This window comes from Lissotriton vulgaris, chromosome 2_1, assembly GCF_964263255.1.
Source record: "Lissotriton vulgaris chromosome 2_1, aLisVul1.2, whole genome shotgun sequence".
Taxonomy (NCBI): domain Eukaryota; kingdom Metazoa; phylum Chordata; class Amphibia; order Caudata; family Salamandridae; genus Lissotriton; species Lissotriton vulgaris.
Window position 1 is genome coordinate 380,882,106 of NC_141687.1, and position 72,089 is coordinate 380,954,194.

A 72,089-nucleotide genomic window follows, 5' to 3' on the forward strand; every position below is an offset into this window, starting at 1 on the left:
TGTGTAGTCCAGTTAAGTTTTAATGGAAGCACGGAGGACATCAGGTCCCCGGTTGAAGGGAACTCTGGGAAACGTAGGCACGAGTGGAAATAAGTTGGGCCACTGTAAAGGCGGGAAAGGTTAAAATTTAGAGGCGGGGCAGTCCCGCAGGTGCTTTATCAGCAGCCTTTTTGTGGCGTATTGTAAGAAGGACTCGCAAGTGAAGGCAACGACGAGAGTAATACCAGACCAGGTATGAGAGGGATTGGATACAATTTGGCTTGAAAGACACCGTACAGGTCGATAAAAGTTTAGATAGGTTTGATAACGGGGGCATCCAGTTCTATGTTTAGAGGGAAAGCGCTGTTGACATGTTTTTACTAAAACGAAGTATGTTTAGTGGAAATGTAATTGTAATGGGCAAAACGTTAGAGATTTTTGAATTAGATGGTGACAGCAATGTCTTTTATTTTGTAGTGAACCCCTGACGAAGGATTTTGGACAATCCGAAATGCATTGGGTATATTTAATCTCACAACCAAGGATGTTTATTGTTGATATAACGTGCACGGAAAAAGGCTTGGAGCATATCCGTGTTTTGAAAAGTTATTAACACATGCGCCTGTTACGTGTGAAACGAATTTGATTAATAAACAGAACGAAGAGCAATTTGAGAGTATGCGTTGAAATTACTGAATTTAATGAAGAGTTACTATACACGTCTGACGCTGTGCGCTGGGATTGGAGTGGAACTCGACTCCATCACTCAACTGTTGTTAACGTTTACGTGAATGAGGGGCGGATCACGTATCCCATGGCGCACGCACGAAGCACAAAAATCAAGTTACAAATGAATACCTGGATTCTAAATGAGGTGTGCACGACTAACTTCTCCTTTGACATTTGATACTACACTGTCCCACCAGTACGTTGCACCCAATGAAAAGACTAAATGGATCATTCAGTATGAAAGACACTAAAGCACACGTGACAAGCAAATCCAAGGATCAAAAAATTAAAGGAACTTTGTTAGTGGACATCTGGTTCCAAATATCTCACGAACGTTTTTGAACTGATGGGAACATTTTCACTTTTGATATGTTTTTTTGAATGTCATACATGATATCTAACAGTTAACTGAAAACCTGACATGGTGAATTGTGTCAACATTGTATAAGCGCAATTGGTAACCATACTAGGGAGGGCGGGGCATAGAAATGCAGGATCAAAGGAACGTTACAAACGTATGTGTAGTCCAGTTAAGTTTTAATGGAAGCACGGAGGACATCAGGTCCCCGGTTGAAGGGAACTCTGGGAAACGTAGGCACGAGTGGAAATAAGTTGGGCCACTGTAAAGGCGGGAAAGGTTAAAATTTAGAGGCGGGGCAGTCCCGCAGGTGCTTTATCAGCAGCCTTTTTGTGGCGTATTGTAAGAAGGACCCGCAAGTGAAGGCAACGACGAGAGTAATACCAGACCAGGTATGAGAGGGATTGGATACAATTTGGCTTGAAAGACACCGTACAGGTCGATAAAAGTTTAGATAGGTTTGATAACGGGGGCATCCAGTTCTATGTTTAGAGGGAAAGCGCTGTTGACATGTTTTTACTAAAACGAAGTATGTTTAGTGGAAATGTAATTGTAATGGGCAAAACGTTAGAGATTTTTGAATTAGATGGTGACAGCAATGTCTTTTATTTTGTAGTGAACCCCTGACGAAGGATTTTGGACAATCCGAAATGCATTGGGTATATTTAATCTCACAACCAAGGATGTTTATTGTTGATATAACGTGCACGGAAAAAGGCTTGGAGCATATCCGTGTTTTGAAAAGTTATTAACACATGCGCCTGTTACGTGTGAAACGAATTTGATTAATAAACAGAACGAAGAGCAATTTGAGAGTATGCGTTGAAATTACTGAATTTAATGAAGAGTTACTATACACGTCTGACGCTGTGCGCTGGGATTGGAGTGGAACTCGACTCCATCACTCAACTGTTGAATTCCTTTCCCTGCCTTTTCATCTTTCATGTGCACATTCCACCATTTGCTATTGAAGGAGTTGACAGACAGAGGTCCTCTGATTATTTGTTTCTGTTTTTTCTCTTTGATGTCGTCCTGTATGAGATTCCCAAGAGGCTGCTCGGCAAGGGACGCCTCTGGGGGTTTAGTGTGGCATTTATGAAGGGCTTGGTTGTGACGCAAGCTCCACTCATGGTGCGATGAAGAAGTGCTCGCGTCACATGCGCGTGGAGAGTGAGTTGCAGTACGGTGTGAGGATAGACGTGCTCGCGCATGTCAGAGGGGCTGAGGGCGAAACAGTTTGTGTGTGACAGAGAGAGACAGAGGGAGTGTGTGTGAAAGAGAAAACGAGAATAGCGTGTGTGTGAAAGCAAGAGAGACGGTGATCGCGCGAGAGTGAAGGAGAAAGAGAACGTGTGTGTGTGAAAGAGGGACAGAAGGGGGAGAGAGAGAGGGAAAAGCAGGGATGTGGAGAGGGAGCAAGAGAGTTAGAGAAAGTGAGTTGGTTGTACTGGTGGTCTGAAACGTGCGTTGTTTCTGTCTGTGGAAAGTCAGGCACGTGTCTACTTGACGCCAGATTAGCACTACAGATTTCCCATAATTCACCAATCACTTCTGCCTCTCTTTATTAGCGAAGGTTACGTTGTTGACCCAGATTTTGCTTGTTTTTTTTGTTTGTTTTTCTATTACTGAATTTTCCGGGGCGGGACCTCCAGTTCCTGCCTGTTGCTGGTTTCTGGGGGCGACAGTTGCTGCAAAACCAGCCTCAAAGAGGAGATAACTAAGTCAAGGCGCTCTGTCTTTTCAATTAAGATTTTTGTATCTTTCTCCCAAAAGTGCGTGTGGTCGTGTTTAATCTTTGTGGGGTTGTCTCGGGGTAGTTCCAGTGCTTAAAATGGGAAAATAGAAGTGCAGGTACTCTGTACTAGAGTACCTGCTTGTTCAGAGAAGTGCCGGTACTCTCCAATTAAAAGTATAGCATTTCTTTCGAGAAGTGCCGGTACTCTTCCCCTCAAAATAAAAAAGTGCTGGTACTCTGTACCGGACAGGACCGGCCCATTTAAGGCACTGGGTAGTTCTTTTCATCTCTCCCTCACACTGCCACCGACCCTGTCACCTTTCCCTCACACTCCCGCTGCTACATCTAATCTCTCCCTACATTTGATCCTGTCATCTCTTCCTTGCACTCCCACCGACCCTGCCATCTCTCCCTCACACTCCCAGTGCCCCCCTCTCTTGCAGTTTCACAGCTGCCACTCTCCCCTCTACCTGGCACACACACTGCCCCCTCTCACACTCCCTGCCTCCTCTCTGCGCTGCCTGCTCACACGTGCTGCCTTCCTGCAGCTCCTCACGCTGTGCATTCATCCACCTCTGGCCCCCTCCCCTCTCTCTCTCTCTCTCTGAGTGCCCCTCCCACTCGTCTGGATGCTGCTCTCACATACTCTGAAACTGGAAGATGTGCACAGCCCGTCTCTTTCTTTGCTTTCCCTGCCAGCTGGAGGGTGGTCATTACCTCTCTGAACACCTGCCTGTCTTGAGGTCAATAAGGTTTCTTTCGGAAGAGCAGCCAGCCCCCCCCCCTCCCCCCCCCTTTCTCGTACTCTCCCCCCACTCTCCCTCCCACCTGTAGCTCTCTCACACACTCTTCCCACCTCTCTAATCTCCTTCACTTCAAGTCTCTAGGGTTTTTGTCCCTCAGTCCCGCGCTCTCCTCTTCTTGGGGCGTCTTCTTCGCACACAGACGCACTCCTTCCTGCGTCTGTCGCCTGCTCTCTCTCTCTAGCTCGCGGACTCTTTCTTCTTCTCTGCCTGGAGTTTATTCAGGGCTTCGCGCACAAACCACCTTTTCCTCTCTGTCTTCCTGTCTCTGCCTTCTGTGCAACTCTCACCCCTTCCACCTGTGCCCTCTCCTCACAGAGTACGCAGCGCGCCCTGACGCGCCCTCCTCCCTCTGGCTCCAAGCGCTATGTCCGGGACCCCAGTTCCACAGCCCAGGTGCGTGGCCGCTGTCCTCGCCATCGCTGCGCTCCTCGTCATCACCCGCCTGCTCTGGTCCTGGACTGTGGTGATTGCCCTGCTGCTCCTGTGTGCCAGCCTCTTCCTGCTGCTCCGGGCGGGTGTCCTGCCTCCCGCGGGCCTCCTCCAGACCGGGGTCGGCGCGCCTGGCCAGGGCCCCACCGCAGAGCCAGTGCTCAGGTGCACGCCGTCCGCCCTGGCCAGCTACCTGCTCGTGCACTGCCCCAGCTTCCGGGGCCCCAGCTGGAGCGGCTGGCCCTGGTGGGCCCTGCCGTCCCTGCAGACCGCGGTGTGCCTCTTGGCCCCCCCAAGCAGCAGAGTTCACTTCGTGCGGGAGCACCTGCAGCTCAGAGACGAGGGGCTGGTGGCCCTGGACTGGGCGGTGGGCCTGGGGGCGCGGAGGCGACGGTCATCCTCGAACTCCAGCGCCCCAGTCCTGCTTTGCATCCCAAACTCCTTCGGGAAGGTGACCCGCAACTTCACAGAGGTGAGTTTGTTGTCAGTGGGGCTTGGGTGATGCTGGTGAGTTTATCACTTGTTGTGGGTTCCCGTGCGTCACTGCTTCCTTTGGTATAAAGAAGACAGGCTCGCGCACCCGAGAGCCGCCAGCACTGCGCCGCAGATGAGCCTGTCATCAGAGGAGGGCTGGGGGATGCTGGTCAGGATGCCACCATGGCCATACCGGGTCAGGCCTGTGCTGGGTGATGTCATCAGGGGTCAGTGGGTCACGCAAGTGAGTTATCAGAAGAGCGACATAGACTTTTCCATCCGATCCCATGGGTTGCTGGGAGCAGCCAGGGACGGCAGCAGCGATGATTTGCCCTAAGAAGGGACACCGGATACTGTGTCTGGCTATGTTTAGGCAAGCCTGCCTAAGCTTCCTGGACTCTCCACTGGTAGCTGTGGCCTGCCTAAGCTTCCTGAACCTCCACTGGTAGCTGTGGCCAGTCTAAGCTTCATGAACCTCCACTGGTACCTGTGGCCAGTCTACACTTTCTTGACCCTCCACTGGTAGCTGTTGCCATCCTAAACTTCCTTGACCCTCCACTGGTAGCTGTGGCCGGTCTAAGCTTCATGAGCCTCCACTGGTAGCTGTGGCCGGTCTAAGCTTCATGAGCCTCCACTGGTAGCTGTGAGTGACCTAAGCTTCCTTGACCCTCCACTGGTAGCTGTGGCCGGTCCAAGCTTCCTTGACCCTCCACTGGTAGCTGTGGCCGGTCTAAGCTTCATGAGCCTCCACTGGTAGCTGTGAGTGACCTAAGCTTCCTTGACCCTCCACTGGTAGCTGTGGCCTGCCTAAGCTTCCTTGACCCTCCACTGGTAGCTGTGGCCGGTCCAAGCTTCCTTGACCCTCCACTGGTAGGTGTGGCCGGTCCAAGCTTCCTTGACCCTCCACTGGTAGGTGTGGCCGGTCCAAGCTTCCTTGACTCTCCACTGGTAGCTGTGGCCAGTCCAAGCTTCCTTGACCCTCCACTGGTAGCTGTGGCCAGTCCAAGCTTCCTTGACCCTCCAATGGTAGGTGTGGCCGGTCCAAGCTTCCTTGACTCTCCACTGGTAGCAGTGGCTGAGCAGTCAAGTCTTACTACTAAAAGTAATGTGAACGTTTATCATGGACCCAATGTATCTCACAAGTAACCAAAGTTCATGAATTTCAATGTGCAGTCAAAGGTATTTAATTAAAGAATACACTTATGACATAAATAACAGTGAAAACAGTATACCTGGCAAAGGTGTTTGCATAGAACGGGGGTGTTCACCTCACTGAAGGCATTGGGGGTTTTCGACAGCACTACTTTGAAATATCACCAAATGCTGTCACGAGAAAAATATTTGAATATCCCTTTAATGTGCATTGTTCATCTAAACCCCTCTGTACGGCGCATCCCGCACCCCTAGTTCCAGCGCCTAGGCCTTTTATTTATTTTTGAAGTTTTTTATAACATGTCGTATGTCGTTGCCCAGGACGGAAACACTTTACATCTAGTAAGACAAAAACGGAGAATCCTTTCACACCAACATTCACGCGGGTCATCAGATGCACAGAGTAGAATTCTGCGCAGTGCCGATGAATGCACACAGTGACCTCACCCAGCCTAGCTAGAAGGCAACAGTACAGTGGTAACGGAGGAGATTTTCATCACACGCCTTCTGTAATATTACTTTACAACAGCAGTAACTCCAAGAACATGTTAACAAACCTAAGTTCTTACTAGGCGTCTGACAAGCGAGGGTACCCCCACCAAAAGTCCTGCGCTCTGGGGGATCAGTCATGTTTATTCTGGCAGAGTTTATGAAGGTGGAAACCTTTGACCCAGGGCTCAGCTCACATCAGGCCATCATTCTAAGGGGCCTATTTGCGGGGAACATCCTTCACAACGGAACTATTACAACGCGGTACCGTTACCACGCAGGTTTTACAACGAAAGGAGGGCGCTATAGGATAGGGAATAGTTTAATTTACTATCCAAAACCTTCCCTACTATCCACGGGGACTGGAGTTGGAATAGTCAATTAAACTAGTCACTATCCAGCACCCCCCAACGCAATTCGTTGTAACGACTTGCGTTGTAAAACCTGCGTGGTAACGGTACGCGTGGTAATACCACGTGTTGTACCGTCATACATCCCCTATTTACAAGCCCTATCGCCACAGGAAGATCACTTTTAAAGACGTTCCTGTGGCGTTTTATATTTACAAGGCAGTTTTAAACCCCTTAACGTGCCTTGTAAATAAGGCACTAGCGTGATAGGTTGAGCAAAGGGTGTTATGGTGGGCATTTCATCTCAACACTCATTGACACTGCCCCCTATTTACAAGGGTGGTGTAAATAGAAGGCAGCGTCAAAATTAAGATAAAAAAACCTGGTCTTAACATAGCGAACAGAGGAGAAATGCTTCATTTCTCCTTGTTTTTGCTGTTTCTATTTGTGCTGCGTTGTGAAGTAATTGGTGCCAGTGCCCAAAGTGCTGCTCTGAAGCCTGAAGTCAGCACTAATAAATGTCAGTGTGCTGAATACCATGACCACCTCATGTTTCTCTAATCCAAAGAGACACTTCCTGCCCCTTAATCTCTCATTTGCAGGTTGCAGGTCAGTGCTTAATTTGTAAAAATATAATGTCAGATAAGGAAAGATAGGTGTCAGCCCCCCAAAACGAGTGCCAACGGCACCTGCAGAAATCACAGGCTCAAATTAAGCACTGGCACTATGGAGGACGTGCCACTGTCCCTTTTTAGGTTTCGCCTAGCGGAAGCTGCGCTCTGCGCAGCTTTTCCGCGCAGGCGAAATCCTGTTGAGAACCGTAGGGTGCTTTGGTTCGGCCCTCGTCCTTGATTGGCTGGCTCCGTAAACGGAGCCTTGCCATTGGACGAGGGGCCTGTCCGTCAATGCCGGACCAGACACGGGGGCGTTCCCGACATTCTTTGGCTTTTGCCGACGTCACGGGACGCCGGGAACGCCCCCGTGTCTGGTCCGGCATTGCCGGCACCTCCCTTGGAAGTGACTCGCTTTCACTTCGCTCGCAGCGGCTCTTCGAGACTTCAGGAAAAGAAAGTTGGGCAGAGCTGCAAGCTGGTCCGGCTGCTTCCGAAGGCAGGACCATGGGGTAAGCTCACGCGCTTGGCGTGCCTCTTTCAGCCCTGCTGTTCCACATGGGCCCGTCTCTAATAGAGCATCGTGTCTCAAGTAGGCAAAGGCTTGCATTATACGTTCTTTGTCAGACCTAAGAACATTCGTAACCTAAGACCACTCGCTCTTGTTCCCTAGTTGTGAGGTACTTGGTGCAGCCGCGCGCGCCCCCGCCCCCTCCCGCCGTCCGTTCCTCTAGTGTCCTTTCCCGCCCCCCTCCCGCCCCCTCCCGCCGTCCGTTCCTCTCCCGCCTGTCACGTGGATAACTAGTTGTGAGGTACTTGGTGCAGCCGCGCGCGCCCTTTACTGCCCCTGAAAATCTGGCATCTTTATACAGAGAACTGCTGTGTTGCACGAGACGCAAGTGGATGGGTTTAAGCTACGGCAACAAATGACTGTCGGACCAAAGCCAAAACTGAACCCGCCTGCAGGATCCATCCGGTGATTGGTGGAGGTGTTTACGCACGCCTATTCTGCCGCCTTCTTTCCCCTGAAGCATGGATGCCTCCTGCACGCTGCACGGAACATGGCTTGCTGTTTACACCCAGCTCCGCCCCCTTCGGAGGCCAGCCCCTTGCTGTGTCCTGGTCCCGCTGTTGAATGAGCTGTGTCCGAGGTAGTTGAACAGCATTGGAAGGAGTGGAGCGGCGGTGGGTGCGAGAACCGCGGTGCGGGGTGAGTACCGCTGCTGCGGGTGGCGTCCCTCCAGTGGCGTCTGGTGTGCGGCTGCTGCTGAGAGTGCAGTGAAGGGCCTTTCATTGGAAGGAGTGGAGTGGCGGTGGGTGCGAGAACCGCGGTGCGGGGTGAGTACCGCTGCTGCGGGTGGCGTCCCTCCAGTGGCGTCTGGTGTGCGGCTGCTGCTGAGAGTGCAGTGAAGGGCCTTTCATTGGAAGGAGTGGAGTGGCGGTGGGTGCGAGAACCGCGGTGCGGGGTGAGTACCGCTGCTGCGGGTGGCGTCCCTCCAGTGGCGTCTGGTGTGCGGCTGCTGCTGAGAGTGCAGTGAAGGGCCTTGTAGCAGCCTCGTGTTGTTGGTGTCACCGTCCCCATGCGCAGTGAAGGGCCTTGTAGCAGCCTCGTGTTGTTGGTGTCACCGTCCCTATGCGCAGTGAAGGGCCTTGTAGCAGCCTCGTGTTGTTGGTGTCACCGTCCCTATGCGCAGTGAAGGGCATTGTAGGTGCCTCGTGGTGTTGGTGTCACTGTCCCTGTGTGCAGTGAAGGGCAATGTAGGAGCCTCGTGGTGTTGGTGTCACTGTCCCTGTGTGCAGTGAAGGGCAATGTAGGAGCCTCGTGGTGTTGGTGTCACACTCTCTGTCTGCAGTCACAGACTGATACGCCCCCCTGCCACGGCGTCATCACTGCACTCTGGAAGTGCCGCAGTTGTGGCCTCTGCTTAGGTTAGTGCATTGTAGCAGAAGCCGCAGAGCAGGAACAATGCCAGGCCCCTTAAATGACCACCTCACTGAGGTACCCTGTTATTGAAAGACATGCGTCGCTGTATTATTAATCACTGGTTCCTATGATGCATTTGTCCAGAAGCCCTACGTCAAGTCACCGTGACTCAGAGGCCCATATATTATTTATGTGATGGTGGGCCCATGTTTTATGATCCAGGCATTCAACCGGCAACTTCTGCCCCCACACACTCACACTCACACTGTAACATAACCTCCCGTGCATTCACCCTGCACCGTATGCTCCAGCACACTGACCCTCCTTGTCTGCTCCCACACACCCACTCTGCACCGTCTACTCATACGTACTCAGCCTGCAGTGTATGCTCTCCTGCAATTAATGTGCACCATATGCTTTCACACACTCACTCTGCACCATCTGCTCCTGTGCACTGACCTGGCACTGTCTGTTCTTGTGCACTCACCCTGCACTATATGCGCCCACTCATCCTGCAGTCTATGCTCCCCTGCCAACAATGTGCACCATTCGTTTTCATGCACTCACTTTGCACCATCTGCTCCTGCGCACTCACCCTGCCTCGTTTGCTCCTGGCACTCACCCTTCATCGTCCGATCCCATGCACTCACCCTGCATAGTCTGCTCCTGACACTCACCCTTCATCGTCTAATCCCACCCACTCATCCTGCATAGTCTGCTCCTGACACTCACTTTTCATTGTCTGATCCCACCCACTCACCCGGCATAGTCGGCTCCTGACACTCACCCTTCATCGTCTAATCCCACCCACTCATCCTGCATAGTCTGCTCCTGACACTCACTTTTCGTTGTCGAATCCCACCCACTCACCCTGCATAGTCTGCTCCTGACACTCACCCTTCATCGTCTAATCCCACCCACTCACCCTGCATAGTCTGCTCCTGACACTCACTTTTCATTGTCTGATCCCACCCACTCACCCTGCATAGTCTGCTCCTGACACTTCACTTTTCATTGTCTGATCCCACCCACTCCCCCTGCATAGTCTGATCCTGACACTCACTCTTCATTGTTGGATCCCACTCACTCGTTCTGAATTGTCTGCTCCCATGCACTCATCCTGAATTGTCTCTTCCCATGCACTCATCCTGAATTGTCTGCTCCCATGCACTCATCCTGAATCGTCTGCTTCTGACACTCACTCTGAAACATCTGCTTCTGACAGTCATCCTGCATCATCGTCTCCCGCCCATGCACTCACCTCACAACATCTGCTTTTGACAGGGATACTGCATCATCTGCTCCCGTGCACTCACCCCACAACATCTGCTTCTGACAATCATCCTGCTTCATCTGCTCCCGTGCACTCACCCCACAACATCTGCTTCTGACAGTCATCCTGCATCATCTGCTCCCGTGCACTCACGCCACAACATCTGCTTCTGACAGTCACCCTGCACCCTCTGCTGCCGCACACTAACCCTGCACCCTCTGCTGCCGCACACTCAGCCTGCATCCTCTGCTCCAATGCTCTCACCCTGCACTGAATGGGAACCTGCACTAACCCTAAGTGGCGGCTGACACAAGTAAAGAGTGGCGGAGGAGGTGCGGGGGAGTGTACAGCGGGTGGAGTGCACAGCAGGGGTTTTCATAAAAAAAGACTTACCTGGTTTGTGGATCACTCGCTGCATCTAATTAGCTTGTAGAGGTCTCACTGCCGTCCCGCCCCCTTGCTGTCCTTACTGGGTCTTCATGACCCTCATTTGCCTCCCCCCCCCCCCCTTTTTCCCCACTGATCTTTGTTTCAAATATCTGTTATGGCTCTTAACACTGAACGAGTGTCGCTCCGAGACTGGGATTACGTAGGGACCTTTAGAGGCTCTAAACACGTAAGATTTTGGTGCCCCATATATTTCTAATTCCAAAAATAATCAATAACTTGTAAACTAACATTTTATTATTTCACAATGAAATAAAACTTCGAGTAAGATGGATAAAGTTTGTTTTTGTATACTTCCACTTTATAGGTTCAGCTGCACCATTTGCAAGTTTGCATTATATGGTTCATGGTAAATCCGGCAATTGAAAATGTCTGTGGTGTCCCTTTTCCCTTGATGCCCTAAGCACATGCTTATTTTGCTTAATCCAGCCCTGCGCACACGCATTCAGAATATTTTAGAAGAGAATGGTGCATGTGTACCTGTCCTGAGCATATTGAGCTGTGCTGATCCAAAATACAGTGATATTATGGGTATTGCTACTTCTAAATCCATGGAAACCCCAAGAATCAACACAAACAGTAGGCAAGTCTCCCTGTCCTAGCAGCAGGGCTTTCAGGATGCTGACATGGAGTATCGTCTAAGTGAGAATTTGTGTCAGAACTCAAGTATTCATTTGTTTATCCACCTATACAGTACTCTGAGACTTGAGCACATTCCAGATATGTCTGTAATCTACTTGTCAGTCATTCCTTAACTGTACATATTCTGTGAGCGCTGAAAGTTTGTTTTTGTTTTTGTTTACGCTTCTGGATATGTTCAGTAGGGAATGAAATATTGGACTTGCGTCCTTTTATGAGTAAAGAAAGCTTGCTTTCCTGCTGACATGCCTGTTCTGTGAGGAAGTAAAGCTTGCTTTGCTGCTGCCCGAATTTGACCTGTTCTGTAATTGCAAAAGGCTGTACTCTTTCTGTCCAAGGTGTACCTGCTCTATACTGGAATGTTCCCACTGTTGCTGCCCCAATTTATGAAAAAGCAAATTATGTTGTGAGTGCACTTGCGTAAAATGATCAGTCAGAAACTTTCTTTTGTAGAACCGGAGGCAAAACGTAGCAGCGGTTCTCTGACCCAAAAACCTTGGGTTCACTCCTGGCTTCCCAGCTTTTCCAAACGGTGTCACTGTGAGCAATTAGTTTTCTTCACGGTTTCTCCTTTATCATTGTCCTCCCATTTGAGAGCACCATGAAATAATACCGGTTAAGGTGTGTGTGTTGCTCTGGGTGTGTGTGTGGCTCTGGGTGTGTGTGTGTGGTAGTAATTGCTGTCTGCTGAGCTCATCCGTAGGGTACAATAGGTCTCACATTTGCGAGAGATTAACCTAATGGCAATGTAAATGACAATGCCATTTATTTATCTGTTTTCAAAACCAAAACATAAATACAAAAGTTGTCATTTACAATGCCAATAGCTCTAACTTTTCCAAAGGCGAAACCATTGCATTGTAAATGCTTGTTCCTGTTTTGGACCGCTAGGAGGAGCCTGCAAGTCCCAAACAGGAAAGCAAACAAGCATTTGTAATGCAATAGGTCTCACATTTGTCAGAGTTAGAGTTTTTGGCACTGTTGTTTTTTATCTTTGTGTTTTGGTTTGGTGTATAGTGAATGTATGAGCAGAGACACAGCTTCAGACTGCTTACAGGACATAGAATGAGGAATTCCCATTAGGACCAGAAAAGCAGCTGTAGCACTGTCTAGAGGAGTTAGAATGAGGAATTATCAATGAGACCAAAGGAGCAGCTAGCAGCACTGTGTAGCGGACTTAGAATGAGGAATTACCAACTGGACCAGAGGAGCAGCTACCAGCACTGTCTAGAGGACTTAGAATGAGGAATTACTGACAGAACCAAACATGCAGCTGCAGTACTGCATAGAGGACCTAGAATGAGGAAATGCCTATGAAACAGAGAAGCAGCTAGCAGCACTGTCTAGAGGACTTAGAATGGGGAATTACCGACGGGAACAGAGACACAGATGGAGCACTGCCTAGAGGTCTTAAAATATGTGAATTTCTGACAGGACCAGAGTAGCCGCTAGCAGCACTGTCTGGAAGACTTAGAAGGAGAAATTACAGACAGGACTGGAGCAGTAGCTAGCAGCACTGTCTGGAATTACCGACAGGACCAGAGTAGCAGCGAGCAGCACGGTGTAGAGGAGATAAAATGAGGAATTACCATTGGGACCAGAGAAGCAGCTAGCAACACTGCCTAGAGAACTTAGAATGAGAAATTACAGACCAGATCAGAGAAGCAGCTAGCAGCACTTCTTAGAGGACTTAGAATGAGGAACTAACCACTGGGAACAGAAACACAACTGCAGCCCTGACTAGAGGACTTAGAATGAGGGATTACCAACAGGACCAGAACAGCAGCTGGAAGCACTGTATAGCAGACTTAGACTGAGGAATTACCAACTGGACCAGAGAGACAGCTATCAGCACTGCCTAGAGAACGAAGAATGGGGAATTACCACTGTGAACAGGGTTGCAGCTGCAGTAATGCCTAGAGCACTTTTCATGGAGGAATTACGGACAGGACCAAAGAAGCAGCTGCAGCACTGTGTAGAGGACTTAGAATGAGGCATTGGCAATGGGACTAGAGAAGCAGCTAGCAGCACTGCCTAGACGACTAAGAATGAGGAATTATCACTGTGACCAGAGAAGCAGCTGCAGCACTGCGTAGAGGACTAAAAATGAGGAATTACTAATGGGAACAGAGACACAGCTACAGAACTGCCTAGAGGACTGTGAATGAGGAACTACCACTGGGATCAGGGAAGCAACTGCAGCACTGTCTAGAAAACTTAGAATGAGGAATTACAACTTGGATCAGAGAAGCAGCTGCAGCACTGTTTAGAAGACTTAGAATAAGGAATTACCACTGGGACCAGAGAAGCATCTGCAGCAGTTTCTAGAGGATTTAGAATGAGGAAATACCGATGAGACAAGAGAAGCAGCTAGCAGCACTGCCTAGAGTACTTAGAGTGAGAAATTACCAGTGAGAGGAGAGTAACAGCTGTTAAAACTGTCTCGAAGACTTAGAAAGAGGAATTACAGATGGGACCAGATTAGCAGCTAGCAGCACTGTCTAGAAGACTTAGAATGAGGAATTACTAAAAGGACCAGAGTAGCAGCTAGCAGCACTGTCTAAATGGCTTAGAATGAGGAATTACTAAAAGGACCAAAGTAGCAGCTAACAGTACTGTCTAGGGGACGTAGAATGGGAAATTACCACTGGGACCAGAGGCACAGCTGCCTCACTGCCTAGAGGACATGGGATAAAGAATTACCAAATGGGACCAGAGTAGCAGCTAATAGTACTGTCTAGAGGACGTAGAATGAGAAATTACCCCTGGGACCAAAGACGCAGCTGCCTCACTGCCTAGAGGACTTAGAATGAGGAATTACCAAATGAGACCAGAGTAGCAGCTAGCAGTACTGTCTAGAAGATGTACAACGAGGATTTACCAGTGGAAATAGAAGCAGCTGCAACCCTGCCTAGAGGACTGAGAATGAGGAATTACCACTGGGACCAGAAAAGCAACTGCAACAATGTCTAGAGCACTATGAATGAGGATATTACCACTGGGACCGGAAACACAGCTGCAGTATTGCCTAGAGGACTTAGAATAAAGAATTACTGATGGGACCATAGTAGTAGCTAGCAGTTCTGCCTAGAGGACTTAGAATGAGGAATTACCAACAGGACCTGAGAAGCAGCTAGCAGCACTGGCTAGAGGACCAAAATGAGGAATTACCACGACCAGGGAAGCAGCTGCAGCAATGTCTAGAGCACAGCTTTCTAAACTTTTCATGTTGGTGACACACCCTTCTGTGAAAAAAAATTCAGGGACACGGTAACGCGATGAAGCGCAGCGAGCGAGCCCGAACCACCTATGGTGGGTTCGGGCCGCACACCCCACACACACCACCCCACAGACACACCACCGCACACATACACACCCCACACACACACTCCACACACACAACCCCACACACACACCCCACACCCCCACCCCCACACACACCCCCACACACACACCCCACACACACACACACACACCCCACACACACAACCCCACACACACACACCCCACACACACACACACCCCACACACACACCCCCCACACACACACCCACACACACACCCCACAAACACCCCCCCCACACACACACCCCAAACACACACACACCCCCCACACACACACACCTCACCCCCCTCCCACAAACAGACACTTGAAGAGCACTGTTAAAGGGTACTAGTGAGGGAATCAGTGGCGGAGATGGCCTTTCCCTCCACCTGTCTCCCTCCGACTCTCTCCCTCCCTCTCTCTGTGTTTCACTCCTTCTCTGTTTCACTCCTTCTCTGTCTCACTCCTTCTCTGTCTCACTCCCTCTCTGTCTTCCTGCCTCTGTCTTCCTCCCTCTGTCTCACTCCCTCTCCATCCGACTCTCTCCCTCCCTCTCTCTGTGTCTCAATCCCTCTCTGTTTCACTCCTTCTCTGTCTCACTCCTTCTCTGTCTCACTCCTTCTCTGTCTCACTCCCTCTCTGTCTTCCTCCCTCTGTCTTCCTCCCTTTGTCTTCCTCTCTCTGTCTCACTCCCTCTCCCTCATTTTTAGTATCCTTGCAAAAGGGGTCAAAACAATAGTGCACAGGTGCCGATTCCCACTGAAAACCAATATTACAATATTTATTTATTTATTTATTTTTAAAACCTTTATTGTACCTTCACTTAATTACACAGCCATTCGCCTACAACCCAGAGGGCCGGCCGCTAATAAATGAGCATTGGAAATCATGCATAAAGTAAGTCCATACTGTGATCTTGCTGTGAAAGGCAAAAGGTGCATCATATGGCTAAGTGAAAGGTATACAATCAATATTATGTCGCAAGTCAGTTAAGGTTTTGGTTTTTCGTTTTTTGTGAAAATAACAAAAATAACAATGAGGAAATCACAGTCCGGTCATCTAAAAGTAGTAATGCTATATAGCTGTATTAAAAATCCACCTGATAGTATGTGTTGCTAATTGTTGTCATGGATTCAAACCAGGTGGTGAGAAGAAATTCCCATACAGCCACATGTAACTGAGCAGCAGTCCCTATCCTCCCTCAACCCCTCAACCCATCTCCCCCTCATCATCCGACTCCAGCTGGTCGTCCTCTGGCAGAGGATCACAAAGTTCACCACAATACACATTCCATGGGGACCATATCTTATTCCATTTTCCGGGGCACGCACGGCTTAAGTACACCGCCCTCTCAGTCACCATTATCTTGTCCATATTCATGCACCACTGTGACTTCGTCAGCAGTTCTGCCGCCCCCCAACGCTGAGCATTATCTCTCTTGGCCACCATCATGCCTAACGTTACCTAAAGTTGGCCACATCTGGACAGGTCAGTCGGTCCCCACACATTTAAGAGACATCGCCTCGGCTCGGGAAGGAGCGAGTTCCCTAGGGTCTGTGACACAGTGCGTAGTATTTGTCTCCAGTAGTTTTGTATGCGTGGGCAGTCCCAGATTGTATGGAAGAAGGACCCCTCATCCCCACAGCCACGGAGACAGTAGGGATGTTGTATTCTGTGGATGCGATGTAAGAGTGTTCTTGTGTAATATACTCTGTGTAGGACCTTTAGCTGTACAAGTCTCAGCCTGGCTGAGATGCCTACCTCTTTTGGGGACGCCAGTGCCTCATTCCACTCGTGTTCATGCAGGGCGTCTACCTCCCTTTCCCATCTATCTTTCAGGGGGGCCAGTGGGTCACGCAGGTTATTTAGGAGTTTGCGGTAAGTCAGGGAAGTCGCTCGTTCAATCATGAAGTCAGTTAGAAGACGATCCTCCAACGGGGAGGATTCTGGCAGAACCGACCCGGAGGGGATGGCTGTAAGCAAAGCATGGCGTATCTGGACGTAGCGGTATGATTCGTGTGGCCCCAGTTCATACAATTCCCTGAGGCGATTGAATGAAATGACCTCACCCCGTTCCCACATGTCGCCCACTGTGGATATCCCAATGGTGTCCCAGTGAGAGAAGCCCCTACTGTATCTCAGGTTTCCCAAGGCACGGGTGTCCCAGAGTGGGGTAAGTTTGGTAATTTTCCCCTTCCAGCCCAGCGCAGCTAGCGCCACATGCCACAGCGATACAGTAAGTTTAGTAGGCCCCGTTAATGTACGTACTTTGCGTTGGTCGTAGAGTGTGGCTAGCATGTTGTTGGTGCCCAGTTGTGCCCTATCAGTTTGGAAAGCTGGGTCAGTCTGTGAGGCATGTATCCACTGGTTAATGGACTTAAGGTGTGCCGCCCAGTAATACAGGTGAAGATTCGGCAACGCAATCCCGCCATCATACCAACCCCTGTGCAGTTTGGCTTGCGCTATACGCGTCGGGCGATTGCTCCGCAGCAGACCAGAAACTACTGCTGCCACCTTTTTAAAGTACCCCGGCGCCACCGGAAAAGGCGTGTTTTCCATTACGTACAAAAAGCGGGGTAACAACATCATTTTATACAATGCTGCTTTTCCCAGCATTGTCAATGGCAACCCCGCCCAGAACTTGACGTCTTGCTTGAGCCGTTCCAGTGGTGGCGTCAGATTTAGTTGTACAAATTCCAATGGATCCCGTGTGACATGGATTCCCAAATACTTGAAGGAGGAGCCTGCTAGTCTCAGGGGGCAATCAGGGCCGAGCATCGGGACCTGGCCTTTCAGAACATATAGCTCTGATTTGTTCCAGTTAATCGTGTAACCTGAAATTTGACCATGATCATCACACATTTTCAAGAGCACCGGTACACCATGCTCGGGGTCTGTTAAATACACCAGCATGTCGTCCGCGTAAAGGGACAGCCGGTCCTCCCAACCCTCCTTCCATTGTATCCCCTTAAGTAAGGGCTTTGTCTTATTAAATTAGCTACAGGCTCCAGGGAGAGCGCGAATAGCAGAGGTGAAAGGGGGCAGCCCTGTCGGGTGCCTCTCCCCAGCGGAAATGTTCGAGAAATGTGTCCATTTGCTACTACTTGTGCCAGCGTTCAACTGCGAGCAGCTTGAGGAACCGACGCCTCGGGGTACTTCTCCCTCACCGCGGACCAGTTATTCGGTTGGCCGCTTTCATAGACCCAGCACTAATTTCAAGACGCTGCAGAACGCCGATCCAGCCGCTAAGGCTTCCTCAAGCATACCAGCTTACAGTTTCATCCTCAGAAACGGACCTTGCGCAATATCCTTATAGTCACCAACAGACTACGTAAAATAAGGTCATAGGACCAGATGTCCCAGACTGATCATATTCAAGACCAGCTCTTGCGGTTTCATCTCACACAACCCTAAAGATCGGGCTGCATCAATCTCAGCACCAATACAGAATCGGTTGACCGACACCTCGTAGAAGCGTGTTATTTTAGATTGGGCTCCATCGATCCCAGCGCCAACACAGAATCCATTACAACCCTTGGAACGTTTTACCTCTTAAGAATTACCTGGCGGACCCATTAAATTATCTCACCTGAAGACCAGTCCACGCCCAGCCACCACCTGGGTGTGTTATATAACTGTGTTCAGGCAAAATTATTTCACTTGTCCTGATGATGATCCCATGATACCCGAGCTGGGGATCGAAACGTCGACCTTAGAGTAGTTCATACATGTACTTCCTTGATACTATTGGTTGTATGAATGACTCCAGGATACACTGCTAAATGTATAACTTATACCAGTGACCTGCAAGCTCACACTGTTTGCCTGATAAATTTTCTTCACTTACCTCTACTCTCTCACCTCTCTCTTCCTTGCATGGCACAGGACTGTGCCCCATTGTAACCCGTAATTCTCGGGTTATTTGGTGTATTCTTGAGATTATAAATTTATTGAACCAATAAATATTCTTTGGCCGGCTGGTCAAGGAACCTTGAACTATATAGAGTCCCATTGTGATCTATATATATCTAAATGGTTTTCCCTATTTTCGTATGCTCAGGACCACTTGTTGTTTTGTTGAATCGGGTTCGTATACAGCAGTCTGATCCAAGATATGAATTTCGAGCCGAAGCCCATACAGGTCAAATCTTCGAAGAGGTAGCTCCATTCCACTAAGTCAAATGCAATTTTCGCATCTAGGGCCATTATGACAGCGTGATCGTGGATCAGGTCCGCTCTCGCCAGTACCCCATGAACTCGGCGAAGGTTTAGTGCCAGGTTCCTATGGGGCATAAATCCGGATTGATCCGGATGGATAAGATCAGGCAGATGTGCCATCAGCAGGTTAGCTAGGAGCTTGGCCAATATTTTACCTTCTGCGTTTAGCAGGGAGATAGGGCGATATGAGGAGCAATCCTCATGTGGCTTCCCGGGTTTGAGTATCACTACTATGGTAGCCGTTCTCTGATCGAGTGGAAGCTCACCCCTCTCTCGGCATTCCTCGGACGGGTTGAGTGGGTATGGGCTGAGCTCTTTGGATTGGGACTGATACCATTCCACTGGAATGCCGTTCGGTCCAAGAGCTTTGCCAGGTTTGAGCGCTCGTATGGCCAGCTGTATTTCATCGCTGGTTATGGCCACATCCAGGTCGGCTATTGCCTCCGGTTGTAACACTGGGATTTCCATTTTACTCAGCGCTTCCCGTGCCATGTCAGTGGTCACCACCCGTTCTGGGGTATACACCTTCTCAAAATGTGTTGCCAACGCTTCCACTATCCGTTCAGGGTTTGTCTGAGTAGCGCCGTTGCTATCCCTCACTTGTTGGATCCCTCTAGAGCTACCCCCCCCTCTTGTCGAGCCAGGCCAACATCTTTCCCGCCTTATCTCCAACCTCGTATATCCGATTCTGTGTGTCGGTGATGTGCCCCTTCACCATATGGCGAAGATGTTCCGTGTACAGTCGCTGGTGAAGTGCAAGGGTATGTGCCGTGTCTACTGTAGGGTTAGCCTCATGCAGAGTTGTTAAGTCGCGTAGTGTCGACTCAAGTTTAGACTGTTCAGCCGTCTGTTCCTTTTTATGGGCCGCAATGGAGCTTATTGCTTGCCCCCTTAGCACTGCCTTGTAGGCTTCCCATAGCACCCCGGAAGAGGCCACGGTAGCCATGTTTTCCTCGAAATATTGTGTTGTAGTCTTCTTGAGGGTTTTCCTGATTTTTGGGATTTTGAGGTAAGACGCTTGAATGGGATATATACGGTTACGGGACTTTTTCTGGGTGGAAACTGTTAGGGTGATTGGAGAGTGGTCTGAAATGCCTCTAGGGTGTATGTCTGCGGTATCTACGTGTTGTAACCCTTCACCCAAAGCCAGGAAGTAATCTATTCGGGAAAGACTGTTATGGACTGTGGAGTGAAATGTGTACTGCTTGTCTTGGGGGTGGATGTGACGCCAGATATCTATCAGCCCCATTGCTGTCAGGAAACGTTGAAATCGGGAGGGCCCCCCGGGTGAAACTGTCGCAGGGAATCAATCAAGCTGTGTATCTACTACAGCATTAAAATCCCCTCCCAAAATTACGTCGCCTTCGGGGAGAGACAATAAAAAGTCACTAAGAGCCGGAAGCATAATCGAGTGAAGGGATGGCGGAATGTATACTGATACCACAGTCAGGGGGCGACCCTCCCATTGCCCCTGCAAGGCTGCGAAGCAACCCTGGCCATCAGTTTTCGTGCTCAGTGGGATGAATTGTGAGGATTTCTTGATCAAAATGCCAGTTCCCCGGGAGCCCGATGTGAATTCTGAGTGTGCCACCATCCTATATCCCCTCCTATCTAAGGCCCTAGTGCCCCCCGTCAAGTGTGTCTCCTATAACAGCGCCAATTGGGGTTTTTGCCTCTTCAACGCATATAGTGCCAGGCCACGTTTCACCTTATCCCCAAGCCCCCTTACATTCCATGAGAGTATTCTAAGGAAAGAACCATCTGACCGTGACTCAGTGCTCCCTACGTTACGTAGCTGCTCATCCACCATTTCCTATCGTGCAGACATACACAAATGAATCTAGGAGGATAAACCCGACCTGTAGGCGTATCCTATCAGCTATAACACATACACAGCTAGCACCAAATTCTGACCGACGTAGTGAATTTCCAACCAACAACCAACATCCCCCCCCACCCATTCCCTCCCTGCCTCCCTGCTTAACGGACCTTCAACTGCCCGCCTCCCCAACTGAGCAGAGCGCTTAACCCATCCCAAAAACAGAGTACTTGCACGTTGGGGGAAGAGTGTCTCCCTGAGCAGGCGGCTCCCCTGCTCCCTTCGGAGTACCCAGGCCGGCGTCCAATAACGACCTATGTGTATAGGCAGTCAATCAGGGAATCAGCGTCCAAGTTGTACACGGGCTATCCATATTATTTTGCCCCGGCAGCTTTAGACAGGTCCGGTGTCAGTGATTTGCTCGCGCCTCTTCTATCTGAAGATTGTGAGCCAGTCCGGGTGTCGTTTCGATGTCCGTGATGCATTCTGTCGGACTTGCGTTCTACTGTGCGCCAGCCTTCAAGCCAGTCTCTTGCCGCCTCGGGGGAGTCAAAAAACCATACCTTCTTATCGGCGACCACCCGTAGCCGAGCCGGAAATAACATGGAGTAGGGTAGTTCTTGCTCACGCAACGTTCTTTTTACTTCTAAGAAAGTCCTCCTACGTCGTGTTACCTCTGCCGTATAATCTGGGAAGAAGGATATTTGTGAGTTTTGAATGTGAATGGCTGGTGCCACTCTGGCCGCCTGGAGGATGGTGTCGCGATCTCTAAAGTTAAAAAGTCTCGCCAGGATTGGACGCGGTGAGGCCCCTGGTTTCGGTGTTCCTCCTGGTACTCTGTGGGCCCGTTCCACAGTGAAGAAGTTTGAAAGACCCTTAGGGGCTAGTCGGTTTTTGAGCAAGTCCTCCACGTATAAATCTATAGCTCCTGTGGTTTCAGATTCCGGGACCCCCAAAATACGAACGTTGTTTCGCCGGGAGCGTCCTTCATGACCGTCCAGCTTTTCCTTGAGCAACTTGTTATCGGCCTGCAGTTTCTCCATTTCTACCTGTAGATCCGAGACATCCTCCACCAGGGATTTAGCTACCACCTCCACTTGCTTCACCCTTTCGCTCATTTTCTGGAGGTCCGCTCGTATAAGGGTCACTTCCGTTGCGGTTGCCCCCACCGTCGCCTGTACCTGGGCCAAGGCGTTCAGCACATCCTCCAAAGTGGCCTTCTTCGCACCTTCTCCTTCCGTGCCTTTGCCCATGGATTTGCGTTGCTCCGTCTGGGAGAGTGATTGTTTCTCAAAGGCAAATTTATCAAGCTTAGCTTGGGTGGAGGTATTTTTGGACCCTTTGCCCGCCATATTCGACACTGGTACTCCCAGCCTGTGGCGGTCCCTTGTTGGAGGATTGATCGCGGCCGCCTGAGTGTCAGCGGCGCCCAGTCTACGCAGCTGTTAGGCTTTCCATAGGTCTATACTCTGTTCTCCAGCCGTGGTAGTGTATTCAGGAGCTAGTACCGAGCTTGTGGTACAGGTCGCCCGGCCCTGCAGTCGAGAAAGTTCGTGCCCACAGAGGCGGATGTGATAGAAAATGGCGGCGTCTACGCACTTGCTTTCCAGGCTTCAGTCGCCATTCGCGTCGCCGTCGTCCACAGCAAGGTCTTGTCGTTGGAGCGATATGTCGAGCCCTTATGTGATCTGTAAGGAGCTTCAGACTTTCACCGCCGTCGTGTCAGGGTCCGTACTCGCTGCGGGCACTTCCGGTTAACAGCGCCGCCAGGCCACACACAGAGGTCGCCTTTTCTACCCGTTCCTGGGGCACCGATACTCCCAAACTTTTCCTCCAATTGCCGTTCGGTCACCGGACCCGGGACACCTCGTCTGGGTTCGTTTGTTCGCGGATAGGCATGCGGATTGATGCGGAAAGCCGCCTTACTCCAGGAGCCTCTCTAGTTTGCTGCCGTCATCATCGGCTGCTAGCCACGCCCCCCCACAATATTTTTATAAGCCAAACTGAATATATATAAATATTCCTCGGCTTCTTGGAAAAAATATTGGGAATTCATAGGGAAATTAAAAATGCTAAAATGTATGGCTAGGTACGTTCTGAAAGAAATCTTCAAAGAAGGTGTGCAATTCATAAGTGACTGTGTGCATTAATCTGGGATGCTTCCCTTCCTACGAGCCAGACCATGGGTTCTATTCTTTACCTTTCAAGTTTTCCGATAGCAAGGTCACAATATTTCACCAATCTGCAGAATTGCTGTACATCTTGACCCAGCACACACAATGCAGTCGCCTCATTAATAGTGTGTATCCCCAATTTTAAGAAACAGGGCCTTAATAAACTAATTCTGAGCCCTAATAAGAGGAGACACAGAGTTTAAGAGAGAATGATTCACAAGTATAGTTACAACCGCAATAATATTTACAGTGCATTGAGCCTTGTTATTTCCAGCTCACTCATGCGTCTCCTGAGAGAAGGCGGAACCTGATTTGTATAAATGTAATTCTTTTCTCAGATTTTTCAAGTGACTCTTTGTCCATTTCCTTGAGGGAGATCTAGCTCTGATGAGTGTTCCAATCTTTGTTAAGTCTTGAATCGTTTATAATTCTGGTAAGATTCGTGATGACATTTGTAATATGCATTTTTAAATCAGTACAACGCTACTTCCCTGAGAAATTCTTGAGCAGGCCTACTACAGCTTTTTTTTCCCCAAACACTATTTCATGAAAAGTAAAATCGCCCATCCTAGTTAAATTAATAAGCCTAAATTCCAATCTTAATTGACTGACTTGAACATAGTTGGAAGCCCCAAACCATATCAGACTGCGGTGGACAAGACTGTCTCCGGATCTTTTTTTAATTTAGAGCAATATGAAAAGAAGCAATATCGAATAGATGTAAAGAATTTTGCTCTGAACAGTTCCAGGATAGAATCTACACATGGGCTATTTAATTTAAAATACATCTGGCGTAGTTAGTACTGCACGTAGTATGCCCTGTTTATCTCTGCCTTATATTGAATTGTATAAACTTGGGGATTTTTGCCTAAACCTCAGATGTTGATTGAAACAATGAATGCTGGTTGACGGATAAACAAAATTTATTAGTTTACCCCGACAATGATTTATGTCTTTTGATTTTTACTCAGTTATCAAAATAAATCAGTACTGATTTATTCTATCTCAGGTTTTGGGGTTTGATTTTGACAAGTTCCTATTCCCCAAGTTGTTTATCGATTACTGTGATTTTCTTATCATTTATGATCAAGTTGTTAATAATGTTCATGATCAATTTGTCCATGTCACAACCACGCACACATTGTTGATGTATATGTATTCACATGTTCACTATTGTGTTTTTTCACTGTACATATTCACAATCTGTATTTCAAACTGTATATGGCCATACATGAAGTTGAAGGCGATCTTTTGTTTGTGTGTAAAAAAAGAAAAAATATTCAATACAATATAGTGGCCCTGCCTACCCTCTTTCACACTGGGCCCAACCACCCCTGTTTTTTGAATTATATTGAATTGTGGCACGTTTTCCGGGGGCACACACACAGCCGCACCCAAGCAGTTCACAGATCTTTCAAAGACCATTATTCATATTATGGCCCCTGCAGCGCCACTCTGCCTTTTGCTGGAAGGCCCGCAGGGGTGATCTAAGCAGCATGCTAAAACCGGGACATTTGGATCCGCACCCGAGCACTTCAGCAGTCTTTAAAGACTTTGCATGTTAATAGGGCTTTGTTGTTGCTTTGCCCCTTCTAAGAGCCCCTGCAGCGTGACTCTGCCGATGCGACACATCTACATATGTGGCGCGACACAGGAATGTGTTGCGCCACATAGTTTGGAAAGCTGTGGTCTAGAGGACTAAGAATGAGGAATTACCACTGGGACCAGAGAATCAGTTAGCAGCACTGGCTAGAGGACTAAGAATGAGGAATTGCCACTGGGAACAGAGATGCAACAGCAGCACTGCCTAGAGGACTAAGAATTCGGAATTGCCTCTGGGAATAGAAACACAGCTGCATCACTGTCTAGATGACATAGAATGAGGAATTACCACTGGGACCAGAGAAGGATCTGCAGCACGGGCTAAAAGGACTTAGAATGAGGAATAACCACTGGGAAAGAAGACCCAGCTGCAGCACTGCCAACAGGACTAAGAATGAGGAATTACCACTGGGACCAGAGAAGCAGCAGCACCACTGTCTAGAAGCCTTAAAATGAGGAATTACCACTGGGACCAGAGAAGCATCTGCTGCACTGTCTAAGGTACTTCAGAGTGAGGAATTACCTATGAGACCAGAGAAGCAGCTAGTAGTACTGTCTAGAGGACTTAGAATGAGGAATTACCACTGGAACAGAGACACGGCTGCAGCACTGCCTAGAGGACTTAGAATGAGGATTTACCACTGAGACCATAGTAGCAGCTAGCAGCACTGTCTAGAGAATTTTGAATGAGGAATTATCAAAGGGACCAGAGTAGCAGCTAGTTGCACAGTCTAGAGGACTTAGAATGAGGAATTACTGACGGGACCAGAGAAGCACCTAGCAGCACTGCCTAGAGGAGTTACAATTACCACTGGAACCAGAGAAGCATCGGTAGCACAGTCTAGAGGACATAGAATGAGGAATTACAGATGAGACCAGAGAAGCAGCTAGCAGCACTGTGTAGCGGATTTAGAATGAGGAATTACCACTGGGACCAGAGAAGCAGCTCACCGCACTGCCTAGATGCCTTAGAATGAGAAATTACTGACAGGACCAGAGAAGCAGCTAGGAGCACTGCCCAGAGGGCTAAGAATGTGGAATAATCAACATGACCAGAGTAGCAGCAAACAGCACTGCCTAGAAGACTTAGAATGCGGAATTACACTCGGACCAGAGAACCAGCTAGCAGAACTCTCTAGAGGACTAAGAATGAGGAATTACACTGGGACCAGAGAATCAGCTAGCAGCACTACTCTCTAGATGACTTAGAATGAGGAATTACCGATGAGACCAGAGAAGTAGCTAGCAGCACTGTGTAGTGGACTTAGAATGAGGAATTGCCGATAGGACCAGAGAAGCAGCTTGCAGCACTGTATAGCGGACTTAGAACGAGGAATTACCAACAGAACCAGAGTGGTAGCTAGCAGCATTGTGTAGAGGACTTAAAATGAAGAATTACCACTGGGACCAGAGAAGCAGCTCGCAGCACTGCCTAGAGACCTTAAAATGAGAAAATACCGACAGGACGAGAGAGGCAGCTAGGAGCACTGCTTAGAGGACTTAGAATGTGGAATAATCGATATGACCAGAGTAGCAGCAAACAGCACTGCCTAGAAGACTTGGAATGCGGAATTACACTGGGACCAGAGAAGCAGCTAACAGCACTCTCTAGATGACTTAGAATGAGGAATTGCTGAAGGGACCAGAGAAGCAGCTGCTGTACTGTCTAGAAGACTTAGAATAAGGAATTACCCCTGGGAACAGAAACACAGCTGCAGCACTGCTTAGAGGACTTAGAATGAGGACTTACAGATGGTCCCAGAGTAGCAGCTAGCAATACTGCCTGGAGGACTTAGAATGACAAATTACCAATGGGGCCAGAGAAGCAGCTAGAAGCATTGTCTATATGACTTACAATGAGAAATTACTGAAGCGATATGAAGGCTCTTGTCTGAACTCAGGAAGAATTGTTCCTTTGTTAGGAAACCCCTCACTCACCACCTAGTGGTGACTTGCTTCATCATCGGGGCCCACCCAAGTGGCCTAGCGTCACTTGGGTGTGCTTCAACACCTGCAATTGCAGTGGAGCTGGTAGTGAAATGTGGGGTGCAAACAAAAAAGAATGTGAGTGTTAAAATTGTCCTGGTATTCTTTTGTATAGAGTTTTAATAAAAAAGATACTGGACAAAATTAAAAGATAAGGTTGAGATAGTAGTGGGGAAGTTACGGCCCACTTATCTCTATTTTATGTGTTGGTCGACATGTTTCTACCATAAGGGGAAAATCCCCGGTATTCCTCAGGACCAAAACAAGGAAGTGGGTGGTATGTGCCCCCTAAAAGACACACCCAGTCCTAAATCCTTGGACAGCCAGAAGAAAAATCAGCTTCTGGGACGCACACCTAAAATAGAGGGTGCTGTAAAACCTGTGGGGAAGGAAAAGAAATAAATAAAATAATTACTATCCTGTTACGTAGTGCAGTGCTAGAGTGCAGGATTCGTGCAATTATTCTGGCTTCCCACAGTGGTGTTTGACACAGTGCCTTCATCGAAGCAGAGCGTGTCTACATGTGTTGTGCAAACGTGCTCTTAGCTATGGAGATAAAATATCTATGGAATAAGGTCTGATTTTAGCCTTAGTGCGTGCTATATAGGAAAGAAACATGCTGGCATCAAAGTCAGGGGTGCACTATGTAGGAGTGCTCATATTGTGTACCGCCGTGGATTGAATAATGTGCCAGCTAGCTAATATTTAATTACTTTTGTATGACCTGATCATAGTTTGTGGTCAACAGAAAAAGACAAACTGGACTGACAAACATACACAACATAGAGTAATTCACAACTTAAGATATGGCAGACCGATGGAAACAGGGCTTACAATGCTGTAGCTCAACTCGAGCTGCATCAAGCAGGAGTGGGGCGCTATGCCGGTAACAACATAGTCTAAGGATAAAAAGATATGTTGATGGTAAGGGGGGTTCCCTGTTAGGCACTGGGCGATGGCCTCCGTTGTTGGTCCTGTTTGTAAGGAAAGAAAGAATAACTTACAGTTGTCAGGGCGGGATCAGGCGGTTCACCTACTTCCCCGTGCTCGCTGCTCGGTCGTAATGAGTCAGCGTGGGCGTGACGCCACCATCAGAGTACTGAAAGAAACTCTGGAAAAAACCACATGGGAACACAGAACACCCGTCAATTTCATCATTGACTGTGCCACCCTGGCTCTCAAAAGGAATTTCTTTGAATTTGAGGGATCCCTGTACCTCCAAATAGGGGGCACATCAATGGGCAGTGTTTTTGCTCCCAGCATAGCCGGACTCTATGTTTTTGATTTTGAAACACAACACATACTCTCGCCTAACAACCCTTATCTTGGAAACCTGGTGTTCTGGCGCCGTTACATTGACGACGTGCTGGCAATCTGGAAGGGCCCCCAGGAGATACTAACAACCTTTATCACCTGGATCAATGCACGTGACCCACATCTACACTTTACTCACAGCATAGATAAAGAAAAAATGATCTTCTTAGACATTGAAATCCAAAAAAAACAGGACACCCTGATCACTAAGACTCATTTCAAACCTACGGCCAAGAATAACCTTCTTAGGTTTGAAAGCTTCCATCCGCGGCCCCTACGGGAGAACCTCCCCTATGGCCAATACCTTAGACTACGGAGGAACTATACCAATCTCCAGGACTTCAAAGAACAAGCAGATGACCTGTCCACCAAACTGTCTCAGCGTGGATACCCCACCAAAATCACAAAAAAATGCCGACAACGGGCAAGGAACCAACCACGCCAAGCACTTCTTGAGGAAGTTGTAAAAGATACTGAGAACATACCTCTGACATGTGTCACGACCTACAATGTCATTTCCAATGAAGTGAGTAAAAGTATCAAAAAACATTGGTCAATCATCAACTCTGGATCATTCCACTGGGAAAAACCACTCTTTTCGTATAAAAAAGCGAACAGTCTAAAAAATACCTTGGTGAACACTAGACCCAAAAACAATCACAACACCAACGAACCAACACTGACTCAGATTTGGGGTTTACCACCAGTCACTGGACATTCGCGCTGTGGGGACTGCAGCGTATGCCACCTCACTGAAAATACCAAGACCATCAACTTGGAACCAGGAAAGACATGGGAGCAGAGATCCCATACTAATTGCAATAGCTCCAATGTGGTTTATCTTATCACCTGCACCTGTGGCAAACCGTACGTCGGCATGACGACGCGAAAAATCAAACAACGAATCTGTGAACACAGGAGTACAATAAGATGTAAAAAGAACGTGACAAAACTCACAGATCATTTTCTAACGGCCCACCACACTACAAACGACATGAAGTGGACGGTCATCGAACAGCTGCAAGCGGGCCCTAATATCCAGGCCCGCCTTTTTGAAAAGGAACAGAGATGGATATATAGACTTTCCACTCATATCCATGGGCTTAATGATAATATCCCATGGAACTCTGTGCTGAGATGATCCATCTTCTCTGACTGGACATAATCTCCCACAGATACGATTACACCTATGGCTGTAGGACACTTTTCCTTTTCTCTCTTAACTATCAACCAACGTTTGAAGTACCATGCAAAACCCATCCAGTTCCCCATGGCCTAAGCACCGTCTTTTCACCTCCTATGCCCTTGAGCAATAGGCCCTACAGACTGAAGACACTTCTTCAGTCCGTTTATTAGTCCCTCGTGACATCTCCGGCAAGTTTCCAAGGATAAACCTCGTCCTGTTCCCCATATTTTTCCAGTGTTTTCTATGAATGGCTCAAGTGGCATATAAACCACATACAGTCCCCCCCTGTGTGTTTTTATCACCTCGTATGCCCTTTAGTTACACTCCCTACAGACTGAAGACACTTCTTCCGTCTGTTTATCATGCGCCACTTGACATCTCCGATGAGGTCCCAAGGAGATTCCTCGTCCCGTAGACCAATAATCTCAGTAATTCCCTTTCCTTCTCTGAGATTACCCAACACTCGGCGCCGGGCGGCATACTCCGCTACTCCCGGGCCACCAGTGTTTACATTTCTTCTGCGCAGGCGCAGCGCCTTGCTGTTGCCATGCCAACCCCTTGAACACTCTCATTGCCCAACACTCGGCGCCGGGCGGCATACTCCGCTACTCCCGGGCCACCAGTGTTTACATTTCTTCTGCGCAGGCGCAGCGCCTTGCCGTTGCCATGCCAACCCCTTGAACACTCTCATTGCGGTGCCGAGCGATTCCCACGCCCACCACCAGCAGTCAGCCTCGCGCTACCACGCATGCGCGGCTTCTGCCAGTAACAATGACTACCCTTGTCCTTCCCAGGCTCCCATACTCACTCTGGCTCCACCGGAAGCGACCATACGCTTTTAAACACCACGCCCACGCTGACTCATTACGACCGAGCAGCGAGCACGGGGAAGTAGGTGAACCGCCTGATCCCGCCCTGACAACTGTAAGTTATTCTTTCTTTCCTTACAAACAGGACCAACAACGGAGGCCATCGCCCAGTGCCTAACAGGGAACCCCCCTTACCATCAACATATCTTTTTCTCCTTAGACTATGTTGTTACCGGCATAGCGCCCCACTCCTGCTTGATGCAGCTCGAGTTGAGCTACAGCATTGTAAGCCCTGTTTCCATCGGTCTGCCATATCTTAAGTTGTGAATTACTCTATGTTGTGTATGTTTGTCAGTGCAGTTTGTCTTTTTCTGTTGACCACAAACTATGATCAGGTCATACAAAAGTAATTAAATATTACCTAGCTGGCACATTATTCAATCCACGGCGGTACACAATATGAGCACTCCTACATAGTGCACCCCTGACTTTGATGCCAGCATGTTTCTTTCCTATATAGCACGCACTAAGGCTAAAATCAGACCTTATTCCATAGATATTTTATCTCCATAGCTAAGAGCACGTTTGCACAACACATGTAGACACGCTCTGCTTCGATGAAGGCACTGTGTCAAACACCACTGTGGGAAGCCAGAATAATTGCACGAATCCTGCACTCTAGCACTGCACTACGTAACAGGATAGTAATTATTTTATTTATTTCTTTTCCTTCCCCACAGGTTTTACAGCACCCTCTATTTTAGGTGTGCGTCCCAGAAGCTGATTTTTCTTCTGGCTGTCCAAGGATTTAGGACTGGGTGTGTCTTTTAGGGGGCACATACCACCCACTTCCTTGTTTTGGTCCTGAGGAATACCGGGGATTTTCCCCTTATGGTAGAAACATGTCGACCAACACATAAAATAGAGATAAGTGGGCCGTAACTTCCCCACTACTATCTCAACCTTATCTTTTAATTTTGTCCAGTATCTTTTTTATTAAAACTCTATACAAAAGAATACCAGGACAATTTTAACACTCACATTCTTTTTTGTTTGCACCCCACATTTCACTACCAGCTCCACTGCAATTGCAGGTGTTGAAGCACACCCAAGTGACGCTAGGCCACTTGGGTGGGCCCCGATGATGAAGCAAGTCACCACTAGGTGGTGAGTGAGGGGTTTCCTAACAAAGGAACAATTCTTCCTGAGTTCAGACAAGAGCTTTCATATACCCTCATCGGGTAGTACTCCTCCATTTTGTTCTTTTGATCCTTGACCAGGGAATCAGGAGTATTTCCCGTCCGACGTTCACGGACACAACTCCTTACTCTCCTACTTGTTTTCCAAGAATTACTGAAGCGACCAGGGAAGCAGCTAGCAGCACTGACTAGAGGACTAAGAATGAGGAATTACCACTGGGACCAGAGAAGTAGCTGCAGCACTATCTGGAAGACTTATAATGAGGAATTACCACTGGGACCAGAAAGCAGCTGCAACACTGTCTGGAGGACTTAGAATGAGAAATTAACACTGGGACCAGAGAAGCAGCTAGCAGTACTGACTAGAAGACTAGGAATGAGGAACTACCACTGGGAACAGAGACACAGCTGCAGCGCTGCCTAGAGGACTAACAGTTAGGAATTACCACTGGGAATAGAGACACAGCTGCAGCACTGTTTAGCCGTTTAGAATGGATGGATTACTGACAGGACCAAAGAAGCAGGTGTAGCATTGTGTAGAGGACTTTGAATGAGGAATTACTGATGAGACCAAACAGCTAGCAGCACTGTCGAGAGGACTTAAAATGAGAGATTGCCACCAGGAACAGAGACTCAGCTGCAGCACTGCCCAGAGGACATAGAATGAGGATTTACCAACGCGATCAGAGTACCAGCTAGCAGCACTTTTTAGAGGACGTAGAATGAGGAATTACTGACGGGCCGGAGAAGCAGCTAGCAGCACTGTCTGTAGGACTTCGAATGAGGAATTACTGATGGAACAAGAGAAGCAGCTAGCAGCACTGCCTAGAGGATTAAGAATGAGGTATTGCCACTGGGACCAGAGAAACAGCTGCAACACTGATTAGAAGTCTTAGAATGAGGAATTACCACTGGGACCAGAGAAGCAGCTGCAGCACTGTCTAAAGGACTAAGAATGAGGAGTTGCCCCTGGGACCAGAGAAGAATCTGCAGCACTGTCTAGAGGACTTAGAATGAGGAATTGCTGATGAGACCACAGAAGCATCTTGCAGCACTTTGTAGCGGACTTAGAATGAGGAATTGCCGACAGGACCAGAGAAGCAGCTGAAAGCACTGTCTGAGGAATTACTGACTCGACCACCAAAGATGCAGCTGCAGCACTGCCTAGAGGACTTAGAGTGAGAAATTACCTATGAGACCAGAGTAGCAGCTAGCAGTACTGCCTAGAAGACTTAAAATGAGAAATTACAGACGGTATCAGAAAATCAGCTAGCAGCACTGTTCAAAGGATTTAGAATGAGGAATTACCAACGGTACCAGAGTAGCATCTAGCAGCACTGCCTAGAGGGCATAGAATGAGGAATTACCGATGAGACCAGAGAAGCAGCTTGCAGGACTTTGTAGCGGACTTAGAATGAAGCACTGCCTAGAGGACTTAGAATGAGAAATTAACACTGGGACCAGAAAAGCAGCTAGCAGCACTGTCTGGAGGACCTAGAATGATAACTTACAGACAGGACCAAGCAGCAGCTAGAAGCACTGCCTATAGGACTAAGAATGAGGAATTGCCACTGGGACCAGAGAAGCTGCCGCTGCACTGTCTAGAAGAATGAGAATTTACCACTGAGACCAGAGAAGCAGCTGCAACAATGTCTATAGGACTAGGAATGAGGAATCACCACTGGGATAAAAGAAGCAGCTAGCAGCGCTGGCAAGAGGATCAAGAATGAGGAATTACCACTGGGAATGGAAACGCAGCTGCCATACAGCCTAAAAGACTAAGCATGAGGAATTATCACTGGGACCTGTGAAGCAGCAGCTGCACTGTCTAGAAGCCTAAGAATGAGGAATTACCATGGGGAACAGAGATGCAGCTGCTGCACTGCCTAGAGAACTAAGAATGAGGAAACACCACTGGGAAAAGAGAAACAGCTGTAGTACTGTCTAGAGGACTAAGAATGTGGAATTATCACTTGGCTCAGAGAAACAGCTAGCAGCACTGCATAGAGGACTGAGAATGATGAATTACCACTTGGAACAGCGATACAGCTGCAGCACTGCCTAGAGGACTAAGAATGAGGAATTACCACAGGGAGCAAAGAAGCAGTTTCAGCACTGCCTCGAGGACTGAGAATGAGGAAATACCACCAGGACCATAGAAGCAGCTAGCAGCCCTGGCTAGGGGACTAAGAATGATTAATTACCACTGGGAACAGAGACACAGCTGCAACACTGCCTAGAGGACTAAGAAAGGGGAATTACCACTAGGAAGAAAGACAGAGCTACCACATTTGTGACCAGATAAAGAACAAGATTTACAGCCCTGTTTACAGAAACTGAGCAACTGAGCTCCGAGCAAGTGAAACATAATTAATGCCAAAAACTAAAGATTGGGTGAAAGTAAGCTAGCACATAAAGTCACATTTCCAACATTCTAACTTTGTGACTGCTCAACTCGATCTTCAGTGACCCAGACTTTGCAGATCATAAGTGAAATCGTAGGTGCAAATGGTAGAACACATGGAGAAATAATAGGTGGGAGGGGAAAGCAGTAACACTGGTCAGCTGCTGGCGTTTGCTACATTTCCAGAACGCAAGGCAGGCAATAGGATAAAATAGTGTGCAAAGCAAACTGAAAAGCACAGAAGCAAAATGAGCCCTGAACAGGCCAGTTGCTATGGGAGGGAACAACAGGCTAAAAGGAGGGACAAATAGATACGATTTACCATTTAAAAAAAAGGAATTTAGAAAGGTACCTGGAACAGCCAATGACAATCGATGGGCCGGCTTGAAGCCCATGTGCTGAATACGTCATGCCTCTCAGAGCAGCGAAAGCTCGATGGGAGGCTGTACATATTAAATTACATCCACAGACTGGGAGATGTTTTTAGTATAACAGGTTAACTTTTTTCAAAAACAAAATCCCACTTCGAGAATTTGTTTCAGAGAAACAAAACACTTTGGTGGGCAGGTAGGCATGACACCCGCATAGCAAAGCCTCAGTGCCATCAGCGCATCTGCGGTAGCAGCCGCTCCTCTCAAGACAAAGATTTCTACCAGGCAGGCGGAGATCTCCAAGTATGGTGGCTATAGCATGTCAAGATAAAAGAGTACATGCCTCCGCTACCCTGACGGGATGGAGTAGAGTTTGCCAAGGGCTAAATTAGCCCCCTTGTTTTCTGGATAGGTATGGTTGCATGGGATATATGAACCCTAAATCAGTTTTACATAGAATAGTGTGTCCTGAACAAAATGGTGGCCACAGCCTTTAGGAAAGTAGGATCTTCTATGGTTACCCCCACTTTTTGCCTGGTGCTAAGCTGTATTTGACTAGTCTGACTGGGATCCTGCTAATCACGACCCCAGTCTATCTGCTTTCTTCCTAAATTGGTATGTTCAGTACTTAGGTACACCCCAAAGTGGATACTGGTGTATCCTTATAAGTCGCTAGTATATGGTACCCGTGTACCCACGGCATAGGTGCACCAGATGTCCCCCATGGGCTGAAGCATGCATTATCCTACCCATGGGAGACAATTCAAAATGGAACCAAAGGCCTGCCATTGCAGCCTGTTTAAGCTGGTGCTTGTACCACTTACTAAAGATAGAGGTTTCCTATATCTAGGGTCACTGCACTTAAAACCTATAAGTCACCCCTCTAGCAGGCCTTTGCAATACTGAAGGCAGGTTGCTTGGTTCTAAGTGAGAAGGTACTCCTGCATGAGCAGGACACCCCTACAGCCTATGGAGTCCATTCTCCCGGATTGTCAGTGAAGCAGCCATGTATTATATACAGGGGCACCGCGTAATTACACAATGACCACCTTGAAACTGGCTGTTACGAATCCTTTCATATTTGGTATCAAACATGCTGGAATCATACCCCCTCACCGTAAACGGTGTGGAGCTATGCTTCAAGCACTAGAAGAGGCCTCCATTATGCTCTCAGTGTTCCCGATACCTGCCTTCTTGACCCGGACAGCACAAAATGGTTGCTGCCGACCAGAGACACAATTCTGCCCTCCTGCTGCTGAGCCAAGCTCGAGCAGGGGAAGGCAGAACAATAGGTATCCTGTCACAAGGAGGTGTGACCACCTCAAAGACAGGAATTAGTGTATTGGTATAGGAGGGTGCTTTTGCGAGCGCCACTCAGTCTGCATGAGGGGCACATTTGGTGCCCCTGTGCATATTCCAGTTCAAACCAGTCCTGGGAGCCATTGGCTCCCACTCTGGCACGAAACTGGACAAAAGAAATGTGAGTAACCTCCCCCCTGTCCGAACCCTCTCCTAGGAGGGTCCCCATAATCATCCCAACCACTTCTTCTTCTACCGTCTGGGCACCCTGGACATTGTTTGTGCCCAAGTTTGTCTCCCTTTCAGTCTGCTGCATCGTCTGTGCCTGTGCACCATACAGGAACCTCCCAAGGCCTGTGGGCATCAAAGACACCTGAAGGAATCTCCCTTGGAGTGAAGGAGTCACCCCCTTGAATTTGCAAGCACCGCAACTAAGTCGACAGGTCTACTGATCCAGACCTCCTCCAGACTCCGTCAGGTTGTGCAACATAGGCTCCCGAGGCCTGCCCTGCCCTCTCACCAAGTTTGAGGCCAGTATCCCTCATGGGGCTTGCAATAACTGAACCTCTGTGCACTCTGTCAACTTGCAGTTGCAAAGGCTTGTTTGATTCCTTCCAAGAAGATCTTCAGGCTCCAAGTAGCCCCAACCTCAAGCACCTCCAGTGACTAGAATCTTCAGCCACACCACATCGTGTGCACTGTGGCCTGCATCTTTTGGTGAGCTGTTCGAGGTCCTTTTGCTAATCCAGTGACTCCGGCCTGTGAGTCCATTTGAGGGTAACTTTTGTTTCTTTTGGGATCCCCTGATTGCTTGAGGCCTTCCCTGACTCCCCTGCTTGTGGTGAGTCTCCTGGACCTTGATGGTTCCGACGTAGCTCCTTCTTCAACTCCGCATTGGTTGCATTTGCCAAGGCTCACCAGACAGTTTCAGCACAACTGTCTCTCGAAGTCTTATATACATTTTAAAGGAAGCTCAAGGAAGTTTCTGCCAATTTACTGTTTTGGGCCAAATGTCCAGTTACTACACATCCTTGGTATTTGGCACTCCAACGTTCGATGGCGCTGTCTGTGGGCTTCTGAGCAAAACTTTGGGTCCTGGACCTTATTCTTTTAAAAAATAACCACTGCCATTCAGGTTGCCTCGGTGCTACTCCAGATAATGCAGGCCTTTTTTAAAATGTTTAATTTGAGGTCTTATGAACTCAGTCATCCAGGAGAGAAGGATGATTTGTGAGATTTCATCTGACAAAATTCAATGACCTTGTTTGAGTACGAATGGGATGCAAATTCCACATCTAAGCCATGCATATTTGGGGTATAGGATATTCAAAGTGACTAAAGCGGAAGGGATCAGTCTTGCAGATCTAGCTCACATGCTTGGGATTAAATTACCCCACTCAAGCATACCTCTAATAATGATCTACGCCATTCCTTATGGCATTCTCACTAGTAAAGTTCGCACAATGGGGAAGTGCAGGGATAATGAGAGTGGGCCCTGAAGACCTCACCCACAAGAGCACAATAAAAGGCCTGTCACCTGGCTATGTAAATTGCGACTGACCAAATGATCCCACCCAGCCATGCCAGGGAGGATTGAGAAGAGGAAGCCCCCTTTTTTGAAGAGAGAAAATTGGTAGCAGTGGTATAAGGATGTTCTGCACCTCCCAAAGACAAACACAGGGTATATAAAGATAATTTGAATGCTTCGTATGCTCCACAGGCTAAACACTATGCCACTATAATAGTGTACAATATACTTGAAAAAGAAACCTTCTTCACATAACAAAATCAAATAAATATAACCGGAGCACTACAAAGTGTTTTGAAAGTCTGCTTAGGAAGCCGGTCCAATTTTATTGGTGAAAGTTTAGTGATCTAGTATTGCTTGCATTTTGTACATTGGAAGACAGCTGACATGTGTTTCGTCTTAGACAACTTTTTCGAGGCTTTAAGTTTAATTAATATATACATCAGTATATATATTTTTCCAATAAGAGAGGTGCACAAGTGCCGCCCACATGCTTTCATGCTAGAATAGTAGTATTGTGGGAGACATTACGTGATCAATCACGACCAGCAATGTACATAAACAGGACCACAACAAGAGGTGATAGACCCCAATAAGACCAAAGTGTAATGTTGTGATTGTCAAAGAGTGTGGAAACAACCACAACAATAAAGAAAAAATACCCGTAAGAATCAGATGCTAGTTATATCAGAGACCACACCTAGTGTGGAAAAAAGAGGAAACACTATAGTGTAAAAATGGTGAATTACAATCTAGAACTATAAAGTTGTAACTCAACCATAAAATTCATTAAAAAAAATGCAAGGCTCCCAGTCTGTGTCTTGTATGTGGTGTGAACCATGAAAGTTGGTAAAGTACCTGAAAATGTAAGGCTATCTAGTCAGAAGAATCTGTAAGGGGGTATTCTTCCATACAAAAAAGATGAAAATAAGCAAAAACATGTCAACAACTTTAGCTTTGTTAAGTACTCTAAGGAAATTTCCCCCATCCAGGGTGTGGATTCCACAGTCTCCTGCCGTGGACTTCCATCATAGAGGACATGCATACCTCTCAGCACCCTAAAGCCCCATGTTGTCACTGACAATAAAAAAGTAATCCTTATCCTTGAACTTTGTCTCTATCGTCCAAAATTGCAATGTACATGTGTCGTACCCACCACCAATTCTCAAGTTTGAAAGTTACAGCCATCCTGAGTTATTTTCTCTGCTTTTGCCACTTCAGACAGACAATTTTCTGTTTCCTGGCTGGGTTAAGGCAGCTCATCCCACATCTCATGCCCATGTGCAACTTTCAAACCATCACTCACTGATGTAACATGAATATTACAGTGATGTATTTTAAAGTGTACCTTGCATGGAACCATTCATCAAAATATGATGGTTTCTTCAGTCAAGACTTCCACCCGAGGTGGACATTCCTATCTTTTGACCAATGTTGTCCTGCAACAGTTAAACCTTGTTTCCGTTGAATATTACTGGGCTTTGGCGTCTGGCCGATATGACCATTCCTTTTTGTGTGAAAGAGGACATCTTTGCTGGAATGTCTTTGGGGATTACTCAATGGTTTCCCCCCTGGGGCCCACTCTACTGACCACAATGTTTAATTTTTAGAGAGGCTTATGGATTGTGTGAAGAGCAGTTTAACTGCTTCACATGGGTAAATTTACTTGGAATCAGATCATTGTAGGCTGCAAACAATTAGAATGTTCCAACTCTGGCAGCTGACTTTATAACACACTCTTTCAGCATGTTGGGATAACCCTTGGGCTGAGGAACTGTCTGGGCTAACATGCACTTAAACACAAGAGTGAATAAACGTTAATTAAGAGCTCCCGGATAAAAATATTTAATTGTGGAGTCCCCAGATAAGATTAAAACATACAATCTATAGTACAGGTAATACCAAACGTAGAGCCCCAAGAAAGGTGACCTGGATTATCCCGCCAAAATTTACCTTTTAATTTTGCCACATTCAGGGTAGTAGCTGAGCTTACTAGTGCAGAGCCCCTAGAATTATATCTCTGGTTTAGTACTGTTGTGCGATGTAGTTCTCAAGACGTGTCTAACTCCAAACGACGTGGGATGCGGTCCACCCGGGTACAAATAGGTGTCATTGATGGAGGAGTGCTGAGCCAAGGGTACTACAAGCCCCTCCACCCTGGCAGTCCATGAGGCACAGCGTTGCCAAAACAAAAATACTAAGAGTCTGATTTCAACCGTATGTATTTAATTTTGGTGCTCACACATTAGGTGTGCATCTATTCTTTATTATATTATTTCTTTAGTATAGGATTTTTTTTCTCACCCAGTGGTATGCATGGGACTGGTCCCCACATGGTCCTGAAGAAGAGGTTTAGGGGACACCGCAAAACATGTCGACCAAATACTAGGGACAGTATATACATAACAGTTACAATTCCTCCCTACTATTAACCCCTTTTTATCCTAACCAACTAGGAGCAGGAATAAATGAATCGCTCACTAGCTAGGTATTTTTAGCATCACCATTACCACGCCCCCAAACACTGACTGCACTACTCATTTTCTCACAAAAAGTGCTCCTACATAGTTCCACAAGTAGCAGCACACGCCAGACAGTAGCTGTCATGGATGGCCCCAATGATGAACTATGTCACTGCGGGGGCGAGATTGTAGATCTCTATCTTATCACTCTTGATCTAAACCCCGTTCTGGTCATCAGAACCTTTATTGCCTGTCGTTGAGGAAAGAAAGTGCATCCAATACCAGGTTAACTTTGCTAATGATGAACTCAACTCGGAAAAACCACAAACTACTTATTAAAGAGTTAAGGTTAACTGCAAATACAGGCATCTCAAAATGAGATTCAAAAGATATACGGGCACAACTACATACATGTGCTCCCGAAACGCCCTCAGGCGAGCAAAGAATACAACCAGTACCAGTTCTAAAATCAAAAGGGCTGCGAGCATAGACACGTATTGTGATCTCTCCGTCATTTACAGCAGGAATGAAAGGTTCAGGTTAGGCTGTCCCTACCCTGCTCTGGATGGTATCCCTACTTAACAGAATCCCAACCTATCAAAAGGTGTCAGTCATGAATGACTTCCTAGGAAGATCACTCACTCTTAGTCTCTTAGTGAAAACCTATGATCTCCAGTCATGACCCCTCCCTGCCTACCCATCCGCTCTCTAAAGGGTCCTCAGGCATCTGTTCTAACTCCACCCCGGGGTACTGACCCTAATACAAAATCACAATTACAGTTGGAACGCCCCTCTCGAGACGCCCCTCACGTGGTGTCTCTTCTGGCTTTTTCCATGATGCTCTTCATTTGGGCCTCGTGCGATAGAGTTGACCTTGCTTCTCAGACTCTTCTCCGGCCCGCCGATACCCCTCAAACATTCCTGAACCCTCCTCCATGTCTGTACCAACCTCTAGTACAGAACTCTATTCATCCAATATTTAATTGGACCCCCCCCCGTTCACTCGCAGACAGACATCTGCAGCTAGGATCCCAATTCCCATAAACTTCTGACAGAAGTTTGCAACATTATTTCTTGGCACAGCTTGGTTGTACCAGTACGTGCAAGTTAGAAACCTGTTGATTACTTCAGGCCTACAACCATTCTCGCGAAGGCCTACTAAAATAACATGTTAGCATCTTATTCTATGATCATATAAAACACATCTATGGAGTATAATCTAACAAATAAACGAATCATTAAAACATTAGTGCAATCCATATTGATGAAAATGAACCCCTTTCCCAAACTCTTTCAGCTCTGGCCATGAGGCCTATTCCGTTCTGTGCTCTGCAGCCTGTCATTCTTTTCCATTAGCAGCTACATAATATGGATCAGGATTAATCACGTTTAATAAGATTATACATTTTCCACACATTTCTGCATTAGTTCCACTTCTATCTAAAATCTCTAGATTAACTACACATTTCAAGGTATAGATGAATATATTCCAGCACTCATAGCATTTCTCTTTATAATTTGTGCCTACTACTTGTGATTGTGGTGCACTCATACATTTTGTTCAGTTTACGCTCTCTCATCACCTAGGGGCAAACCAAGACTCAAGAAGAGAATTTTCTCTTCTTAGATTTGGGGCGTTGTTTTGCACATTTAGCGGAAGCCCTTCCCTTTGGTTAGGTTCTCTGATCTGTCATTTACAGATTTGTTAATAACTAACTCCAAACGACCACAGCTCTTTTATAAAGAATTAGACCTTTAAGCCCTGTACTCATTCATTATTCAAGTCACGAAATTGGGTAATTTGCAATTAATTAGTATCACCAGACCCCATTTTGTGCGGTTAGTCACTATGTAATGAATAGAAGCCCTGGGGCACATGTCTTAATACCCTCCAAACCAAGGGCTTGAATGCCAAGACAGTGGATTCTGCCAGAGCTTTGGCATTTATTCTTGATTAAAAAAACTCAGCCTCGATTCACATGTCCTACATTTAGCCCAAATCTGTATTTTGCCAACTAAAGCATCGCAGGCAATGTAAGCTTTCATCAGCAAAGACCACATTGAAACAGGAACCCATTCCCTTTTTTCACTTATAGACTATGGAAATGGCCTTCTAATCAACCTCTCCAAATACCTAACAGCATCATAAAAAGAGTGCTACGCGTGCCTGTCCTCCTAACAAGCACAAATTCAACCATTTTATCCATCTATTCCGCTCACCTAATTGGTTACCTTGGGAAGCAAGATGCCCCTTTAAGACAGCATGCCTGACACACAGCGTCATCCATTTTAACTCACCCACACACCTAGCCTAAAAAAGTAGGACCTCAGGCCGTACACTGAATCTAAGAAGCAAAGGAAACCTCAGGCAATCAGTACCCAGGTACAGGGGGCAAAACAAACACACAGCAACACAGTAATGCCCCTAAAATGTTGGAATTATTATTATTATTATTATATCTGATTTTGTAAAGCGCACAGCTACCCGTGGGTTTCCCGGCGCTGGGAGAACAGAAGTAGTAGAAGGCAAACGGAATTGTAGAGAACAGATTATAGGGAGAACAGCCAGGTTTTCACTCCTTTGCGGAACTTGAAATAACATGTTTCAGACCGCAAAGGAATGGGGAGCGAGTTCCAAAGCATGGGTGCTAGGTAAGAAAAAGAGCGCCCTCCAACTCTAGCACGCTTGAAACGGGGGACAGAGAATCTGCAGTGGGTGGACGATCTAAGGGTGCGCGAGGGACAATATTGTTGAACTAAAGTGGATAGATAGTGAGGGGATTTTCCAGCTTTGATACGGTGCATAAAGCAAAGAGCTTTGAATTTGGACCTGGATTCTATGCGCAGCCAATGCAGGCTACGCAGGGTCGAAGAAGCAGAGGAAGTTCTCGGCAAATTACAGAGAAGACGGGCAGCCATGTTCTGAACCACTTGGAGCTTCCGGGTGACCTCTTTGCAGGCACCCAGAAGAAGTACATTACCGTAGTCCAGGCGAGATGTCACTAAGGCCTGGACCACTGACTTCTGGGTGTCTGGGGGAAGCATCCATGTGATTTTCCTCAACCACCTGATGATGGTGGTACAGGTGGCTGAGACTTTGACCACATGATGCTTCATAGATAGCTGATTATCAAAGAGGACCCCGAGATTGCGTGCTGTAGTAACTGGGGTCGGCAATGGGCCCATTTGCTGAGGCCAATGTTGGGGGCCCCAGAGAGCAGAGTCCGGCCCAAACAGAAGAAGCTCTGTTTTATCGCCATTTAGCTTTAGTTTGTTCGTCAGCATCCAATTGGCGATGTCAGTGAGTCCAGAACGAAGAGAAGAGGAGGGGGAGTGCTTATTAGAAGAAAGGGAGAAAATAATTTGAGTATCATCAGCATAAGAAAAAATAGAAAGTCCAGCCTGTTCCGCAAGAAAAGCAAGAGGTCTAACATAAAGGTTGAAAAATAACGGACTAAGAATAGAACCTTGGGGAACCCCATATGGAGAATTGTGAACAGTGGACACAGAAGAGGGGGAGAAAACCTGAAAAGTACGATTGGAAAGAAAATTAGAAATCCAGGCAAGGGCGGAGCCGCAGATACCAACAGACTTTAAGGCAGAGAGAAGGATGTTGTGGGAGACGGTGTCAAAAGCGGCACTCAAATCCAGAAGGATGAGTGCCACTGTCTCCCCTCTATCTACCTGGCGCCTGACTGTCTCCGAGACTCCCAAAAGGGTGGACTCCGTAGAGAAGCCCGCCCGAAAACCTGACTGGGAAGGGTGGAGAACGTTCGCCGATTCAATATGGCTGGTGAGGTGACGGTTAACATGCTTCTCCAACACCTTCGAGAGGCCGGGAAGCAGAGAAATGGGCCTAAAGTTGGCAGGATTGCAAACATCCGCATTGGCTTTCTTTAGAAGTGGAACCACCATCGCATGTTTCCAGATGTTAGGAACAATTGCCTCCCTGAGAGAGGCATTCAAGAGAACTAGAATACAGTCCAAAGGGGCGGTGGCTAAAGTACAGAGAATCTGGGGGGGCATGGGATCCAATGGAGAGCCAGATTTGATCTCTGCCAGCAGTTTCTGGAAAACTGGCATAGAGATACATTCCCACTTGTCTAATATAGGAAAAGAGGAACGTTCAGGGTCGTCCTGTGTAGATGGATGGTCATATTGCCGAATAGATGACTTGGGTGAAGCAGATGGTGAAGCTATGAAACCCGCATAGATGCAGTCAATTTTCGCAGTAAAGAAGTCTGCCAAGGAATTACATTGATTGCTATCCAGACAAGGAGCTTTGGGGGCACATGACATACCGGACAGTTCCTGAACTGCCTTGAAGAGGGCTTTAGGTCGGTTCTGAGCTTTCAATATTGTGTTGTTAACATGATTGGCCCTGGCAGTATTACATAAGATGTGATATTTATGTAATGCTAGTTTATAGTTTTCTTTGTCTGCCGAAAAATAGTTGGATCTCCAAATACGCTCCAGTCTTTTGCAGCGGGATTTTTCCATTTTAAGTTCTTCATTAAACCAAGGGGCAGGTTGGTGCAGGAACTTTTGCTTGCAATTACGCTTCGGAAGGCAAGAATCAATTGCAGAGGTAATTTCCACACAAATGAGGCTGACACCATCTTTGTCCCTTTTTAAGCGCTTACTAGACAGGACCAGCTCCTAACCAAACACCTTATTATGAAAACCTCTTAGGGCCCGATGTAGGTAGGGCTTTACCGATCGGTATCGGCCGAAAATACCGATTTTTGGCCCTTACCGATCGGTAAACAGCCATCGAGATGTAGGGAACCAAAAACAGAACGAATCGGATAGAAAACCGATTTGGAATGTGTACCGAATGTGAAAGAATCCGATACGTACATACCGAAAATCGGATATGTAACGAATCGGAAAAACACCGATTCGGTTACAAAGACCGAATCGGTCCATGTACCGAATCGTTAGTGACACCGAATCGGAAAATCACCGATTCGGTCCCACTACCGATTCGTTACTGACACCGAATCGGAAAATCACCGAATCGGTCCTACTACCGATTCGTTAGTGACACCGAATCGGAAAATCACCGAATCGGTCCTACTACCGATTCGTTAGTGACACCGATTCGGAAAATCACCGATTCGGTCCATGTACCGAATCGGAAAAAATACCGATTCGGACATGATCCGAATCGGAAAACATGCCGATTCGTATGAATCTCCGATCGGGAAATTCCCCGATTCCGACAGTTGGGGAGATGTAGGGAGGCACAGAAACACCGAAATCGGCTCAAAATCGGTAGAATTCACTCGGTATTTACCATGGATTGCAATCAGGTGGTAACCAACTCCAACCCATATAAACAGTCCCAAAATGCATTGCAACTTGCAGGATGGCAGCTTTCTATGTCATTGCGAGGCGGCTACGGCTACAGCAGGAAGGACAGAGGGAATGGCTAAGAAATGAACAGGTCTACAGACAGAGGATAACCCTGTTCATGCTCACTGAGGCTGAGATCCTACAGAGATACAGGCTGGACTCTGACACCATACTTGAGCTCATCAGGGACCTTAAGCCATACTTGGACCACCACACCCCAAGGGCACACGCCATCCCTGCGCACGTCCAGGTGCTATGCAGCCTACACCTGGTAGCGTCTGGCAGCTATCAAAGTGGAGTAGCAGCAGCAGGAGGGGTGAGCCAGAGCAGCCTGTCAAGGTTCTTCCACATATTCCTTGACGCCATGATAGACAGGATGGACCAATACATCTCATTCCCTGCAACCCACGCAGAACTGCTACAAACCAAAGCGGACTTCTACCAGATGGCACACTTTCCCCAAGTCATCGGTTGCATAGATGGCACGCATATTCCGATTTGCCCACCAGCGGACACCGAATACATATACCGCAATCGGAAATCGACACACACCATCAACGTGCAGGTGATCTGCAATGCCAAGTGCACCATCACAGACCTGGTAGCAAAATTTCCAGGGAGTACCCATGACTCCTATATATTCCAACAGAGCGGCATATATGCACGGCTGATGGCTGGCGATTTTGGAGAAGGATACCTCCTAGGTGAGCCACATCATCAGACCCCCATAACACATAGTAGGTAGGTGTAATACATGTATGCATGTGTCTAATGTGACCCCTTTCTCTTCCAGGCGACAGTGCATATGCCCTCCGCTCATTCATACTCACCCCCTACCTCAACCCCTCCACACCCAGCCAAAGGAGGTATAACCGGGCCCACATACGCACCAGGAATGTTGTTGAACGGACCTTTGGCATCTGGAAAAGTAGATTCAGATGCCTGCACAAGAGTGGAGGTGCAAGGCAGTATACCCCCATCACCTGCTGCAAGATCATAGCTGTATGTGCAATGTTACACAACCTTGCGGTCAAGAAGGGCACTGAGGTGGAGTTGTCTGACTACGAGGACTATGACGACGACGAAGCTGTGCCACTGACACAGCCAGCTGGGGTGTGTACGCCATGTGATGGCAGATACAGACGTGAGGAGATCACTGAGAACTATTTCTGACTGAGTACAGATGCAAAGACAGCTAAATGTTGCTTGGAAAATAAAATTTTTAATAGTGATGCACCACAGTTACATCACTGAAGTGCATCAAAAAATGGAGTCTGTCAAAACAAATAAAGTCCAGGGTTCTGGTTTGATCATCCCCCCTTGCCAGCCTATTTTTTGGCCCGCTTTCCAGACCCACTGGGGTGTCCCTCGGCCCCCTCCGAATGGCCTGCAGCATCAGCGGATCGCCTGGTGCTCCTCCTTGGCTCTGATGCAGCGCTGGCCGGGCTGCTGCGGCTGCTGCTGTCTCCAGCATCACCCAGGTCCAGGGCAGGATTGGAGGCGGCGTTTGATATTAACATGGCCTCCATGGCCGTGGTGATCCTGGCCATCCCCCTGGTCAGCTCAGCCGTATGCTGACTCAGCACCGACTCCTGATTTGAGCTTCGATGGCACAGCTGTGCGGTCGCCGCTGCAAGGCGGGCCATGGCCCGGTTGAGCACCCGGGCATCCCTCCTGCGCGCAACCTCATGCTCCTCCTGCCTGGCAGAGGAGTGGGTGATGGCAGTGGTCAGCCTGCCCAACCCTGCTGCCACTTCCTTGTTGCTGTCCACAACAGCCTGGAACCCCTTCACCAACTCCCCCATCTGCAGGTTGTGCTGCAGGAGCTGGCGTTGGCAGGCCATGGTGGATCTGGCCTGTTGGCGCTGGATTTTGACCATCTGGCCCTCCAGGCCCAGGAACACACTGCCCTCCCGTGCTGGTGCAGCAGTGGTGGTGGTGGTGGTGGTGGCACGGCGTCTGGCACTGCTGCCTCCGGCCTGCTGAGTGGGCTGGGGTGCCACTGGTGGTGGTGTGGTGCTGGCCGGTCCCGGAGCCCCTGCTCCCAGGACAGGTAAGACGGGTGGCAAGGCCACGGTTGTGGCAGGAGCTGTTGTCGGCGGAATGGTCTGCCTTGTTGGGGAGTTGTATGGTGAAAATTGCAAGGGGGGTGAGCTGGGCAGTACTGGGGAGTGCACTGCCTGGAAATCAATCACCAGGACTCCCTCCATTCCAAGCCCTGGGGTGTCTCCTTCCTCATCCTCATCCTCCTCCTCCTGGCCAGGCTGGCTGGTGCTCGGCCCTGCCACTGCAGTATGTGATGTCGAAGCTCCCTCTGCTGCCACAGTGGTGCCGCCTGATGGTGCCCCTAGGTACAAAGAAGCATTTGTAAACTGAGTGCCGATGTATTACAGTCAGTACAATTATGGCATTCCACATGTCCTTGCATCTCCTTACACCGTGTCACACTGTTTCCTGTCTTGTGATTCTGCACTGACATATTTGGCTAACTTCTGCTGACTACATGTACCATGATGCTTGTCTCTTGTATGTTGGTGACAGTACAGTGCTGGTGTTTGCCTATGCATTGTGTCTAATGGGGAGGTGTCTGGTAGGGTGTGTCATGATGCGCATGCTTCTTACCTGTAGCTGTGGCCATCGCAGTGCTGTCCAGGGTCCCGATCCCTACGATGCTCTCCCTCTCGATGGTGCTGGAGACAATTTCCTCCAGCTCGGTGAGGGGTGGCGCCGGGTTCTTGCCTCCTCCGGTGTGTCCAGCCTGCCTTTGGAGGTCGGCCAGCTTCCTCTTCGTGAGGCTGCGGAGGTCATAAAACCTTTTCTTAAGTTCCTCAATGGACCTGGGGGTGACTCCAGCAGCATTGACCTTCTGGGCGATGTCTGCCCACAATCTCCTCTTGGTGCTGTCTGGCACGTTGAGGGACAGCTTGCCAAAGAGCTGGCGGTGCACCCTCACCACCTCCTCAACCAGCACCTGTAGTTCTGTGGTGGTGAATTTGGGCTTCCTCTTTTGGGAGGACTTCTGGCTTCCTGCCTGATCTGCCATATTCTCCTGCTCCTGCTCAGTCTGCAACCTCCTTCTCCCACTGCTGCTAACTGTGTGTTGGGCTCAGGCAGGCTTTCCAGAAACTTCTAGAAACTTCTTAATTGGCTGCACCTGCCAGGGTTGCCACTCCCTGTTTGGGTGGGGGAGGGGGAGCCACCTCATTGGCTGAATCGCCTATTGCCGAGTCTGCTTTTACCGATTCGGTAAAATCCGAATCGGTAAAATCCGATTCGGTATTATCCGATTCGGTAAAAGCCGAATCGGTTCATGCAATGCATTCCTATGGGCTTTTTCGCCATGGGTCTATGATTGCCGATTCGGTTTTTACCGAATCGGCTTTTACCGAATCGGTATTCGCCGAATCGGAAATATCCGATTCGGTGGTAGCCGATTCGGTGTTTTCCGATTCGTTGTTGGCCGATTCGGTAATTTCCGATTCGGACCGAGCTGAATCGGAACGTACCGAATCTCATTACCGATGCCGACCGAATCGGTTTTCATTCGGTATTTTTTTCCTACATCTCGTTTTCCGATTTCAGAATACCGATTCGGCCCACCTCGGTATTTTGAAATCGGAAAATCCCGTTTACCTACATCGGGCCTTTAGTCTCTCCTTAATCTCCATATTTCCGAATTACAAGGTTGATTGCTTTTCGAGAACAATATTAAACTGCACAATTACTTCCATATGCTTTTTGCTGGATTTTCATTTCTATACAACAATAAAACTACATTTACAGACATTATTTTTCTTTTCCTGGGACTAGTCCATGCTTTATACAAGTACAAACTAAACACATGCATTCGAATATATACATATCATCCACAAATTGACGTCCACGAGTCCCTGCAGAAACCATAGCAAATTGCAGGCACCTGGCCAGACCCTCTGCTCATAGAAGAAGAATAAAGTCAAACCAATCTGTCCACTCAGTTATCACTAATATTTCATGAAAGGCATTGAAAAAACAACATTCACTCACACACACACAGCTCAGCTCCACTAGATGTCAGCACAACAGAGTTATATGTGCATTTATTCCCAATTTAAGGGTTTATCTTTTATTTTCTGATTACTCTCTCCAGCAATATGTGAACACGCGTTAGTAATATGCTATGTTTAATAAGAGTGTCTAGTCAGAATTAGTCCTGCACATCTATGTCACTGTATTGGTACCAGTTGTAATATTTTGGTTATTGGTTCCACAATAAATGGGTGGGTTACGGTTGGGGGCTCGGTTGGGCATACTCGACTGAGTTGTTGGTCAGTACCCACTTGGGTGACCACTGGGTTGAGGCTTTTTATGAAAGATGTCTGAAATGGTATACAACGTTTAGCACGCATTTTTTACAACGCACTACCATTACAACGCAGGCATTACCACGCATACCATTACAACGCATTGCGCTGGGGGGCGCTCTAGGATAGGGAATAAGTTTAATTTTATATCCAACACCTTCCCTAGTGTCCACGGGGACTGGAGTTGGAATATAAAATTATACTTACCACTATCCAGCACCTCAAAGCGCTATGCGTTGTAACGGTATTCGTTATAAATACCGCGTTGTAAAGGTATGCGTGGTAATAGTATGCGTGCTAACGTCATACATCCGTCTGAAATGTACCACTTGATATGGATTCTGTTTCTAAGGACTGGCACTAAGGTTTCTGATTGGCTGAATCCATGCAGATTACATAAAGGAACCTCCACCATCCAAGTATGAGAGTCTTCACTTACAGGTGCTTGAGGGTCCTGATCGTGTGCATTTAAATAATGGTAATATATATAGGACAACGGGCGCTCTTCCTTCATATATATTCTGTTTGAGGTCGCATATTGGCCTTCTGCATGTTCTGTGCCTCTGGGTGCTGGTTTGTTACCCCCTTCCTCTGGGCGCCTGGGTCACCCGCCTGAAGTGTGGGTAAAGGAATTACTCTCTCTGCAGCAGAGTGCCAGAATCATTCTCCATCCCCCTGATGTGATTCACTCTCCTCACCACTGACTGTAGGAGTTGCACTCCCTCCCACTGACAAAGGGATGCCCATTCCATCTCTGTATGGGCCAAGACTAACACAGTCCCCCCTACATTGCTTGCACTCCTTCCCAATCAGCTTGGGGTTCGCTCCCACTGGGTGCTGGATTCCCAGACCCTGGTCTGGGCTCAGCATCTGCTCATTTGGCTCCTAAGTACATGATTCATACTCCCTCTTTCTGAGCTCAGGATTCTGCTGGCTGCTCATGGTCAACGAAGAGGACCCTCATGAGATGGCGACTGCCTTAGTGCCACATGAGGGCACACAAGACAGTCTAGTGGTAGGATCCCCCTCCCCCTTGAGGGGTCCGCGCAGCGTCACTTCCTGTAGTAGGTGGGCGGGGATGAGGTATAAGGTCCTCTCCCTGCTCACCTGGCAGCCTCTTTGCCGCTGCCCTTGACGCCGTTCCACAAACAAGGTGAAGCAATGAGTCTACCGCCTCGGCATCCAAAAAATTAATCACTGTATGAGGGCAACCGCCCCGACAGGCAACCAAAACCCTTCACTGTCTGAAGGCAAACTGCCTCGGCAGGCATCCAAAACTCATCACTATCAGAAAGTACTTGATAGACAAAGACAAAACTCTTTGAGGAAACATGCTGACATTTCTGCAAACTCAATTGACCGCTACCCGCGGCCCATCACAGAGCTGACCTTGTGAACCAACTCCAACTGTGACAAAGTGCCACAGATCAATAAGAAAACCAAAAACAGGGACTATAAAACTCAAAAAAGAATGTAGAGTGATGAGGCAACTGCCTCGGTATCCAAGACACACAACTGTCAGAAGCCATTTGACAGACGAAGAGAAGACCCAGACCCTGGCAGCCTCTTTGCCGCTGCCCTTGACGCAGTTCCACAAACAAGGTGTTGTGTGATTTATTTCCGAATAATATTGCTGTATGTGGGATGGGGAGTGTTGCCGATATTGGCACTCTAGCCCATCCTTCCCCTTGAGCTCAGTGTTTATTAGTACTGCCTCTAAAGTCTTTCACTGAGTCTCTGATTGTGGGATCTCCATTGATAACCTGTGACCTTTCTTTTCCAGCTGTGCCAGCTGGCTTTGACCCACGGGTACCACCCTGTCATCTTTAATCGGCGCTGCCACAACGACTGCCCTCTGAGCACGGCCAAGCTGCAGCCCTACGGTGACCCCTGTGACCTTCGGGAAGCCGTGCAGTACATCCGCCACCGGCGCCAGGCCTCGCGGCTCTTTGCGGTGGCAGAGAGCACTGGCGCCGGCCTCCTCTTCTCCTACCTCGGGGAGTGCGGCTCCTCCAGCTACGTGACGGCCGCGGCCTGCATCTCCCCGCTCCTCTGCACCCAGGAGTGGTTCGAAGATGGCTGCCCCTGGATCTGGGAGAAAGCCCTGCTCCTGTATCAGAAGTTCACACTGAGCAGGTGAGTACACGCCGCCGAATCCCATTTCAGGTGCAGAAATAGAGACATCAATTGACACTTTGATTCTTTACTCTACTGTAGGATGGCGGGGGTTGGGGGAAATGAGGGGGTGGGGAGGGAGGGGGTGCCACAGCCTGCTGCTTGAGCCCTGGGTCATGCGATCTTCATCCGCAGTGTGTTCATAAGGAGCTCAACAATGGAGGAAAGTGGTTGGTGCTGAGAAAGAAATGATGGTGCAAAAAGTTGAATGTAGTGTATGAGGTAGTGTGTTAAGGTTGGGGTTTTGATGTGTGGATGGATGTGGCGAGTACAGGCCATGGGTGGCCTGAGAAGGGAGAGATGTTTAGGTTGAGTGTGGGCAAGGCGCTCACTGAGCTCTACACTTCTGATGTTTGGAACCCATTTAGGATAGTTTTTTATTGGATATTTACTGAAAGCACACAACTATCCAGCGACAAAACACATGCTATCCAACGATTAATCCTATGATCGATTGATGGCCTTCCCAGATATAAAGAATAGAGTGCCTAGATTGAGATTGTTCTACACAGCCATAACAATGGTGAGCACCGCATAAAAATGTGAACCACAAAACATCTGAAACTTTCATGAACTTCTGCCCAGAATTCTCGCCTTTCTTCTCAGTCGGGGATCTGCTTACCCATTTATTTCGGCTCACTCTGCAATACAATTCATAGAGAGCACCACACACCCCATCTCGAGATGTGACTGGAAGAATGGGTGATAGGAGATAGTCAGATACCATGCACTAGCACAACCATTGCAGTGCCCCTAACTACTATTTTACAAAGAAAGACAAGTCACAAGCTATCCATGAAGCACTCTCTGCCTTACTTTAGAGGTATATCAATAAACAGTGGTTTCTTTGGAGGAAGCTAAAGCAGCCTTTCCTTCTTAAACTCATCATGTCTTCAATAATGATTCTCTGCTACTTGATATAATGAGATTGCACATAAACATATAACACAGTAATATAAATTAACTTTATCATCATAAAGAAGGTGCTGCAGTAAAAGGTGCAATGAATTGTGAAAAAAATGAGAACAAGTGGGCAATAAGTAATACCAAACAAAGGTAAGATCATCAGGTAGAATTATCCACACTAAGTTTAGTCCAAAACCGACCCAAATGTGGAGTATAGTACACAGTGGTTATCAATATATGTGTGTCTATATGCTTTAGCGTCTGCATTTTTACCATTTTATAGATCATATTTCCTCAGGGTCTTCATCAGGACAAATAAGTATCACCTATAATAAGACAAAGACACAAAATCTCTGAAGTTGGTACTCAACAACTTAGTGGTCCTCTGTTACTCATCTTTATATGTGTCGTACTTACTAAGAACCATAAATGTTCTAGGTTAGAGAAATGTATCAACGACCTCCTTACCTTGTCACAATGCGACTTACATTCTGGGAACTAAAATAAAGCCACAAAATATGTTTATCTATTGACCATTTTGTATGTAGAGATACTAATAATTTCCTGAGATGAACCTCTAATACAAGCCAGTATTTCTTACACCCAAATTATCAGAATTTTATGTGCAAAACCTTCTAAAAGTATGGTGTTCAAAATGTAGACGCACAATGCTTGTGTTTTCGTGCATCGTAGTGTTATAGATGCAGAAAACTGGAAAACCTCATTGTGTTTTATCCATAGCCAACTAAATACACCATACAAAATGTAATTAAAATCCTATGTACTTAGAATGAGGACCGACTTAGAGAACCGTTGGGGTATGATCCAGACATCACCCGCACACAGAGCATTTTGGACACAAGCAACATAGAAACATTGATCTCATACAGAAGGAAACCATTAGTGAAAAGACCACATAGATTAGAAACCTATGCTATGCAAAAGTTACCACTGATCAACAGAATCGCTGATCTAAGCAAAGAGCCATTACTTCACCCGTACGCTAACACACCGTCCTATGATCGGTGTGTCAATACGTTTCTGGTCTCTGCGGTGTTTGCACTCCAACTTGCACTTTAATTCCGTATGAGATCGCTGTTTCTATGTTGCTTGTGTCCACGTCGTTAAGGGGCAAGTGAAAGAAAGCATGTCTGGAGTATACCCTGATGATTTCCCAAGTTGGTTTTCACTTTAAGTAGATAGGATTTTAAATATACTGACTTTGTATGGTGCAACGAGTTGGCTATCGATAAAACACAACAAGGTCTTCAAGTTGTGATCATCTATTACACTACGAAGCATGAATATACAAGTATTGTGTGTGTCTATGTTTTAAACACCATTCTTGATTAGGTTTTGCACACTAAATTTCGAAAATTTGGATTCCAGGACTACTGGCTTGGATTAGAGATTCACAGGTTTTTAAAGGTATCTCTATGTACCATAGGTTTTTTCTTTCTTTTGTTTCCCAGAATGTAAGTCACATTGTGACAAAATAAAGAGTTGGTTGATACATTTTTCTGGCCTAGAACATTTATAGTTCTTGGTAAGTGTGCACATATACAAATAATTAAAAGAGGATAACTAAATTGTTGGACCAACTCCAACAGAGATGTTGTGTCTTTGTCTCATTATTGATATTACCTGTTTATCCTAATGAAGGCTCAAAGGAAATTAAATCAATAAAGGGGTTGAAACGTCGATGCTAAATCATGTAGACACACATTTATTAGCATTCGCTGTGTACTGCACTCCGACTTTGATTCGATTTTGGAGAAAACGTAGTGTGAATATCTTGATGTGCTGTTCTTACATTTGTTTGGGATACGCACATGTTTTCACTTTTTCCGCAATTTACTGTACAGTTCACTGGAGCATCTTCTGTTTATGATGATGAAGTTAATTTATAACATATTAACACTGTGTAATATGTCTGTGTGCAATCTCATTAAATCATGTAACATAAAATCATTATTGGATACTTAATGAGTTTTGCCTACAAAGCAAAGGATTGTTTAGCTTCATCGGAAGGAACCACTGTTTCTTGATAAAGTAGATACCCAGGTTCCTAGGAATACAGGGTTGCCCATTATTGATTATTTAAGGTTTCTTTAGAGGTAGCCTGAACGTAGGAGGCCTCACTTCGCCAGAGGTATTCAGGCAGAAGTCAACAACCACATTTGCGATCCACTTGAGTGTTAAATAACTTAAGAGCAATTCAAAAGTGTTATAATAAAAAGTTACATTTATTTCAAAAACCAAATTGAAAAAGAAATGGGAGGAAAACTTTGATAATGTACACACTAATTTATATTGATCTCTATGGGAGCGTTCATTATTATGGAAGGCTATGAAAACCCTCTAAAATCTATGGAGGGTAAAACAAATCATCACAAATATTTACATATTCTCTTATGAGACGGTTAAGTGGATCTGGGATCTAATTATCAGCAATGAAGTCTGGTAGATGTGAGGACGTGGTTGCACCCAGTAAAAACATTTTCCTCTGTCCTTAAAAAATTGTTGGTAGTAAACTGATGCTAGATGCTGGTGATGGTTTTTAGTAAGTTCTACAGCTTGGCGCAGGCCCTCATTGTAGCGCAATGAAAATCTCCAGGTAAATAAATGTGCATCTGGTTGCCAATGATGAGATGTTCTTCTCAAACGCGGGATAGCACACGATTAACTAACATTTTGCTTTGTTCTGGATTACAATGAACCTGGATGCATCCCTAATTTTGGAGGATTTTAAATGAAGAAATGTGAGAGTTCTGCTTCTTTCTTCACTTTTACCAGCAGGCCTGGTTAGCTTTCATTATTAGTAATAGCCATTGACCTCCTCTAATTCCAGGCCATACAAGGGGCACTTATCCTGCGGTACTCCCCTCCCAGGGTTAAGGGATGAGTCTTTAGAATTTAAGTAACTCTTTTTCTCAGGAATCCTAAGCTGCAGACTTCTTTGTGTATGATCTAATGTTTTGACATCATCTGCATAAAGGAGGCATGGATGCCCCTATATTTTAACAATGCTTGATCGTTACTAGCATCTTTTTGTGGCCTCTCTCTGTCCTTGCTACTTTTCGGTATAGGGTATTTCTCATCTCATTGTACAAATACTGTAAATCTCTCCCTCTCTCTCTTTCTATCTATCTAGCTGTCTCCTTGGTTCTCTGTCTTTTCCCAACCAGCTCCTCTGTCTTCTACCCATCTTCACTGTCTCTCCTCTCGTCTACAAGCCTATTGTAGTCTGTTTGTTGTTTGTGTCATTTGTTTCCTATCCCTCTTCTTCGTGTATTATTCCTTTTGGGTTCTCCTTTTCTTGTGCAAGTTTTTGTGGTATCGCTTCTCCACAAACACTTCACCTGTATCCTACGTTTTCTATACACATGTTTATATGGCCTCTCTTTACCTTTTCCTCACATTATTTGTTTCCATATCATCTTTTTCTAACCCTTCCCGTGGCCTCCCCTGCTTCTCTTGTACATTTCTCAGGCCTCTTTCTCTTAGTTGTCTTGCCACTTGCTCGAATCTTATCTGGCCTGTCTTTCATCCTTGTGCCATCCTGCTATAGCCTCAACCATCCTTCCATCTCCCTTCCTCTTGATCATGCAGTTTGAGTTTACCTTTCATCTCTCTGCTCTTTGTGCACATGTTTTGTACTCTCTCTACTGTTGTGAAGTCTTTTGTAGTTCGTCTCCTGTTTACATGTCCTTTACATCTGTCTTTACTCTCACCCTCCATCTTTATGTCTGGCGCCTTTTTGCCCTATCTCCTTCTCTTTGTTAAGTGTCTCGTGACAGCTTCCCTCTGTATGTTCACACTTGCTAGCCCCTCTCCTTGTGAAAGTGTCTTAGTATAACCTCCGCTGCTCTTTTCACACTTGCTGTCCCATCCGTTTGTCCCATGGTCCAGTCTTTTGCGGCTTCTCTGTTCTCTTTGTACAAGTCTTTAATTACCACTGAGTGCTCCCCGTGCTTGCCTAGTGCCCCTCTCTCTATGCTTCTTCTAGTCTCAAGTAATCCCACTGCACCTTCATGCTTGTACAACTAAACTGTGGTCTCCCCTCCTTGTAAATATATTGTTTGTCCTATGCCTTCTCCTCCTTACACTCATTGTTAATGTTAATGTTATTGCCATTTATAGAGCGCACTGTTACCCAATGGGTGTCCTGGCGCTTAACGATTGTTGTCCAGACCGAGGTATGACCAGGCGGGAGAGACCCATGTTTACAAGGATTGGAACAGCCAGGTTTTTACTGTTTTCCTGGATTCCAGATGGTTCAAGATGTGTCTAATAGGCAATGGTAACTCATTCCATGCCTTAGATGCTCAAAGCATAATGCATCTGCCTCCCCAGTTAGCTCTTCTAACCCGGGGAACCTGGACCAATTTTGCTTCTGATGAACGCAGGGCTCTCCTCGTCATGTACCTTTGAAGGTTTTGTCTAAGATATTGAGGGCTCAGCCCATGAAGAGATTTATGAACTATGCATAGAGCCTTAAACAGACCCGCTTTTTGATGGGCAGCCAGTGAAGCTTCTTTAAATCAGCTGAGATTGACGCACAATTAGGTGTTTTCGTCAATAGTCTGGCTGCCGCGTTCTGCAGGAGCTGAAGTTTACTTAAAAGGCCCTCTTGCATGTTCAAATACAGGCCATTGCAATAGTCCAGTTTTGACATGGCTAGTGCTGTGACAATGGTTTTTCGACTTTCCGAAGGAAGAAGAGGAAGGATTTTTTTACAGGACCTTATGATAAAAGAGGTGGAAGAAATCACAGCATTCACCTGGTCCTTAAGGCAAAGTTTATTGTCTATATAAACTCCCAGATTTTTTACTTTTGACACTGGTTGCGGAAGAGGACCCAATTCTGCCGGCCACCAACTGGCTGACCAGAAATGTGCATTGTTGCCGAAGAGGATCACCTCCGTTTTACTTGAAATGCGTTTAAAGCAGTTTTGACTCATCCACCCACCTACGGCTGATAAGCAATCCTGAAAACGGGAGGCTGTATCAAGTGGCTTGTCCGGAAGCAGCGACACCACAATTTGTGTGTCGTCTGCGTATGACGTCAAATTGAACCAGAACCGTTCGACCAGAGGAGCCAATTGAGCCACATATACATTAAATAAAGTCCTCCTTGAAAAAGTTATTTGTGACCTACAGACTCTTTCGCTCTATCTCTGTTTGTGCATATATTCTGTAACCTCCTTTTTCTTTCTGTCCATGCCTGTTGGCCCCTCTTTCTTTTCTCGTTGTTCAAGTCTATTGTGGTCTCCCATTTCCCCTTACAAAGTATCTTATGGCCTCTCTGCCTCTCTGTTCATGTAAAAGGAACTAGTGGTCTCCCATTCTCTTCACTGTGAACTATTACCTCCTTCTCTCTGTCCTTTCATATTTTCCTACATACTTTGCCCTTTCTTTTTTTTTCATCGTGGCCTCTTTTCGCTTCTTGCTCCTGGTTTTGTGGCCTCTCTGATCCTTTTGGAATCTTTCAAGGCCCCTTTCAACTTGTTTAAGTGTTATATAGTATTTCATCTTGTTCAGATTTGGGCTGATTTAGACCTCGGCAGATGAGTTACTCCATCACAACAGTGATGGACATCCTGTCTGCCGAAGTATAAATCCCATTATATACTATGTGATTTACATTTTTACAAACGAGACCTGTCCACTGAGATCTAGACGAGGCCCATAGTTTCTGGCCTCTGTTTACTCCTTGTGTCATTGTGCCATGGCCCCTCACCACTTTTTCTCCACTTTGCAGGTATGTTACTTCACTCGGGGAGGCAATCAGCATGGAGAAGGTGCTAAGAAGCAATTCTCTCAAGGAGCTGGAAGAGTCCTTGTTTTGCCAGTCTGGGGCCAGCGCTACTTCCTGGGAGTCATACTGGGAACGAAATGACCCACTTCGAGATGTGGATGAGGTGGCCACCCCAGTCCTCTGCATCTGTAGTCACGATGACCCCATCCGAGGGCACCCCGTCAACACTTTACCCTTTGCTCTGTTCGAGACAAACCCTCATCTCTTCCTACTCCTGACACAGCATGGAGGGCACTGTGGATTTTTAGGAGCAGGGAAGACAGGGGCTCCCTGGAGCCATGAAGCGCTGCTGGAGTTCTTCAAGTCCACCGTAGACTTTTTTGTGATGGAGGAAAAACTTAAGGGGTTGGCCGACAGGAAAAGGGCAGGTCCAGGGGCTTCACATGAGGCTGCAGCGGGGGCTGGTGTTTGCAGACAGGAACCAGTCTGCACCCACAGCATGCATCAGATCTACAAATGGCAGCGCTCCTATACCAGGTGACAGCTTCTATAAGCGACAAGATGTGCATTGACCTGCTGAGTGTTCTTCGAGACCTCAGGGAACTTCTCTATGGACACAGAGTGTCACAGCTTAAGTCTCTGCGTTGACCTGAGAGCTGAAGAGAGCAAAGATGGGAGCGAGTATAGAGATGACATACATCTGAACATTAAAGATTCATAAGTATGGCCGCGTAGTGTGACTGCGACACAGGTGGGGCGTAGGGGGCGCACGTGAGTTCTCAAGAAAGCACCTGTTGTATAATAAAAGTTAATATTTAAATGGGCTCTTATAGCGCTGAGCTAGGAGTGTCACTCCAATAGGAATGAAAGACAAAGGACATGTTTGTTATCAAATGTGGACTATGATTTAAGAGTTTAAGGGCACCATAAATATGCCTATTTAAAAGTCGACCCAAAGCTATACGGAAAGATATACGTCAGTCCCTCCTGCTGCTTGCAGACCTTGATGGAGCTCACGCCACTCCGTTCACACAGAATAGTTTGAGAAAATTAGAAATGTCTCGATACCTAGGGGCAGATTTACAAGCCCCTTTCGCCACTTTTGGGTCATTTTTAACATGGGAAAAGTGACGCAAAAGTGGCGCGAGGGACTTGTAAATCTGCCCCCTAGTTTATAAGCTAGTACACATGCTCTGAAGGTAACCCCATCTGTTCATCCGCCAAGGAAAGAAAGTTCTGCACAACAATCAAAAGCAAGTCATTGGCAAGAGACTGTAAAATGTCTGGCCAGAGCTGTGGACTTTTTATTTTTATAAATATATGGAGCCTACAGAATTTTAGCAAAAATGTATTGTTACTTTTTAAAATGTTTATGATGTTTGTGCCATAGTTGCGGATTTACTAAAATCCCAGGGATATCAGACGGTGTACCCCTTGACCACCTGTAGATATCACAGGGTTGGCTGTCTGTACCACCTTTATGCAGATAGTGGCCTCCTATCTGTTCCTGAGGAGTTGGTGGATGGGAAATAAATTGAAAAGGAATACATTTTCAAGGGATGGGAAGAATGGGCATCAGGGCCAATCTTCTATAGGAAACATATGTGGTCCTGACTTTAAAACCATTGAAATGGGGATGGCTGAGGCGCACCACGCACAGGAGAACTCACCTTATTTGCTGTTTGATCATGAGTAATGGACAGTGAGTTGATGACGAAAGATCAGCTCTGGTACCCATGTCTTTCATCGCCTTTGTTTTGATCGAAGTGCCATGGAACGACTATGGGAGCCTTTCTGGTCTGGTCTTGTCCTTGGGTGTCATTAAAGCATTGATGCTTTTAATGGTGCGTTTAGCCTGCTCAAGCTTTAATGACTCACTGTTGGAAACTTAAGGAAAGGTGTTTTTGTTTGGTCTTTCCGAAGCTGAGGACAGTCTTTGAGATGGCTTAAAATAGTGCTTCGTATATGGATCTGGAGATGTCATAGTTTTGGTGCAGTATACACTTTGCCACTCTCCGTGTATTCAGGTTGCATTTCCCTCAGAATTTTGACAGGTTTTTAAGGTTCTCTTGGTCATCAAAAAATGGAGGGGTTTTCCTTGCAGATAATTTTTCATATGCACAGATTTAGCGTCCTGTATCTTATCGTTAGTTGATGCATTTCTTCTCTCAAGGTCAGAAACGTTTTTTCTCTCAGCTGTTTTACTTGCCAAGGCTTCAGTAATGTAGATCTTTTGGCAGTTCCAGAGGAGCTCTTTCTTTTCCTTGGACAAATTTAGCAATCGTATCACCTGAGTGTATTGTAGGTGTATGAGATGATGTGATTCAGATGCGAGTGATGTGTTTTTTCTAGGCCCTAACCTGTGCACCCATTAAATGCTGTTTGTTGTTGCTCGTAAACTCCAGGAGCTTAGGTAGTGAATTTCCAAGCAATTCATGCATATTGTTCTTGAACAATGCATATTCACTGTCAGGGAAATTGCCCGCCCATTACTCACAGTTGCTTACCATTGCTTATCTTGTTTACTTGCTTTCTACTGGTCACCGCCTTCTGATTGCCTCCTACTTCCTGCTGAGCCTACAAGTGTTTGTCCCTGCAGTGGAGCATGGATGAAGTACAGTTTTCTGTCTGCAGCCAGTGTCCCACCAGCCGCATGCGCTATATACAAGTGCATGTGTCTCTAGTTCCTCCCTCGCCCCACTGTCTGTGCTCTCGTCACCCACCCTCACCCACTCTCCATTGCCTTGCTGTTCCCTCCCTCCTACCCCACACCTGCCTGGTGTTGCTTGCCCCTCCCCACATCCCTGCCCCCATTGTGTTGCTGCTCCACCCCCCTTGTGTTGCTTGATCCACCCCCGCATTTCCCTGTCCTCAATAGTATGGCTGCTCCCTCCCTCCTCCCTCACACCTCCTTCATGTTGCTTGACCCCCCCTGCACTCTTCCCACCCTCCTTCCCTCCCTCCTCCCCCACACCTTCCCCATGTTGCTTGTCCGCCCACCATCCTCCACATGTTTGATGTGTTGCTAACCCCCCTCATGGTTCTCCCTGCTTCCCCCAGCCCTCTTGTGCCCCAGAAAAAACATTAAACAAGGCCAAATAGCTCTTGTGGATGTGAGTATTATTTGACTTTGTTTAATATTTTTAGACATATTGTACAGAAAAGCAGGCTGCCAGGCAACATGGTTTGAAGAAAAAAAAGCTCTATAACATGATCAACGATGGTCATATCATAGCACTTTTTTTTTACTTTAAGCTATGTTGCACAGCAAGCCACACTGCTGGAAACCATTTCGAAAAAAAATTGACAAAGCCAATAGATCTTGCATAGGCGAAACCTATTGACTTTGCCAATGCTTCTTTTACGTTAGGCATTCTAGTATTCTATCTCTTGTCCTATTAGTGGTATTTGTTCTAGTTTTTGAATCTGTGTGTTTGAGGTTGAAGCCTGTTTTGCTAATGACATCTTGGGGACATTTGGAAATGCAATCTGCCATTGCTTACTTTTGGCTTTTTGGATTGTAACTCACATTTGCTTGCTTTCTATTTGCTGGCTTTATATTTTTTTCGGCTGTTCAGCTTTAGCTTGTCCCTTCCAGGGCCCATACCTTATTTAATGTATACTTCCACCAGTGCTGGCTTTCTGTAAACAGGCCTTTAAATCTTGTTCTTATCTTGTCACATTAGCAGTTCATTCAAAGACAGAGGATAAGTGTCAGGCTCTGTCTTCCAAGTGAGTTTGGTGTTTACTTTACTTTCTCTTACCTCAAAGTGAGAGGATTTATGTGCCAATCATGCTGGCTACTGGGGGCGTGTTGGAGGAAGGCTGTACAGTGTTATTTTTTTCTAGCACACAACAAAATTTAAATGTATGTAAATGATCAGTGCAGATATTTCAGAATATTTCAGAATTAGGAAAGCACAAACGAAGTAAATTTTTTGGTAATGCAAAGTGTGGTGGAAACAAATATTTTAATACAATCAAAACAAAACAATACATTGATGACACTTCTGCACATTATCGTTTGTGTGCTGTATACCTTTATTAGTAAAACTGTATCTCTGGTCAAATGTAATGGTCATTTCAATTGAAGGTGTGTTGTCTGTAATGGCATGTACTATCACACCATGCATACACCACTTTAATCCACTCCCCTCTACCTTGATCCACTCCACGGCACTGCACTCTACTCTGCATCACTCCAGACCATGCCACTCCACTTTATGCCACTCCACACTGTGTCACTACACTCTACTCTGCACCACTCCACTCTACTCCACTTCACTCGATGCCTCTCTACTCTGCACCACTCTACTCTATGCCAAAGCACTGTACCCCACTTTACTCTACTGTGCACCACTACACTCTACACCACTCCAGTGTAGGCCACATCACTCTACTCTGTACCACTCCATTCTATGCCACACTACTCTGCAACACTGCACTCTATGCCACAGCACTTTACGCCAAAGCTCTGTGCTCTGTATCACTCCACGCCAAGTGCATTTCATGCCAATCCACTATACACTAGTCTAATCTATTCTGCACCACTTCCCTCTATGCCACTCTACTCTACACCACTGCACTCTATGCCTCTGCACTCTCCCGTGTACCACTTCACTCTACTGGGCACCACTTCACATCACTTCACAATTTAGTATATGCCACTGCACTAAGTGCCACTGAGCTCTGCGCCACTCCACTCTTCACCACTCCAGTCTACTTATTCCACTGCACTCTGCGCCACTGCAATCTACACTGCACCACTTTGGAACACTCTACTCTACTCTGCACCACTCTACTCAATGCCACTACACTCTACTCTAACCAATGCACTCTACACCACTTTACTCAAAAGAATGCACTCTACACCAATATACTCTGCACCACTGCACTCTATGCCACTGTACTCTACTCTGCAACACTATACATGACTGTACTCCCCGCCACTCTATTCTAATCTGCACTTGTACTCTATGCCTCTGCTCTCTATGCCACTCTAATATGCACCACTCTACTCTACACCACTGCACTCTACGCCACTTATACAACACTGCACTGTATGACAGTCTACTTTGCACTCTCTGCTACTGAACTCTACGCCACTCTACTCTAGACGACTGCACTCTCTGCCACTGCTCTATCTGCCACTGCACCAATCTACGCCATTCTACTCCAATGCACTCTATGCCACTACACTTTGTGCTACTCTACTCTGCATCACTCCACTGTACATCACTGCACTCTACCCTGCACCATTTCACTCTACTTTGCACCACTCCACTCTACTCCATTTCACTCTGCAACACTTCACTGTCCCCCACTGAACTCTATGCTAATCTACTCTGCACCACTGCACTCTAGGCCACTACATTTTATTCTGCACCACTCTACTTTACGCCACTCTACACCAAATCACTGTACACCACTACACTTTATGCCATGCTACTCTGCATCACGCCATTTTATGCCACTGCACTCTAATCCAAACCACTATAACATAATCTGCACCATTGCAGTCAGTGACACTCTCTGCCACTTAACTCCACTCTAATACAACCTACTCTACCCCATTGCACTCTACGCCACTCTATTCCACTCTGTGTCGTTCCACTCTATTCCACTCCACTCTTCATCACTGCAATCTACCCTGCGCCAACCGACTTCACTCTACCCCATTCTACTCGAATCCACTTCACTCTAAGCCTCTCTATTCTATGCAGATGCACTCTATTCCATTGCACTTTACACCACTTTACTCAATACCAATACACTCTACGCCAATCTACTCTGCACCACTGCACTGTACGCCACTATACGCTACTCTGAAACACTCTATGCCATTGTACTATACATAACTCTACTCTATCAGCGTTACACTCTATGTCACTGAACTTTACGATAGTCACTCTGTTCTACTCTTCACCACTGTACTCTATGCCACTGTGCTCTATGCCACTTTACTCTGCACCACTCTACATTATGCCAATGAACTCTACACCAATGCATTCTATGCCACTCTACACCACTGCATGCTAGTACGTCCTACTCTGAAACACTGCACTCCCCGCCACTGAACTCTATGCCACTCTACTCTGTCAGTGCACACTATGCAACTGCACTCTACTCTACACAAATACACTCTATGCAATGTGCTCTACGCCTCTACACTCTATGCCACTACACTATGCGCCACTACACTCTATGCCAAACCACTCTACGCTAATCCACTCTAATCTACTGTGTATCACTACACTCTATGCCACTGCACTCTACGCCACTTCACTCTACGACTCTCTACTTTACTCTACACCCTCAACTCTATGCTACTGGACTCTACTGTGCACCACTGCACTCTTCCCCACTGCACTCTACACCACTCCAGTCTAGGCTACTCAACTCTATACTGCACCACTCCACTCTACGCCACTGTACTCTGCAACACTGCACTCTATGCCATTGCACTCTATACCACTGCACTCTATACCACTACTCAATGCCACTGCACTCTACCCTAAACCACTGCACTCTACCCTGCACCACTCCACTCTATGCATCCTCACTCTACTCTGAAACAATCTAGTCTACTCTACTACACTCTATACCACTGTACTCTATTCCACTCTGCGCCACTCCACTCTATGCCACTGCACTCCATGACACTGCAATTTATGCCGCACTTCTCTAGGCCACTGTACTCTACTCTGCACCACCTTACTCTATGTCACTGCGCTCTACACCACTCTAGTCTAAGCCACTGCACTCTAGGACAATGCACTCTACACCACTTTACTCTAAACCAATGCACTATACTATACTCTGCAATGCTCTACGCATCTGCAAATTACAACCATGTACACCATTGAGCACTGATTCTCTGCGGTTTACGTCACTCTATTCTCCTCACTACCACTGTACCCTACGCCGCTGCTCTCTACACCACTCCATTCTGTACCAATCTAATCTACGCCAATGCACTCTACACCACTGTATTCTATGCCACTGCACTCCACAACACAACACTCTGTTCTGCAAGCCCGCACTCTACTCCACTGAACTCTACGCAACTCTACTCTGCACCCCTGCACTCTATGCCACTGCACTCTACTCTGCATCGCTCAACTCAGCGACTCCAAGCACTCTACACCACTACACTCGCTGCCATTCTACTCTGTATCACTCCACTTTATGCCACTGCGCTCTAAGTCATGTTAATCTACTCTGCAGTACATCAATCCACAACACTTCAACTCCACTCTACACCTCTGCACTCTACCCGCACCACTCCACTCTACCCTGCACCACTCCACTCTACCCTGCACCACTCCACTCTATGCCACTTCACTCTACTCTGACACAATCTACTCTACGCCATTTCACCCAACACAAAGTACTCTAGGGGACTCTACTTCACTCTGTGCCACATTACTCTACGTCACTTCACTCTACACCACTGCACTCTACGCCACTGGAATACATACTGCGCCACTACTCTCTACTCTGCACCACTCTATGCCACTGCACTCTACATCACTCTACATCACTGCACTCCATGCCAATGCACTCAACACCACTTTACTCAAAACCAGTTCACTCTATGCCACTGCACTCTACATCAATCTACTCTGCACTACTGTACTTAATGCCACTTCACTCTAGGCCACTCCACTCTAAGATACTCCACTCCACGATACTCCACTCTACGATACTCCACTCTATGATGCTCTACTCCATTAAACTCTACTCCACTCTATGCAAAACTACTCTACAACACACTACTCTACTTTAAGCTAATCTACAACACTACTTCACTCTACAACGCTTGATGCAACTCCCTCTACACCACTCCATGCCACTTTACTCCACTCTATTCCACGACACACTACTCCACTCTATGCCACACCACTCTATGACACTCTACGCCATTCACCACTACAACACTCTACTCCACTGTATGCAATTCCACTCTACTACACTACTCCAGACTATGCCACTCCACTTTATGACAATCTACTCCGCTATACGCCACTCTTCTCTACAACACTAAGTTCCACTCTTTGCAACACCCTCTACTCCACTCCACTCTGCTCTACGCTACTCCATGACACTCTATGCCACTCCACTCTATGACACTCTACACCTCTCTGACACTCAACAACACTCAACTCTACGATACTCTACTCCACTTTATGGCCTTCCATTGTATGACACTCTACTATTGCCATGACACTCCACAACATTCTACTCCACTCCACACACCTAAGCTCCACCCTACACCCCTCTACGCCACTCCACAACACTCTACACCACCCCATAATACTCCATTCTACTCCAGAGCACTCCACTTTATAACAATCCACTCTACGCCACCTCCCGTTACCCCAGTAACTTTTAGCCATCCTAAAAAACTTCCACGTTGGTGTACAACATGGCTAAAACATATTGGCAAAGCCAATAGCTTTTGTAGAAGCAAGACCTATTGATTTTGCCAATGCTCGGTTTCATTGGTTTTACTTCGGATGTCCATAGAGCCCTTTTTACAGTATGTGGGCTTTGTCCCGCCTCTGTCTTCTATTGGCTAGGTCCATAAATGAAAGAAAGGGAAAAAGGCAATTCATACACGTTTTTATAATTCCCAACATAAATAGAGTGATCTCCTGGTGCCAGGGTCACAAAATGTAGTATGAATCAATATGGTAGACTTTAGAAACACCATGCTCCTAAAACAGCAGTAAACATCATGCTAGCGGTGGAGGCTGGTGGGGTGAAGAAGTAGTCTACGTTTCGACCCAAAGGTGAAGTGCAGGGGAATTACACCTTGCTAGGAGGGTCTTCTTCAGGACAAGGGGGAGGGAGGGGGGGGGGGGAGAAATGAAGGAAGGGCAATCCTCCTAACCGTCCGTGATTCCAAAGACGGGAGGGTTAGGTTGTAACGCTAAAAACCGCAACGTCTTAGGCCAGTATGCCTGGAGGCAGACGTAATATATGTTCACAGTCGTCAGGGATGCCACTAATAAAAGGGGAGCTGTCTCAGCTGTCCAGCGAGTCTAATTCCATTGTAAAGGTAAGTAAAACAGGGCACCGCTTGGTCTTTTTGGTGTATTCTATTGCCGTGTCGGGTTGTGGAAGAACCGGTGCGAAATCCCTACAAAGGCTGTGTTGGCAGGGCCACTTCCGATATACCTAACCCGCCCCACCAGCCTCCACCGCAGGCATGATGTTTATTGCTGTTTAAGGAGCATGGTGTTTCTAAAGTCTACCATATTGATTCATACTACATTTTGTGACCCTGGCACCAGGAGATCACTATTTATGTTGGGAATTATAAAAAAGTGTATAAATTGCCTTTTTCCCTTTCTTTAATTGAAGATTATGAGATTGTGTGTATAGTTCCACCAACCTTTTCCTTGTTCCCCTTCTCCCCCCCCCCATCCCTTCCTTTGGGCACGAATTTATAATTAATTCTCATGAAATGTATTTAAATGCATAGCCATTGATTATGGCCCTTAGTGCATTGTGAATTAAAACTCTGTACATCATCTCTTGGCTTTTTGTATGTATGTTTGAATGTGTCACCAATTCCTTCCATTTCTTCCCTTTCCCTGTCCGGGACCACTCTGTCTATACCATTCATTCACCCAGGTCCCTGTGACTTATTTGGGTTCAACCCTGTACTTTATACCCCACCCTGCTCTGATCTCAGCTCTCTCACTGCCCCTCTCCGTGCTCATCCCCTCACTGCCCCTCGTCAGCCTGAGCCTTCCTCGCCCCTGGTCCAGTCTCAGCCCTCACTTTCCTGCACCAAACTCTGGGACAGGGAGGGGCGGCCTCTCAAAGTGAGCTGGCTGGCTCCTATGCTGCTATGTGGGCGCCGGACACTCCCTACCCCAACCCCCTCTTACCTCCCCGCCCCCCCTCCCCCGGCTCTTTATTCTTTCTCTCCCTTCTCTCCACCGCTCTCAGGTGCCGCAGACCCACTGTCCGGCTCCCCCTGCCCTACACCGAGCCCCCGGCGACCCCAGGGCCCCTCCCCTACCAGCTGTGAGTGAAAGCCCTCTCGTTTCTCAAAGACCGGACAGTGTTAAATGGGAAGGGGCTAGTGTCAGCTACTCCAGCTGCTAGTACCACAGAAGTGACCTTTAACATACAAAACATGTGCAGACGACTGTAGAGCCAGTTGTGACATGTGCAATTCAGCACTCCGTGGGTTAATTATTAAAAACATATGATGTCATTCACCATCACAGCCTGTTTGTGACAGAGGGTTTTTTCGAATTATGTGACGTAATTCACATATGTCCTGCCAAGCACCGCGTTCTCTGCAATAATTATGTTGTAGTATGTTATGTTATAGTATGTTACGTTATAGCATTATATGTTTGTGTGTTTATCTTACGTTACAGTCTAAATTGTATATTTGTGTTTTGTGTTGCTCTTCTGTTTTAAATTTGTTTGAACACAAATGTCATATTTGTCAAGTGATTTTTAGGTTACTTATCTTGTGTTACATTAAGCTGTTATATTTTATAGGCATCACGATTTGATTTCATTCCCCTGCAGGCAATGACACTTTGGGAGCTCGGGGTTGACTCCCATGTGGTCATTTGCTTCACACCTCTTATTTTCGCAAGGGAAACAGACCCTACAGCTCACACACAAGATTTGGTTTAGTTTATGTTTTCTTCAGTGAGTATGTTAATGGGAGGCCGAATATGCCAGACCACCTACCTAGAGTGGTGTACGCATTATTCACACATTCAAACTCTAATACACTTGTGCATTCTTCCACAAATGCGCACAGACACACACTTACACAAGTGCACATGCACGAACACACACGTACATTTTGGTTTATGATTGCATAGATGAGCAGGAGAATGAGTTGCTGACATTTGTTGCATATTGACACCAGCCCTTCAAGGCCTTTTGCACACTATCTCTCTCTTTCACACACTTACCCTCACACATGCACACACCACTTTCAACACATTGCAACAGATACAAACATATGCATTCTGACATTCACTTGCTTTCACTCACACATGCAGTAAACATTGTTTCTGGTCCATGATTGCCTCAGAGGGCATAATGAAAAAATCCTTGCAGACCAACGAACTAGAGTGGCACATACATTTTCATGCCTTGTGGATCCATGCATATGCACACTCACTCACATGCGCACATTCATACACACTCGTGAACGTTCATTCACTCAATGATCATGCACACACACACGTGCACATGTGCATACTCACGTGCACACGCGCACACACACCTACAAACACACACACCATCACTCAGGGAGCTCCTAATTGAATGTGAGCATTGCATGTCAGCAATACACACGTGCACACACACACACCTACAAAACACACACCATCACTCAGGGAGCTCCTAATTGCCAGCAAGCTCTTTAATAACTGCAACTTAAGGCAGGGTTTTTGGTCCTTTGATAAGAAGGAGGTTAGTTATTATTAATCGTTTTTACTGTTTGCGAGAGATTAAGCTATTGGCATTGTAAATGGCAATGTTTGGGAAGTAACAACCTAGGCAATTAACCACAGTAAATTACTTTAAGATCAAAAGATAAATACAAATGAACTACAGCTGCTAAAAAACACAGTTTTATTAGTTAGTTAACACAGGTAAAAAAGGTTCATTATAAGACACAAAATAGCAATAAAAATCTCATAGTACAATTGACAATCACAATTTGACATTTAACAGACATAAAAAAATATATATTGGCTAGGTGGCATGAAGATTCAATCTCTACGCGCGTTTCGGCGGCCAGCGCCTTCTTCCTGGAGCAGCCACACAATATCTATAGGTGGAGATATATATAACATACAATTATATCGTTTCTTACTCATATAAAATATGTAAAACATGTAACCAACTATTATGTATTTTATTTAAAAAAAGAGAAGACAGTTTTTAGTAGCAGCTGCAGATTAAAAAGAATAACATTATAAATAGCGTTTATCTTGTCATTTCCTTATAAAAACTGAATTTTTTATACTCAAATTGGAAAGGAGTAAGGATTAGTATTAAGGGTCATGATGAAACTAATGCATATAGAGTGCATATGTTTGATATTACTAAAGTGCGTTCTAGGTTATTAATTGAGGCCATGATTTATAATATGCACTGCAATTTCGGTAAGTGATCAGGGGGCCTAATAGATGGGGTGATAGTGCCCTGATCTCAAATGAAAGTATTTGTATTATTAAAAAGACGGTTAAGGTTAAGATTCTTCAATCTGGCATAACAAAAAACACAATGTTCATCGCTGGATGGAATTTATACTTACTAAATAGAAATGTCAGCGGAGGATAGTTGGTTAAAATTAGATATTCAATTTCTCTTTTATCGATGTCGATTATGAAATAGCTAAGATCAAAAAATAGAGAGGGTCACATAGATGCTTACTAGAGTATAGAGGTCGTTGCCCTTTTCTATAGTCAATAGTATCCATTGTCATTTTACCTGATTATGTAGATGTTTAAATGATCTAAGCCTAAGTATATATACGCCTTTAAACGGGTACTCGACGACCATTTGTTTCCGCGTTAAAAGAGAAATTGAATATCTAATTTTAACCAACTATCCTCCGCTGACATTTCTATTTAGTAAGTATAAATTCCATCCAGCGATGAACATTGTGTTTTTTGTTATGCCAGATTGAAGAATCTTAACCTTAACCGTCTTTTTAATAATACAAATACTTTCATTTGAGATCAGGGCACTATCACCCCATCTATTAGGCCCCCTGATCACTTACCGAAATTGCAGTGCATATTATAAATCATGGCCTCAATTAATAACCTAGAACGCACTTTAGTAATATCAAACATATGCACTCTATATGCATTAGTTTCATCATGACCCTTAATACTAATCCTTACTCCTTTCCAATTTGAGTATAAAAAATTCAGTTTTTATAAGGAAATGACAAGATAAACGCTATTTATAATGTTATTCTTTTTAATCTGCAGCTGCTACTAAAAACTGTCTTCTCTTTTTTTAAATAAAATACATAATAGTTGGTTACATGTTTTACATATTTTATATGAGTAAGAAACGATATAATTGTATGTTATATATATCTCCACCTATAGATATTGTGTGGCTGCTCCAGGAAGAAGGCGCTGGCCGCCGAAACGCGCGTAGAGATTGAATCTTCATGCCACCTAGCCAATATATATTTTTTTATGTCTGTTAAATGTCAAATTGTGATTGTCAATTGTACTATGAGATTTTTATTGCTATTTTGTGTCTTATAATGAACCTTTTTTACCTGTGTTAACTAACTAATAAAACTGTGTTTTTTAGCAGCTGTAGTTCATTTGTATTTATCTTTTGATCTTAAAGTAATTTACTGTGTTTAATTGCCTAGGTTGTTACTTCCCAAACATGTTCTTTTCCCTGACCTAGGAATTACGAAATTCAAATTCTTCAGGGGGTCCTTGTTACATATGCAATTGTAAATGGCAATGCCATTTATTTATCTGTTTTCAAAACCAACACATAAATAAAAAATTGTCATTTACAATGCCAATAGCTCTAACTTTTACAAAGGCGAAACCGTTGCATTGTAAATGCTTGTTTCTGGATGGCTCACACTTGAAATGTGGTGGTTTTCACAAAAGGCCCTAGTCCTATCACCTCGGTATTGGCGCGAAGGAGGGTCTGTCACTTTACTTGAATGGTCACAGAATATGGCTGTTCGTCTTCCAGGCTTGATTTGGTAACAGCAGAGGGAGATTCTTGTTCACTAAGACCTTGATCGATGCAGCTCCCTCGGATGGGAAGCTGTTCACTCGGCCAGGGGCCTGTGAGGGGCCAGTGGTGTTGTTCAGTAGTGCCATCTCCTCTTGCATTATTTCCTCGAGCGGAGCTGCAGAATTATGGTCATACCTTTGGCTGTTTTACTGATGTCGGTGTTGCCCAGATTGCTTGCTTGTAGACTGGCAGTTGCTAGCACCATGTGCTTCCTGAATGTAGTCTTCTAGTGGTTTATTGCTTTATACCCCTGTGTTTGCTGGCTTGCTGGCCCTTATTAAGCTGCGTTTTATTGTAGACCATTTCACGCTCCTTTGCCCGGGTTTGGCTGTACGGCCAGGTGCTTTTACGTGTTTTCCTGTTGTTTTGACTGAATATTTGCTGAGTTATTTCCAGTTTTGTTTGTAAAGAGTTCCTAAGATCCGCTATGAACCACCTTTTACATTTCTGCACCCCACAGCCCCCACCCCTCCGGCCCCCCAGTTTTGTCTCTAATATTTCAGAGTGAGCTGAAGACATTGTTTTGTTTTGTTATACTTTGTGTTTTCAAATCGCCCCAGGCATGTCAGTTTTTGTAGGGCCTGGGTCAAACACTGAATTCCCATTCTCCCCTCTCCGGTGGCACTTCCCTATGATCTTCCTACAAGGATCACCTCAATCTATACTGACAT

The 72,089-nt window shown here is 46.5% G+C and overlaps 1 protein-coding gene across 1 annotated transcript; it reads left to right on the forward strand.

The window, feature by feature from the left end:
- The first annotated feature begins 3,971 nt into the window (after window positions 1-3,971).
- On the forward strand, window positions 3,972-59,670 carry LOC147730398 (protein ABHD15-like). The gene is made up of 3 exons (XM_086955205.1): window positions 3,972-4,508; window positions 50,576-50,928; window positions 57,637-59,670. Exons 1-3 carry the CDS (start codon window positions 3,972-3,974, stop codon window positions 58,172-58,174), a joined length of 1,428 nt encoding a protein of 475 aa, XP_086811331.1. The 3' UTR covers window positions 58,175-59,670.
- Window positions 59,671-72,089: the final 12,419 nt, after the last annotated feature.

Bases quoted from the DNA above. Each gene is read 5' to 3' on its own strand.
- LOC147730398 (XM_086955205.1), top strand. From the start codon at position 3,972: ATGTCCGGGACCCCAGTTCCACAGCCCAGGTGCGTGGCCGCTGTCCTC. The intron at 4,509-50,575 runs GTGAGTTTGTTG...TTTCTTTTCCAG, and splicing joins TGACCCGCAACTTCACAGAG to CTGTGCCAGCTGGCTTTGAC. The intron at 50,929-57,636 runs GTGAGTACACGC...TCCACTTTGCAG, and splicing joins CAGAAGTTCACACTGAGCAG to GTATGTTACTTCACTCGGGG.